Genomic DNA, 72,089 nt, shown 5'->3' with positions numbered 1-72,089 from the left:
AGTCATTAGGTTCTGTTTTTGAGACTTTCATTCTTTTATTGCTTTAAAGTACTTTTCATGTCTTGAATAGCGTTTTCAATGCATTTACAATGTTTGGCATTGTACCAGTTCACATTACATGACTTTGACTTAGATTTCAGCTTAAAACAGGCCACACTGACTCAAATCAACTGTAAATCATGAAATCTATATGACTGACAAGATTTAGCCATTAGATTCCGAGTTTTGAGACTTTCAATCTTTTATTGCTTTAAAGTGCTTTTCAGCTCCTGAATAGCGTTTGCAATGCATTTACAATGTTTGGCATTGTACCAGTTCACATTACATGACTTTGACTTAGATTTCTGCCTTTAAACAGGCCACACTGACTCAAATCAACTGTAAATCATCTAATCCATACGACTGACAAGATTTAGCCATTAGATTCCGAGTTTTGAAGCTTTCATTCTTTTATTGCTTTAAAGTGCTTTTCAGCTCCTGAATAGCGTTTCCAATGCATTTACAATGTTTGGCATTGTACCAGTTCACATTATAGACTTTGACTTAGATTTCAGCCTAAAACAGGCCACACTAACTCAAATCAACTGTAAATCATCTAATCCATACGACTGACAAGATTTAGCCATTAGATTCCGAGTTTTGAAGCTTTCATTCTTTTATTGCTTTAAAGTGCTTTTCAGCTCCTGAATAGCGTTTCCAATGCATTTACAATGTTTGGCATCGTACTAGTTCACATTACATGACTTTGACTTAGATTTCAGCTTAAAACAGGCCACGCTGACTCAAATCAACTGTAAATCATGAAATCTATATGACTGACAAGATTTAGCCATTAGGTTCCGAGTTTTGAGACTTTCATTCTTTTATTGCTTTAAAGTGCTTTTCAGCTCCTGAATAGCGTTTGCAATGCATTTACAATGTTTGGCATTGTACTAGTTCACATTATATGACTTTGACTTAGATTTCATTCTAAAACAGGTCACACTGACTCAAATCAACTGTAAATCATCGAGTCCATACGACTGACAAGATTTAGCCATTAGGTTCCGAGTTTTGAGACTTTCATTCTTTTATTGCTTTAAAGTGCTTTTCAGCTCCTGAATAGCGTTTGCAATGCATTTACAATGTTTGGCATTGTACTCGTTCACATTACATGACCTTGACTTAAATTTCAGCCTAAAACAGGCCACGCTGACTCAAAACAACTGTAAATCATCTACCTCATACTACTGACAAGATTTAGTCATTAGGTTCTGTTTTTGAGACTTTCATTCTTTTATTGCTTTAAAGTGCTTTTCAGGTCTTGAATAGCGTTTTCAATGCATTTACAATGTTTGGCATTGTACCAGTTCACATTACATGACTTTGACTTAGATTTCAGCCTAAAACAGGCTACACTGACTCAATGAGCCATTAGATTCCGAGTTTCGAGACTTTCATTCTTTTATTGCTTTAAAATGCTTTTCAGCTCCTGAATAGCGTTTTCAATGCATTTACAATGTTTGGCATTGTACTAGTTCACATTATATGACTTTGACTTAGATTTCATTCTAAAACAGGCCACACTGACTCAATGATCCATTAGATTCCGAGTTTTGAGACTTTCATTCTTTTATTGCTTTAAAGTGCTTTTCAGCTCCTGAATAGCGTTTCCAATGCATTTACAATGTTTGGCATCGTACTAGTTCACATTACATGACTTTGACTTAGATTTCTGCCTAAAACAGGCTACACTGACTCAATGAGCCATTAGATTCCGAGTTTCGAGGCTTTCATTCTTTTATTGCTTTAAAGTGCTTTTCAGGTCTTGAATAGCGTTTTCAATGCATTTACAATGTTTGGCATTGTACCAGTTCACATTACATGACTTTGACTCAGATTTCATCCTAAAACAGGCCACATTGACTCAATGATCCATTAGATTCCGAGTTTTGAGACTTTCATTCTTTTATTGCTTTAAAGTGCTTTTCAGCTCCTGAATAGCGTTTCCAATGCATTTACAATGTTTGGCATCGTACTAGTTCACATTACATGACTTTGACTTAGATTTCTGCCTAAAACAGGCCACGCTGACTCAAGTCAACTGTAAATCATCTACTCCATACTACTGACAAGATTTAGTCATTAGGTTCTGTTTTTGAGACTTTCATTCTTTTATTGCTTTAAAGTACTTTTCATGTCTTGAATAGCGTTTTCAATGCATTTACAATGTTTGGCATTGTACCAGTTCACATTACATGACTTTGACTTAGATTTCAGCTTAAAACAGGCCACACTGACTCAAATCAACTGTAAATCATGAAATCTATATGACTGACAAGATTTAGCCATTAGATTCCGAGTTTTGAGACTTTCAATCTTTTATTGCTTTAAAGTGCTTTTCAGCTCCTGAATAGCGTTTGCAATGCATTTACAATGTTTGGCATTGTACCAGTTCACATTACATGACTTTGACTTAGATTTCTGCCTTTAAACAGGCCACACTGACTCAAATCAACTGTAAATCATCTAATCCATACGACTGACAAGATTTAGCCATTAGATTCCGAGTTTTGAAGCTTTCATTCTTTTATTGCTTTAAAGTGCTTTTCAGCTCCTGAATAGCGTTTCCAATGCATTTACAATGTTTGGCATTGTACCAGTTCACATTATAGACTTTGACTTAGATTTCAGCCTAAAACAGGCCACACTAACTCAAATCAACTGTAAATCATCTAATCCATACGACTGACAAGATTTAGCCATTAGATTCCGAGTTTTGAAGCTTTCATTCTTTTATTGCTTTAAAGTGCTTTTCAGCTCCTGAATAGCGTTTCCAATGCATTTACAATGTTTGGCATCGTACTAGTTCACATTACATGACTTTGACTTAGATTTCAGCTTAAAACAGGCCACGCTGACTCAAATCAACTGTAAATCATGAAATCTATATGACTGACAAGATTTAGCCATTATATTCCGAGTTTTGAGACTTTTAATCTTTTATTGCTTTAAAATGCTTTTCAGCTCCTGAATAGCGTTTTCAATGCATTTACAATGTTTGGCATTGTACTAGTTCACATTATATGACTTTGAATTAGATTTCTGCCTAAAACAGGCCACGCTGACTCAAGTCAACTGTAAATCATCTACTCCATACTACTGACAAGATTTAGTCATTAGGTTCTGTTTTTGAGACTTTCATTCTTTTATTGCTTTAAAGTGCTTTTCAGGTCTTGAATAGTGTTTTCAATGCATTTACAATGTTTGGCATTGTACCAGTTCACATTATAGACTTTGACTTAGATTTCAGCCTAAAACAGGCCACACTGACTCAATGAGCCATTAGATTCCGAGTTTCGAGACTTTCATTCTTTTATTGCTTTAAAATGCTTTTCAGCTCCTGAATAGCGTTTCCAATGCATTTACAATGTTTGGCATTGTACTAGTTCACATTATATGACTTTGACTTAGATTTCATCCTAAAACAGGCCACGCTGACTCAAGTCAACTGTAAATCATCTACTCCATACTACTGACAAGATTTAGTCATTAGGTTCTGTTTTTGAGACTTTCATTCTTTTATTGCTTTAAAGTGCTTTTCAGGTCTTGAATAGCGTTTTCAATGCATTTACAATGTTTGGCATTGTACCAGTTCACATTACATGACTTTGACTTAGATTTCAGCCTAAAACAGGCCACACTGACTCAATGAGTCATTAGATTCCGAGTTTCGAGACTTTCATTCTTTTATTGCTTTAAAATGCTTTTCAGCTCCTGAATAGCGTTTTCAATGCATTTACAATGTTTGGCATTGTACTAGTTCACATTATATGACTTTGACTTAGATTTCTGCCTAAAACAGGCCACGCTGACTCAAGTCAACTGTAAATCATCTACTCCATACTACTGACAAGATTTAGTCATTAGGTTCTGTTTTTGAGACTTTCATTCTTTTATTGCTTTAAAGTGCTTTTCAGGTCTTGAATAGCGTTTTCAATGCATTTACAATGTTTGGCATTGTACCAGTTCACATTACATGACTTTGACTTAGATGTCAGCTTAAAACAGGCCACACTGACTCAAATCAACTGTAAATCATGAAATCTATATGACTGACAAGATTTAGCCATTAGATTCCGAGTTTTGAGACTTTCAATCTTTTATTGCTTTAAAGTGCTTTTCAGCTCATGAATAGCGTTTGCAATGCATTTACAATGTTTGGCATTGTACCAGTTCACATTACATGACTTTGACTTAGATTTCTGCCTTTAAACAGGCCACACTGACTCAAATCAACTGTAAATCATCTAATCCATACGACTGACAAGATTTAGCCATTAGATTCCGAGTTTTGAAGCTTTCATTCTTTTATTGCTTTAAAGTGCTTTTCAGCTCCTGAATAGCGTTTCCAATGCATTTACAATGTTTGGCATTGTACCAGTTCACATTATAGACTTTGACTTAGATTTCAGCCTAAAACAGGCCACACTAACTCAAATCAACTGTAAATCATCTAATCCATACGACTGACAAGATTTAGCCATTAGATTCCGAGTTTTGAAGCTTTCATTCTTTTATTGCTTTAAAGTGCTTTTCAGCTCCTGAATAGCGTTTCCAATGCATTTACAATGTTTGGCATCGTACTAGTTCACATTACATGACTTTGACTTAGATTTCAGCTTAAAACAGGCCACGCTGACTCAAATCAACTGTAAATCATGAAATCTATATGACTGACAAGATTTAGCCATTATATTCCGAGTTTTGAGACTTTCAATCTTTTATTGCTTTAAAATGCTTTTCAGCTCCTGAATAGCGTTTTCAATGCATTTACAATGTTTGGCATTGTACTAGTTCACATTATATGACTTTGACTTAGATTTCTGCCTAAAACAGGCCACGCTGACTCAAGTCAACTGTAAATCATCTACTCCATACTACTGACAAGATTTAGTCATTAGGTTCCGAGTTTTGAGACTTTCATTCTTTTATTGCTTTAAAGTGCTTTTCAGGTCTTGAATAGTGTTTTCAATGCATTTACAATGTTTGGCATTGTACCAGTTCACATTATAGACTTTGACTTAGATTTCAGCCTAAAACAGGCCACACTGACTCAATGAGCCATTAGATTCCGAGTTTCGAGACTTTCATTCTTTTATTGCTTTAAAATGCTTTTCAGCTCCTGAATAGCGTTTCCAATGCATTTACAATGTTTGGCATTGTACTAGTTCACATTATATGACTTTGACTTAGATTTCATCCTAAAACAGGCCACGCTGACTCAAGTCAACTGTAAATCATCTACTCCATACTACTGACAAGATTTAGTCATTAGGTTCTGTTTTTGAGACTTTCATTCTTTTATTGCTTTAAAGTGCTTTTCAGGTCTTGAATAGCGTTTTCAATGCATTTATAATGTTTGGCATTGTACCAGTTCACATTACATGACTTTGACTTAGATTTCAGCCTAAAACAGGCCACACTGACTCAATGAGTCATTAGATTCCGAGTTTCGAGACTTTCATTCTTTTATTGCTTTAAAATGCTTTTCAGCTCCTGAATAGCGTTTTCAATGCATTACAATGTTTGGCATTGTACTAGTTCACATTATATGACTTTGACTTAGATTTCTGCCTAAAACAGGCCACGCTAACTCAAGTCAACTGTAAATCATCTAATCCATACGACTGACAAGATTTAGCCATTAGATTCCGAGTTTTGAAGCTTTCATTCTTTTATTGCTTTAAAGTGCTTTTCAGCTCCTGAATAGCGTTTCCAATGCATTTACAATGTTTGGCATCGTACTAGTTCACATTACATGACTTTGACTTAGATTTCAGCTTAAAACAGGCCACGCTGACTCAAATCAACTGTAAATCATGAAATCTATATGACTGACAAGATTTAGCCATTATATTCCGAGTTTTGAGACTTTCAATCTTTTATTGCTTTAAAATGCTTTTCAGCTCCTGAATAGCGTTTTCAATGCATTTACAATGTTTGGCATTGTACTAGTTCACATTATATGACTTTGACTTAGATTTCTGCCTAAAACAGGCCACGCTGACTCAAGTCAACTGTAAATCATCTACTCCATACTACTGACAAGATTTAGTCATTAGGTTCTGTTTTTGAGACTTTCATTCTTTTATTGCTTTAAAGTGCTTTTCAGGTCTTGAATAGTGTTTTCAATGCATTTACAATGTTTGGCATTGTACCAGTTCACATTATAGACTTTGACTTAGATTTCAGCCTAAAACAGGCCACACTGACTCAATGAGCCATTAGATTCCGAGTTTCGAGACTTTCATTCTTTTATTGCTTTAAAATGCTTTTCAGCTCCTGAATAGCGTTTCCAATGCATTTACAATGTTTGGCATTGTACTAGTTCACATTATATGACTTTGACTTAGATTTCATCCTAAAACAGGCCACGCTGACTCAAGTCAACTGTAAATCATCTACTCCATACTACTGACAAGATTTAGTCATTAGGTTCTGTTTTTGAGACTTTCATTCTTTTATTGCTTTAAAGTGCTTTTCAGGTCTTGAATAGCGTTTTCAATGCATTTACAATGTTTGGCATTGTACCAGTTCACATTACATGACTTTGACTTAGATTTCAGCCTAAAACAGGCCACACTGACTCAATGAGTCATTAGATTCCGAGTTTCGAGACTTTCATTCTTTTATTGCTTTAAAATGCTTTTCAGCTCCTGAATAGCGTTTTCAATGCATTTACAATGTTTGGCATTGTACTAGTTCACATTATATGACTTTGACTTAGATTTCTGCCTAAAACAGGCCACGCTAACTCAAGTCAACTGTAAATCATCTACTCCATACTACTGACAAGATTTAGTCATTAGGTTCTGTTTTTGAGACTTTCATTCTTTTATTGCTTTAAAGTGCTTTTCAGGTCTTGAATAGCGTTTTCAATGCATTTACAATGTTTGGCATTGTACCAGTTCACATTACATGACTTTGACTTAGATGTCAGCTTAAAACAGGCCACACTGACTCAAATCAACTGTAAATCATGAAATCTATATGACTGACAAGATTTAGCCATTAGATTCCGAGTTTTGAGACTTTCAATCTTTTATTGCTTTAAAGTGCTTTTCAGCTCCTGAATAGCGTTTGCAATGCATTTACAATGTTTGGCATTGTACCAGTTCACATTACATGACTTTGACTTAGATTTCTGCCTTTAAACAGGCCACACTGACTCAAATCAACTGTAAATCATCTAATCCATACGACTGACAAGATTTAGCCATTAGATTCCGAGTTTTGAAGCTTTCATTCTTTTATTGCTTTAAAGTGCTTTTCAGCTCCTGAATAGTGTTTGCAATGCATTTACAATGTTTGGCATTGTACCAGTTCACATTACATGACTTTGACTTAGATTTCTGCCTAAAACAGGCCACACTTACTCAAATCAACTGTAAATAATCTAATCCATACGACTGACAAGATTTAGCCATTAGATTCCGAGTTTTGAAGCTTTCATTCTTTTATTGCTTTAAAGTGCTTTTCAGCTCCTGAATAGCGTTTCCAATGCATTTACAATGTTTGGCATCGTACTAGTTCACATTACATGACTTTGACTTAGATTTCAGCTTAAAACAGGCCACGCTGACTCAAATCAACTGTAAATCATCTAATCCATACGACTGACAAGATTTAGCCATTAGATTCCGAGTTTTGAAGCTTTCATTCTTTTATTGCTTTAAAGTGCTTTTCAGCTCCTGAATAGTGTTTGCAATGCATTTACAATGTTTGGCATTGTACCAGTTCACATTACATGACTTTGACTTAGATTTCTGCCTAAAACAGGCCACGCTAACTCAAGTCAACTGTAAATCATCTAATCCATACGACTGACAAGATTTAGCCATTAGATTCCGAGTTTTGAAGCTTTCATTCTTTTATTGCTTTAAAGTGCTTTTCAGCTCCTGAATAGCGTTTCCAATGCATTTACAATGTTTGGCATCGTACTAGTTCACATTACATGACTTTGACTTAGATTTCAGCTTAAAACAGGCCACGCTGACTCAAATCAACTGTAAATCATGAAATCTATATGACTGACAAGATTTAGCCATTATATTCCGAGTTTTGAGACTTTCAATCTTTTATTGCTTTAAAATGCTTTTCAGCTCCTGAATAGCGTTTTCAATGCATTTACAATGTTTGGCATTGTACTAGTTCACATTATATGACTTTGACTTAGATTTCTGCCTAAAACAGGCCACGCTGACTCAAGTCAACTGTAAATCATCTACTCCATACTACTGACAAGATTTAGTCATTAGGTTCTGTTTTTGAGACTTTCATTCTTTTATTGCTTTAAAGTGCTTTTCAGGTCTTGAATAGTGTTTTCAATGCATTTACAATGTTTGGCATTGTACCAGTTCACATTATAGACTTTGACTTAGATTTCAGCCTAAAACAGGCCACACTGACTCAATGAGCCATTAGATTCCGAGTTTCGAGACTTTCATTCTTTTATTGCTTTAAAATGCTTTTCAGCTCCTGAATAGCGTTTCCAATGCATTTACAATGTTTGGCATTGTACTAGTTCACATTATATGACTTTGACTTAGATTTCATCCTAAAACAGGCCACGCTGACTCAAGTCAACTGTAAATCATCTACTCCATACTACTGACAAGATTTAGTCATTAGGTTCTGTTTTTGAGACTTTCATTCTTTTATTGCTTTAAAGTGCTTTTCAGGTCTTGAATAGCGTTTTCAATGCATTTACAATGTTTGGCATTGTACCAGTTCACATTACATGACTTTGACTTAGATTTCAGCCTAAAACAGGCCACACTGACTCAATGAGTCATTAGATTCCGAGTTTCGAGACTTTCATTCTTTTATTGCTTTAAAATGCTTTTCAGCTCCTGAATAGCGTTTTCAATGCATTTACAATGTTTGGCATTGTACTAGTTCACATTATATGACTTTGACTTAGATTTCTGCCTAAAACAGGCCACGCTAACTCAAGTCAACTGTAAATCATCTACTCCATACTACTGACAAGATTTAGTCATTAGGTTCTGTTTTTGAGACTTTCATTCTTTTATTGCTTTAAAGTGCTTTTCAGGTCTTGAATAGCGTTTTCAATGCATTTACAATGTTTGGCATTGTACCAGTTCACATTACATGACTTTGACTTAGATGTCAGCTTAAAACAGGCCACACTGACTCAAATCAACTGTAAATCATGAAATCTATATGACTGACAAGATTTAGCCATTAGATTCCGAGTTTTGAGACTTTCAATCTTTTATTGCTTTAAAGTGCTTTTCAGCTCCTGAATAGCGTTTGCAATGCATTTACAATGTTTGGCATTGTACCAGTTCACATTACATGACTTTGACTTAGATTTCTGCCTTTAAACAGGCCACACTGACTCAAATCAACTGTAAATCATCTAATCCATACGACTGACAAGATTTAGCCATTAGATTCCGAGTTTTGAAGCTTTCATTCTTTTATTGCTTTAAAGTGCTTTTCAGCTCCTGAATAGTGTTTGCAATGCATTTACAATGTTTGGCATTGTACCAGTTCACATTACATGACTTTGACTTAGATTTCTGCCTAAAACAGGCCACACTTACTCAAATCAACTGTAAATAATCTAATCCATACGACTGACAAGATTTAGCCATTAGATTCAGAGTTTTGAGACTTTCATTCTTTTATTGCTTTAAAGTGCTTTTCAGCTCCTGAATAGCGTTTCCAATGCATTTACAATGTTTGGCATCGTACTAGTTCACATTACATGACTTTGACTTAGATTTCAGCTTAAAACAGGCCACGCTGACTCAAATCAACTGTAAATCATGAAATCTATATGACTGACAAGATTTAGCCATTATATTCCGAGTTTTGAGACTTTCAATCTTTTATTGCTTTAAAGTGATTTTCAGCTCCTGAATAGCGTTTGCAATGCATTTACAATGTTTGGCATTGTACTAGTTAACATCACATGACTTTCACTTAGATTTCATTCTAAAACAGGCCATGCTGACTCAAGTCAACTGTAAATCATCTACTCCATACTACTGACAGGATTTAGTCATTAGGTTCTGTTTTTGAGACTTTCATTCTTTTATTGCTTTAAAGTGCTTTTCAGGTCTTGAATAGCGTTTTCAATGCATTTACAATGTTTGGCATTGTACCAGTTCACATTACATGACTTTGACTTAGATTTCAGCCTAAAACAGGCCACACTGACTCAATGAGTCATTAGATTCCGAGTTTCGAGACTTTCATTCTTTTATTGCTTTAAAATGCTTTTCAGCTCCTGAATAGCGTTTTCAATGCATTTACAATGTTTGGCATTGTACTAGTTCACATTATATGACTTTGACTTAGATTTCTGCCTAAAACAGGCCACGCTGACTCAAGTCAACTGTAAATCATCTACTCCATACTACTGACAAGATTTAGTCATTAGGTTTTGTTTTTGAGACTTTCATTCTTTTATTGCTTTAAAGTCTTTTCATGTCTTGAATAGCGTTTTCAATGCATTTACAATGTTTGGCATTGTACCAGTTCACATTACATGACTTTGACTTAGATTTCAGCTTAAAACAGGCCACACTGACTCAAATCAACTGTAAATCATGAAATATATATGACTGACAAGATTTAGCCATTAGATTCCGAGTTTTGAGACTTTCAATCTTTTATTGCTTTAAAGTGCTTTTCAGCTCCTGAATAGCGTTTGCAATGCATTTACAATGTTTGGCATTGTACCAGTTCACATTACATGACTTTGACTTAGATTTCTGCCTTTAAACAGGCCACACTGACTCAAATCAACTGTAAATCATCTAATCCATACGACTGACAAGATTTAGCCATTAGATTCCGAGTTTTGAAGCTTTCATTCTTTTATTGCTTTAAAGTGCTTTTCAGCTCCTGAATAGCGTTTCCAATGCATTTACAATGTTTGGCATTGTACCAGTTCACATTATAGACTTTGACTTAGATTTCAGCCTAAAACAGGCCACACTAACTCAAATCAACTGTAAATCATCTAATCCATACGACTGACAAGATTTAGCCATTAGATTCAGAGTTTTGAGACTTTCATTCTTTTATTGCTTTAAAGTGCTTTTCAGCTCCTGAATAGCGTTTCCAATGCATTTACAATGTTTGGCATCGTACTAGTTCACATTACATGACTTTGACTTAGATTTCAGCTTAAAACAGGCCACGCTGACTCAAATCAACTGTAAATCATGAAATCTATATGACTGACAAGATTTAGCCATTAGATTCCGAGTTTTGAGACTTTCAATCTTTTATTGCTTTAAAGTGCTTTTCAGCTCCTGAATAGCGTTTTCAATGCATTTACAATGTTTGGCATTGTACCAGTTCACATTACATGACTTTGACTCAGATTTCATCCTAAAACAGGCCACATTGACTCAATGATCCATTAGATTCTGAGTTTTGAGACTTTCATTCTTTTATTGCTTTAAAGTGCTTTTCAGCTCCTGAATAGCGTTTTCAATGCATTTACAATGTTTGGCATTGTACCAGTTCACATTACATGACTTTGACTTAGATTTCAGCTTAAAACAGGCCACACTGACTCAAATCAACTGTAAATCATGAAATCTATATGACTGACAAGATTTAGCCATTAGATTCCGAGTTTTGAGACTTTCAATCTTTTATTGCTTTAAAGTGCTTTTCAGCTCCTGAATAGCGTTTGCAATGCATTTACAATGTTTGGCATTGTACCAGTTCACATTACATGACTTTGACTTAGATTTCTGCCTTTAAACAGGCCACACTGACTCAAATCAACTGTAAATCATCTAATCCATACGACTGACAAGATTTAGCCATTAGATTCCGAGTTTTGAAGCTTTCATTCTTTTATTGCTTTAAAGTGCTTTTCAGCTCCTGAATAGCGTTTCCAATGCATTTACAATGTTTGGCATTGTACCAGTTCACATTATAGACTTTGACTTAGATTTCAGCCTAAAACAGGCCACACTAACTCAAATCAACTGTAAATCATCTAATCCATACGACTGACAAGATTTAGCCATTAGATTCAGAGTTTTGAGACTTTCATTCTTTTATTGCTTTAAAGTGCTTTTCAGCTCCTGAATAGCGTTTCCAATGCATTTACAATGTTTGGCATCGTACTAGTTCACATTACATGACTTTGACTTAGATTTCAGCTTAAAACAGGCCACGCTGACTCAAATCAACTGTAAATCATGAAATCTATATGACTGACAAGATTTAGCCATTAGATTCAGAGTTTTGAGACTTTCATTCTTTTATTGCTTTAAAGTGCTTTTCAGCTCCTGAATAGCGTTTTCAATGCATTTCCAATGTTTGGCATTGTACTAGTTCACATTATATGACTTTGACTTAGATTTCTGCCTAAAACAGGCCACGCTGACTCAAGTCAACTGTAAATCATCTACTCCATACTACTGACAAGATTTAGTCATTAGGTTCTGTTTTTGAGACTTTCATTCTTTTATTGCTTTAAAGTGCTTTTCAGGTCTTGAATAGCGTTTTCAATGCATTTACAATGTTTGGCATTGTACCAGTTCACATTATAGACTTTGACTTAGATTTCAGCCTAAAACAGGCCACACTGACTCAATGAATCATTAGATTCCGAGTTTCGAGACTTTCATTCTTTTATTGCTTTAGTGCTTTTCAGCTCCTGGATAGCGTTTTCAATGCATTTATAATGTTTGGCATTGTACTTGTTCACATTACATGACTTTGACTTAAATTTCAGCCTAAAACAGGCCACACTGACTCAAATCAACTGTAAATCATCTAATCCATAGGACTGACAAGATTTAGCCATTAGATTCCGAGTTTTGAGGCTTTCATTCTTTTATTGCTTTAAAGTGCTTTTCAGCTCCTGAATAGCGTTTCCAATGCATTTACAATGTTTGGCATTGTACTTGTTCACGTTACATGACTTTGACTTAAATTTCAGCCTAAAACAGGCCACACTGACTCAATGAATCATTAGATTCCGAGTTTCGAGACTTTCATTCTTTTATTGCTTTAAAGTGCTTTTCAGCTCCTGGATAGCGTTTTCAATGCATTTACAATGTTTGGCATTGTACTTGTTCACATTACATGACTTTGACTTAAATTTCAGCCTAAAACAGGCCCCGCTGACTCAAATCAACTGTAAATCACCTAATCCATACGACTGACAAGATTTAGCCATTAGATTCCGAGTTTTGAGACTTTCATTTCTTTATTGCTTTAAAGCGCTTTTCAGGTCTTGAATAGCGTTTTCAATGCATTTACAATGTTTGGCATTAGACTTGTTCACGTTACATGACTTTGACTTAAATTTCAGCCTAAAACAGGCCACACTGACACAAATCAACTAAATCATCTACTCCATACGACTGACAAGACTTAGTCATTAGATTCCGAGTTTTGAGACTTTCATTGTTTTATTGCTTTAAAGTGCTTTTCAGCTCCTGAATAGCGTTTGCAATGCATTTACAATGTTTGGCATTGTACTAGTTAACATAACATGACTTTGACTTAAATTTCAGCCTAAAACAGGCCACACTGACTCAAATCCACTGTACATCATGTACTTTATATGACTGACAAGATTTAGCCATTAGATTCCGAGTTTTGAGACTTTCATTCTTTTATTGCTTTAAAGTGCTTTTCAGCTCCTGAATAGCGTTTTCAATGCATTTACAATGTTTGGCATTGTACTTGTTCACATTACATGACTTTCACTTAAATTTCAGCCTAAAACAGGTCCCGCTGACTCAAATCAACTGTAAATCACCTAATCCATACGACTGACAAGTTTTAGTCATTAGGTTCTGTTTTTGAGACTTTCAGTTCTTTATTGCTTTAAAGTGCTTTTCAGCTCCTGAATAGCGTTTGCAATGCATTTACAATTTTTGGCATTGTACTCGTTCACATTACATGACTGACTTAAATTTCAGCCTAAAACAGGCCACACTGACTCAAATTAACTGTAAATCATCTAATCCATACGACTGACAAGATTTAGCCATTAGGTTCTGTTTTTGAGACTTTCATTTCTTTATTGCTTTAAAGTGCTTTTCAGCTCCTGTAGCGTTTTCAATTCATTTACAATTTTTGGCATTGTACTCGTTCACATTACATGACTTTGACTTAAATTTCAGCCTAAAACAGGCCACACTGACTCAAATCAACTGTAAATCATGTACTCTATATGACTGACAAGATTCAGCCATTAGATTCCGAGTTTTGAGACTTTTATTCTTTTATTTCTTTAAAGTGCTTAATTTTCAGCTCCTGAATAGCGTTTGCAATGCATTTACAATGTTTGGCATTGTACCAGTTCACATTACATGACTTTGACCTAAATTTCAGCCTAAAACAGGCCACACTGACTCAATGAATCATTAGATTCCGAGTTTCGAGACTTTCATTCTTTTATTGCTTTAGTGCTTTTCAGCTCCTGGATAGCGTTTTCAATGCATTTATAATGTTTGGCATTGTACTTGTTCACATTACATGACTTTGACTTAAATTTCAGCCTAAAACAGGCCACACTGACTCAAATCAACTGTAAATCATCTAATCCATAGGACTGACAAGATTTAGCCATTAGATTCCGAGTTTTGAGGCTTTCATTCTTTTATTGCTTTAAAGTGCTTTTCAGCTCCTGAATAGCGTTTCCAATGCATTTACAATGTTTGGCATTGTACTTGTTCACGTTACATGACTTTGACTTAAATTTCAGCCTAAAACAGGCCACACTGACTCAATGAATCATTAGATTCCGAGTTTCGAGACTTTCATTCTTTTATTGCTTTAAAGTGCTTTTCAGCTCCTGAATAGCGTTTCCAATGCATTTACAATGTTTGGCATTGTACTTGTTCACGTTACATGACTTTGACTTAAATTTCAGCCTAAAACAGGCCACACTGACTCAATGAATCATTAGATTCCGAGTTTCGAGACTTTCATTCTTTTATTGCTTTAAAGTACTTTTCAGCTCCTGGATAGCGTTTTCAATGCATTTACAATGTTTGGCATTGTACTTGTTCACATTACATGACTTTGACTTAAATTTCAGCCTAAAACAGGCCCCGCTGACTCAAATCAACTGTAAATCATCTAATCCATACGACTGACAAGATTTAGCCATTAGGTTCTGTTTTTGAGACTTTCATTTCTTTATTGCTTTAAAGTGCTTTTCAGCTCCTGTAGCGTTTTCAATTCATTTACAATTTTTGGCATTGTACTTGTTCACATTACATGACTTTGACTTAAATTTCAGCCTAAAACAGGCCACACTGACTCAAATCAACTGTAAATCATCTAATCCATAGGACTGACAAGATTTAGCCATTAGATTCCGAGTTTTGAGACTTTCATTCTTTAATTGCTTTATCCCCTTCAGACCTGAATTTTTTCTGCTGGGCAAAAAAAAAAATGTTCCTAGTTGCTTCTTACTCCTTTATAGCATAGAAATAAAGGGGAAAAAAACTCATGTTTTTATTGGTAAATACCAATAAAAACATGAGTTTTTTTTCATGTCCATTACAATGGACGCCAGGACTAAATGAGCTTAAAACACCATGAAAACTTAGTTTTACATAGGCCATGTTTTTAACATAGGAATCATGTAACAGTGGAACCTCCAAACACAATTAAGTTGATTATTATCTTATTATCTTATCTTATTGTTATACTTTTAATATTGTAAGCTAATAACAGATCAATCAACTATTAAACAAATGGAAAATAACAAAAATACATCTCCCAGATTTTCCCATATATTCTCTCATTTGCGATGAGCAGCCTTAAAGCAGTTTCGGTGTGGCACAAAGCAAAGGTGGATGTTGCATTTGTCACAGAATACACGTGTTTTTCCTGTGCAGTATGGCCTCTTGCACCTGGTGGCCTCTGTCTTCTCATCATAATTTGGCATGTGGTCAACCATATCATACTGCACTTCAGGTAGAGGTCTTGCATCTTGAACTCGTGGTCTGTGGGCATGTGGTTGTGGCTCTGGAGACATACTGGGCCTTCCACGTTTTGCTGCCACTGGTTTATGGACACTCACCAGACACCGGGCCACATTCATCTTGAAAAGGAGGAGATCCAGGGTGTCTTTTGTCTGGAGATTGGCCCTCTTGGCATCCAGCCTGTACTCCAGCCAACTGTTGACCACGGCCAGATCAAAAGCGAATTTCTGTGCGGTACAGACTGACAAGTTGATCAAGCAGGTCAACACCTCCCATCGCTTCATTGTACAGCTTGACCACCTCTGGACGGGACACCTTCAAAAATCTTTTCTGCTTTTTATCCCACCACTGCACCTCATCCATCCTGCCAACACCAACAAAGTTGGAGGCCATGACAACTGATCTGCTGTCAAACCATTTGACTAGTGCGACCTTACCATCACGGCTTACAGCTTCATCGCAGCTTCCTCGTGGCATTTTTGTCATCACTTTGTCGGACTGTAGAGGAGGGTTGGCAAAGCGACAGATCCTTGCTGTTCCAGCGGCATGAATTTTCCTCTCAGCCAGCAGTTCCAGAATATTGTATGACGTGAAATAATTGTCAAAATACAATTTGTGGTTGGCCTCTGTGATGCGCTGGCAGAGATGGTACACCACTCCAGCTCCAAGTCCTAGCTGCGTCTTCAACTGCTCTGACACTTCCATTGTAGCCCCTTGATGCAGCAGGAAATCATAGGCCATGCCACTTTTCCCACACAGGAAGTATAATTTCACCCACCAAGGGTGTGGCTTGCATTTAACATACTGCTTGACGGAGAGAGCTCCACGAAATGGCACCATTTGTTCGTCAACACAAAGGTTTTCCTCTAGTGGAAGCTCCAAGCATCTCCTGCGCAGGGCATCATAGAGAGGACGTACCTTATAAAACACGTCATTGTTCTCTGCTGGCCTCTCCAAATTGTTAACCAAATGCAAATGTGACCGAAGCTGGAAGAATCTGTCACGGATCATAGTGTTACGAAAAATACCAATGTCCATCCCGGCTTCCCAGTACATGGAGACTCTTGGCATTTTCATCACGCCCATAGCAAGGTGGAGACCAATGAGGGTTCTGAGTTCTCCTGAACTGGTGGGTTTGAAACCTAGTGTGCCACTTTGCATTGCATAGATGTTGGTGCTGTCAGACATCAGATCGAAGAGTTCATCTGGTACATACGGTTTGAAGTATTCGTATGGGCTCATGGGATGTCGGTCATAAATGAGATGATTCTCAAAGGAAGTATCAATGATTGTGGTGAATGGCTTATGGCGCCACTTTATCTCATCCTTCCTGGTTACTGTAATCTGCTCATGGACATCTTCCTCTCTGTTCACAGTAATCTCTTCCTGATCCTCTCTCACTACACGTTCTTCTATCTCAACCTCAGCTTCCACCTCAAGTTCTTCAAGCATGCATGGAACCTCTTCACTGTCACTTTTCTCTCTGACTCGTCCTATCCAATAACAAAACAATTCGATTTATAACTATTTTTCCATAGTCTCACTCATATTTTATGCAATTTACATATTATATAAGGCATACAACTTTGTACTATACTCTCAACATCTACACTTACCCTCTATCCCATTCCTGCTCTTATCTTCCTCATTTCCTGAATCCAAGCAGTCAAGATCAGATAACTCTCCATTTACAAGGTGATCTAGGAAGTCTTCGACTTTATACTCTAAAAGCACGTGTGATAAAATGGGTTAATATACATATATATACAATATAAATCAATTGTGAAGTCATAGTTTAGCTATGAAATGCTTATAGGTATTTTTTTCTTTGCATAGACACTGACTAAATGTGTGCTGGCTAATATCTCTTGACTCCCGATGTCCATTGGGATGGACATTAAACTTTTAAAAAATCCTGTAACTTAATTAGATGGAATATTGTCAAAATAACTTGAAATATTAAAACTTGAAATGGTTAAAATTATGCTGAGAGAAAATTTATTAGGCTAGCATGAACATTAATTAACATTTTTGATGAAATATAGGCACTTACTCCTCCCTCTCTAGAGCTTCAGAGCCATGCTTGTCTTGTCTGATGTCTGAAGCGCTCTCAGATCAAGTCATTGCACCATTGTGATTGGATAATAAGGAACCAATGAATGATAAGCATCATTCAAATAATGAAATCACAGATTTTCGATTGGTTTAGACCCAGAAATATGCAATGTCCATTCCAATGGATGCCAGGTCTGTTAAGCTGAAATCTAAGTCAAAGTCATGTAATGTGAACTAGTACAATGCCAAACATTGTAAATGCATTGCAAACGCTATTCAGGAGCTGAAAAGCACTTTAAAGCAATAAAAGAATGAATGTCTCAAAACTCGGAATCTAATGGCTAAATCTTGTCAGTCATATAGAGTACATGATTTACAGTTGATTTGGGTCAGCGTGACCTGTTTTAGGCTGAAATCTAAGTCAAAGTCATGTAATGTGAACGAGTACAATGCCAAACATTGTAAATGCATTGAAAACGCTATTCAAGACCTGAAAAGCACTTTGAAGCATTAAAGAATGAAAGTATCAAAATTGGAATCTAGTGGCTCATTGAGTCAATGTGGCCTGTTTTAGGATGAAATCTAAGTCAAAGTCATGTAATGTGAACTGGTACAATGACAAACATTGTAAATGCATTACAAACAATATTCAAGAGCTGAAAAGCACTTTTAAGCAATAAAGAGATGAAAGTCTCAAAAACAGAACTTGACTAAAACTTGTCAGTAGTATGGAGTAGATGATTTACAGTTGACTTGAGTCAGCGTGGCCTGTTTTAGGATGAAATCTAAGTCAAAGTCATATAATGTGAACTAGTACAATGCCAAACATTGTAAATGCATTGTCAGTCGTATGGACTCGATGATTTACAGTTGATTTGAGTCAGTGTGGCCTGTTTTAGAATGAAATCTAAGTTAAAGTCATGTGATGTTAACTAGTACAATGCCAAACATTGTAAATGCATTGGAAACGCTATTCAGGAGCTGAAAAGCACTTTAAAGCAATAAAAGAATGAAAGTCTCAAAACTCGGAACCTACTGGCTAAATCTTGTCAGTCGTATGGACTCGATGATTTACAGTTGATTTGAGTCAGTGTGGCCTGTTTTAGAATGAAATCTAAGTGAAAGTCATGTGATGTTAACTAGTACAATGCCAAACATTGTAAATGCATTGCAAACGCTATTCAGGAGCTGAAAAGCACTTTAAAGCAATAAAAGATTGAAAGTCTCAAAACTCGGAATCTAATGGCTAAATCTTGTCAGTCATATAGATTTCATGATTTACAGTTGATTTGAGTCAGTGTGGCCTGTTTTAAGATGAAATCTAAGTCAAAGTCATGTAATGTGAACTAGTACGATGTCAAACATTGTAAATGCATTGCAAACACTATTCAGGAGCTGAAAAGCACTTTAAAGCAATAAAAGAATGAAAGCCTCAAAACTCGGAATCTAATGGCTAAATCTTGTCAGTCCTATGGATTAGATGATTTACAGTTGATTTGAGTCAGTGTGGCCTGTTTTAGGCTGAAATTTAAGTCAAAGTCATGTAATGTGAACAAGTACAATGCCAAACATTATAAATGCATTGAAAACGCTATCCAGGAGCTGAAAAGCACTAAAGCAATAAAAGAATGAAAGTCTCGAAACTCGGAATCTAATGATTCATTGAGTCAGTGTGGCCTGTTTTAGGCTGAAATTTAGGTCAAAGTCATGTAATGTGAACTGGTACAATGCCAAACATTGTAAATGCATTGCAAACGCTATTCAGGAGCTGAAAATTAAGCACTTTAAAGAAATAAAAGAATAAAAGTCTCAAAACTCGGAATCTAATGGCTGAATCTTGTCAGTCATATAGAGTACATGATTTACAGTTGATTTGAGTCAGTGTGGCCTGTTTTAGGCTGAAATTTAAGTCAAAGTCATGTAATGTGAACGAGTACAATGCCAAAAATTGTAAATGAATTGAAAACGCTACAGGAGCTGAAAAGCACTTTAAAGCAATAAAGAAATGAAAGTCTCAAAAACAGAACCTAATGGCTAAATCTTGTCAGTCGTATGGATTAGATGATTTACAGTTAATTTGAGTCAGTGTGGCCTGTTTTAGGCTGAAATTTAAGTCAGTCATGTAATGTGAACGAGTACAATGCCAAAAATTGTAAATGCATTGCAAACGCTATTCAGGAGCTGAAAAGCACTTTAAAGCAATAAAGAACTGAAAGTCTCAAAAACAGAACCTAATGACTAAAACTTGTCAGTCGTATGGATTAGGTGATTTACAGTTGATTTGAGTCAGCGGGACCTGTTTTAGGCTGAAATTTAAGTGAAAGTCATGTAATGTGAACAAGTACAATGCCAAACATTGTAAATGCATTGAAAACGCTATTCAGGAGCTGAAAAGCACTTTAAAGCAATAAAAGAATGAAAGTCTCAAAACTCGGAATCTAATGGCTAAATCTTGTCAGTCATATAAAGTACATGATGTACAGTGGATTTGAGTCAGTGTGGCCTGTTTTAGGCTGAAATTTAAGTCAAAGTCATGTTATGTTAACTAGTACAATGCCAAACATTGTAAATGCATTGCAAACGCTATTCAGGAGCTGAAAAGCACTTTAAAGCAATAAAACAATGAAAGTCTCAAAACTCGGAATCTAATGACTAAGTCTTGTCAGTCGTATGGAGTAGATGATTTAGTTGATTTGTGTCAGTGTGGCCTGTTTTAGGCTGAAATTTAAGTCAAAGTCATGTAACGTGAACAAGTCTAATGCCAAACATTGTAAATGCATTGAAAACGCTATTCAAGACCTGAAAAGCGCTTTAAAGCAATAAAGAAATGAAAGTCTCAAAACTCGGAATCTAATGGCTAAATCTTGTCAGTCGTATGGATTAGGTGATTTACAGTTGATTTGAGTCAGCGGGGCCTGTTTTAGGCTGAAATTTAAGTCAAAGTCATGTAATGTGAACAAGTACAATGCCAAACATTGTAAATGCATTGAAAACGCTATCCAGGAGCTGAAAAGCACTTTAAAGCAATAAAAGAATGAAAGTCTCGAAACTCGGAATCTAATGATTCATTGAGTCAGTGTGGCCTGTTTTAGGCTGAAATTTAAGTCAAAGTCATGTAACGTGAACAAGTACAATGCCAAACATTGTAAATGCATTGGAAACGCTATTCAGGAGCTGAAAAGCACTTTAAAGCAATAAAAGAATGAAAGCCTCAAAACTCGGAATCTAATGGCTAAATCTTGTCAGTCCTATGGATTAGATGATTTACAGTTGATTTGAGTCAGTGTGGCCTGTTTTAGGCTGAAATTTAAGTCAAAGTCATGTAATGTGAACAAGTACAATGCCAAACATTATAAATGCATTGAAAACGCTATCCAGGAGCTGAAAAGCACTAAAGCAATAAAAGAATGAAAGTCTCGAAACTCGGAATCTAATGATTCATTGAGTCAGTGTGGCCTGTTTTAGGCTGAAATTTAAGTCAAAGTCATGTAATGTGAACTGGTACAATGCCAAACATTGTAAATGCATTGCAAACGCTATTCAGGAGCTGAAAATTAAGCACTTTAAAGCAATAAAAGAATGAAAGTCTCAAAACTCGGAATCTAATGATTCATTGAGTCAGTGTGGCCTGTTTTAGGCTGAAATTTAAGTCAAAGTCATGTAACGTGAACAAGTACAATGCCAAACATTGTAAATGCATTGGAAACGCTATTCAGGAGCTGAAAAGCACTTTAAAGCAATAAAAGAATGAAAGCCTCAAAACTCGGAATCTAATGGCTAAATCTTGTCAGTCCTATGGATTAGATGATTTACAGTTGATTTGAGTCAGTGTGGCCTGTTTTAGGCTGAAATTTAAGTCAAAGTCATGTAATGTGAACAAGTACAATGCCAAACATTATAAATGCATTGAAAACGCTATCCAGGAGCTGAAAAGCACTAAAGCAATAAAAGAATGAAAGTCTCGAAACTCGGAATCTAATGATTCATTGAGTCAGTGTGGCCTGTTTTAGGCTGAAATTTAAGTCAAAGTCATGTAATGTGAACTGGTACAATGCCAAACATTGTAAATGCATTGCAAACGCTATTCAGGAGCTGAAAATTAAGCACTTTAAAGCAATAAAAGAATGAAAGCCTCAAAACTCGGAATCTAATGGCTAAATCTTGTCAGTCCTATGGATTAGATGATTTACAGTTGATTTGAGTCAGTGTGGCCTGTTTTAGGCTGAAATTTAAGTCAAAGTCATGTAATGTGAACAAGTACAATGCCAAACATTATAAATGCATTGAAAACGCTATCCAGGAGCTGAAAAGCACTAAAGCAATAAAAGAATGAAAGTCTCGAAACTCGGAATCTAATGATTCATTGAGTCAGTGTGGCCTGTTTTAGGCTGAAATTTAAGTCAAAGTCATGTAATGTGAACTGGTACAATGCCAAACATTGTAAATGCATTGCAAACGCTATTCAGGAGCTGAAAATTAAGCACTTTAAAGCAATAAAAGAATGAAAGTCTCAAAACTCGGAATCTAATGGCTGAATCTTGTCAGTCATATAGAGTACATGATTTACAGTTGATTTGAGTCAGTGTGGCCTGTTTTAGGCTGAAATTTAAGTCAAAGTCATGTAATGTGAACGAGTACAATGCCAAAAATTGTAAATGAATTGAAAACGCTACAGGAGCTGAAAAGCACTTTAAAGCAATAAAGAAATGAAAGTCTCAAAAACAGAACCTAATGGTTAAATCTTGTCAGTCGTATGGATTAGATGATTTACAGTTGATTTGAGTCAGCGGGGCCTGTTTTAGGCTGAAATTTAAGTCAAAGTCATGTAATGTGAACAAGTACAATGCCAAACATTGTAAATGCATTGAAAACGCTATCCAGGAGCTGAAAAGCACTTTAAAGCAATAAAAGAATGAAAGTCTCGAAACTCGGAATCTAATGATTCATTGAGTCAGTGTGGCCTGTTTTAGGCTGAAATTTAAGTCAAAGTCATGTAACGTGAACAAGTACAATGCCAAACATTGTAAATGCATTGGAAACGCTATTCAGGAGCTGAAAAGCACTTTAAAGCAATAAAAGAATGAAAGTCTCGAAACTCGGAATCTAATGATTCATTGAGTCAGTGTGGCCTGTTTTAGGCTGAAATTTAAGTCAAAGTCATGTAACGTGAACAAGTACAATGCCAAACATTGTAAATGCATTGGAAACGCTATTCAGGAGCTGAAAAGCACTTTAAAGCAATAAAAGAATGAAAGCCTCAAAACTCGGAATCTAATGGCTAAATCTTGTCAGTCCTATGGATTAGATGATTTACAGTTGATTTGAGTCAGTGTGGCCTGTTTTAGGCTGAAATTTAAGTCAAAATCATGTAATGTGAACAAGTACAATGCCAAACATTATAAATGCATTGAAAACGCTATCCAGGAGCTGAAAAGCACTAAAGCAATAAAAGAATGAAAGTCTCGAAACTCGGAATCTAATGATTCATTGAGTCAGTGTGGCCTGTTTTAGGCTGAAATTTAGGTCAAAGTCATGTAATGTGAACTGGTACAATGCCAAACACTGTAAATGCATTGCAAACGCTATTCAGGAGCTGAAAATTAAGCACTTTAAAGCAATAAAAGAATGAAAGTCTCAAAACTCGGAATCTAATGGCTGAATCTTGTCAGTCATATAGAGTACATGATTTACAGTTGATTTGAGTCAGTGTGGCCTGTTTTAGGCTGAAATTTAAGTCAAAGTCATGTAATGTGAACGAGTACAATGCCAAAAATTGTAAATGAATTGAAAACGCTACAGGAGCTGAAAAGCACTTTAAAGCAATAAAGAAATGAAAGTCTCAAAAACAGAACCTAATGGCTAAATCTTGTCAGTCGTATGGATTAGATGATTTACAGTTGATTTGAGTCAGCGGGGCCTGTTTTAGGCTGAAATTTAAGTCAAAGTCATGTCATGTGAACAAGTACAATGCCAAACATTGTAAATGCATTGAAAACGCTATCCAGGAGCTGAAAAGCACTTTAAAGCAATAAAAGAATGAAAGTCTCGAAACTCGGAATCTAATGATTCATTGAGTCAGTGTGGCCTGTTTTAGGCTGAAATTTAAGTCAAAGTCATGTAACGTGAACAAGTACAATGCCAAACATTGTAAATGCATTGGAAACGCTATTCAGGAGCTGAAAAGCACTTTAAAGCAATAAAAGAATGAAAGCCTCAAAACTCGGAATCTAATGGCTAAATCTTGTCAGTCCTATGGATTAGATGATTTACAGTTGATTTGAGTCAGTGTGGCCTGTTTTAGGCTGAAATTTAAGTCAAAGTCATGTAATGTGAACAAGTACAATGCCAAACATTATAAATGCATTGAAAACGCTATCCAGGAGCTGAAAAGCACTAAAGCAATAAAAGAATGAAAGTCTCGAAACTCGGAATCTAATGATTCATTGAGTCAGTGTGGCCTGTTTTAGGCTGAAATTTAAGTCAAAGTCATGTAATGTGAACTGGTACAATGCCAAACATTGTAAATGCATTGCAAACGCTATTCAGGAGCTGAAAATTAAGCACTTTAAAGCAATAAAAGAATGAAAGTCTCAAAACTCGGAATCTAATGGCTGAATCTTGTCAGTTATATAGAGTACATGATTTACAGTTGATTTGAGTCAGTGTGGCCTGTTTTAGGCTGAAATTTAAGTCAAAGTCATGTAATGTGAACGAGTACAATGCCAAAAATTGTAAATGAATTGAAAACGCTACAGGAGCTGAGAAGCACTTTAAAGCAATAAAGAAATGAAAGTCTCAAAAACAGAACCTAATGGCTAAATCTTGTCAGTCGTATGGATTAGATGATTTACAGTTGATTTGAGTCAGCGGGGCCTGTTTTAGGCTGAAATTTAAGTCAAAGTCATGTAACGTGAACAAGTACAATGCCAAACATTGTAAATGCATTGGAAACGCTATTCAGGAGCTGAAAAGCACTTTAAAGCAATAAAAGAATGAAAGCCTCAAAACTCTGAATTTAATGGCTAAATCTTGTCAGTCCTATGGATTAGATGATTTACAGTTGATTTGAGTCAGTGTGGCCTGTTTTAGGCTGAAATTTAAGTCAAAGTCATGTAACGTGAACAAGTACAATGCCAAACATTATAAATGCATTGAAAACGCTATCCAGGAGCTGAAAAGCACTAAAGCAATAAAAGAATGAAAGTCTCGAAACTCGGAATCTAATGATTCATTGAGTCAGTGTGGCCTGTTTTAGGCTGAAATTTAGGTCAAAGTCATGTAATGTGAACTGGTACAATGCCAAACACTGTAAATGCATTGCAAACGCTATTCAGGAGCTGAAAATTAAGCACTTTAAAGCAATAAAAGAATGAAAGTCTCAAAACTCGGAATCTAATGGCTGAATCTTGTCAGTCATATAGAGTACATGATTTACAGTTGATTTGAGTCAGTGTGGCCTGTTTTAGGCTGAAATTTAAGTCAAAGTCATGTAATGTGAACGAGTACAATGCCAAAAATTGTAAATGAATTGAAAACGCTACAGGAGCTGAAAAGCACTTTAAAGCAATAAAGAAATGAAAGTCTCAAAAACAGAACCTAATGGCTAAATCTTGTCAGTCGTATGGATTAGATGATTTACAGTTGATTTGAGTCAGCGGGGCCTGTTTTAGGCTGAAATTTAAGTCAAAGTCATGTCATGTGAACAAGTACAATGCCAAACATTGTAAATGCATTGAAAACGCTATCCAGGAGCTGAAAAGCACTTTAAAGCAATAAAAGAATGAAAGTCTCGAAACTCGGAATCTAATGATTCATTGAGTCAGTGTGGCCTGTTTTAGGCTGAAATTTAAGTCAAAGTCATGTAACGTGAACAAGTACAATGCCAAACATTGTAAATGCATTGGAAACGCTATTCAGGAGCTGAAAAGCACTTTAAAGCAATAAAAGAATGAAAGCCTCAAAACTCGGAATCTAATGGCTAAATCTTGTCAGTCCTATGGATTAGATGATTTACAGTTGATTTGAGTCAGTGTGGCCTGTTTTAGGCTGAAATTTAAGTCAAAGTCATGTAATGTGAACAAGTACAATGCCAAACATTATAAATGCATTGAAAACGCTATCCAGGAGCTGAAAAGCACTAAAGCAATAAAAGAATGAAAGTCTCGAAACTCGGAATCTAATGATTCATTGAGTCAGTGTGGCCTGTTTTAGGCTGAAATTTAGGTCAAAGTCATGTAATGTGAACTGGTACAATGCCAAACACTGTAAATGCATTGCAAACGCTATTCAGGAGCTGAAAATTAAGCACTTTAAAGCAATAAAAGAATGAAAGTCTCAAAACTCGGAATCTAATGGCTGAATCTTGTCAGTCATATAGAGTACATGATTTACAGTTGATTTGAGTCAGTGTGGCCTGTTTTAGGCTGAAATTTAAGTCAAAGTCATGTAATGTGAACGAGTACAATGCCAAAAATTGTAAATGAATTGAAAACGCTACAGGAGCTGAAAAGCACTTTAAAGCAATAAAGAAATGAAAGTCTCAAAAACAGAACCTAATGGCTAAATCTTGTCAGTCGTATGGATTAGATGATTTACAGTTGATTTGAGTCAGCGGGGCCTGTTTTAGGCTGAAATTTAAGTCAAAGTCATGTCATGTGAACAAGTACAATGCCAAACATTGTAAATGCATTGAAAACGCTATCCAGGAGCTGAAAAGCACTTTAAAGCAATAAAAGAATGAAAGTCTCGAAACTCGGAATCTAATGATTCATTGAGTCAGTGTGGCCTGTTTTAGGCTGAAATTTAAGTCAAAGTCATGTAACGTGAACAAGTACAATGCCAAACATTGTAAATGCATTGGAAACGCTATTCAGGAGCTGAAAAGCACTTTAAAGCAATAAAAGAATGAAAGCCTCAAAACTCGGAATCTAATGGCTAAATCTTGTCAGTCCTATGGATTAGATGATTTACAGTTGATTTGAGTCAGTGTGGCCTGTTTTAGGCTGAAATTTAAGTCAAAGTCATGTAATGTGAACAAGTACAATGCCAAACATTATAAATGCATTGAAAACGCTATCCAGGAGCTGAAAAGCACTAAAGCAATAATAGAATGAAAGTCTCGAAACTCGGAATCTAATGATTCATTGAGTCAGTGTGGCCTGTTTTAGGCTGAAATTTAAGTCAAAGTCATGTAATGTGAACTGGTACAATGCCAAACATTGTAAATGCATTGCAAACGCTATTCAGGAGCTGAAAATTAAGCACTTTAAAGCAATAAGAGAATGAAAGTCTCAAAACTCGGAATCTAATGGCTGAATCTTGTCAGTTATATAGAGTACATGATTTACAGTTGATTTGAGTCAGTGTGGCCTGTTTTAGGCTGAAATTTAAGTCAAAGTCATGTAATGTGAACGAGTACAATGCCAAAAATTGTAAATGAATTGAAAACGCTACAGGAGCTGAGAAGCACTTTAAAGCAATAAAGAAATGAAAGTCTCAAAAACAGAACCTAATGGCTAAATCTTGTCAGTCGTATGGATTAGATGATTTACAGTTGATTTGAGTCAGCGGGGCCTGTTTTAGGCTGAAATTTAAGTCAAAGTCATGTAATATGAACAAGTACAATGCCAAACATTGTAAATGCATTGAAAACGCTATCCAGGAGCTGAAAAGCACTTTAAAGCAATAAAAGAATGAAAGTCTCGAAACTCGGAATCTAATGATTCATTGAGTCAGTGTGGCCTGTTTTAGGCTGAAATTTAAGTCAAAGTCATGTAACGTGAACAAGTACAATGCCAAACATTGTAAATGCATTGGAAACGCTATTCAGGAGCTGAAAAGCACTTTAAAGCAATAAAAGAATGAAAGTCTCGAAACTCGGAATCTAATGATTCATTGAGTCAGTGTGGCCTGTTTTAGGCTGAAATTTAAGTCAAAGTCATGTAACGTGAACAAGTACAATGCCAAACATTGTAAATGCATTGGAAACGCTATTCAGGAGCTGAAAAGCACTTTAAAGCAATAAAAGAATGAAAGCCTCAAAACTCGGAATCTAATGGCTAAATCTTGTCAGTCCTATGGATTAGATGATTTACAGTTGATTTGAGTCAGTGTGGCCTGTTTTAGGCTGAAATTTAAGTCAAAGTCATGTAATGTGAACAAGTACAATGCCAAACATTATAAATGCATTGAAAACGCTATCCAGGAGCTGAAAAGCACTAAAGCAATAAAAGAATGAAAGTCTCGAAACTCGGAATCTAATGATTCATTGAGTCAGTGTGGCCTGTTTTAGGCTGAAATTTAAGTCAAAGTCATGTAATGTGAACTGGTACAATGCCAAACATTGTAAATGCATTGCAAACGCTATTCAGGAGCTGAAAATTAAGCACTTTAAAGCAATAAAAGAATGAAAGTCTCAAAACTCGGAATCTAATGGCTGAATCTTGTCAGTCATATAGAGTACATGATTTACAGTTGATTTGAGTCAGTGTGGCCTGTTTTAGGCTGAAATTTAAGTCAAAGTCATGTAATGTGAACGAGTACAATGCCAAAAATTGTAAATGAATTGAAAACGCTACAGGAGCTGAAAAGCACTTTAAAGCAATAAAGAAATGAAAGTCTCAAAAACAGAACCTAATGGCTAAATCTTGTCAGTCGTATGGATTAGATGATTTACAGTTGATTTGAGTCAGCGGGTCCTGTTTTAGGCTGAAATTTAAGTCAAAGTCATGTAATGTGAACAAGTACAATGCCAAACATTGTAAATGCATTGAAAACGCTATTCAGGAGCTGAAAAGCACTTTAAAGCAATAAAAGAATGAAAGCCTCAAAACTCGGAATCTAATGATTCATTGAGTCAGTGTGGCCTGTTTTAGGCTGAAATTTAAGTCAAAGTCATGTAACGTGAACAAGTACAATGCCAAACATTGTAAATGCATTGGAAACGCTATTCAGGAGCTGAAAAGCACTTTAAAGCAATAAAAGAATGAAAGTCTCGAAACTCGGAATCTAATGATTCATTGAGTCAGTGTGGCCTGTTTTAGGCTGAAATTTAAGTCAAAGTCATGTAACGTGAACAAGTACAATGCCAAACATTGTAAATGCATTGGAAAGGCTATTCAGAAGCTGAAAAGCACTTTAAAGCAATAAAAGAATGAAAGCCTCAAAACTCGGAATCTAATGGCTAAATCTTGTCAGTCCTATGGATTAGATGATTTACAGTTGATTTGAGTCAGTGTGGCCTGTTTTAGGCTGAAATTTAAGTCAAAGTCATGTAACGTGAACAAGTCTATATATGCCAAATATTGTAAATGCATTGAAAACCCTATTCAAGACCTGAAAAGCGCTTTAAAGCAATAAAGAAATGAAAGTCTCAAAACTCGGAATCTAATGGCTAAATCTTGTCAGTCGTATGGATTAGGTGATTTACAGTTGATTTGAGTCAGCGGGGCCTGTTTTAGGCTGAAATTTAAGTCAAAGTCATGTAATATGAACAAGTACAATGCCAAACATTGTAAATGCATTGAAAACGCTATCCAGGAGCTGAAAAGCACTTTAAAGCAATAAAAGAATGAAAGTCTCGAAACTCGGAATCTAATGATTCATTGAGTCAGTGTGGCCTGTTTTAGGCTGAAATTTAAGTCAAAGTCATGTACCGTGAACAAGTACAATGCCAAACATTGTAAATGCATTGGAAACGCTATTCAGGAGCTGAAAAGCACTTTAAAGCAATAAAAGAATGAAAGCCTCAAAACTCGGAATCTAATGGCTAAATCTTGTCAGTCGTATGGATTAGATGATTTACATTTGATTTGAGTCAGTGTGGCCTGTTTTAGGCAGAAATCTAAGTCAAAGTCATGTAATGTGAACTGGTACAATGCCAAACATTGTAAATGCATTGAAAACGCTATTCAAGACCTGAAAAGCACTTTAAAGCAATAAAAGAATGAAAGTCTCAAAAACAGAACCTAATGAATAAATCTTGTCAGTCGTATGGATTAGATGATTTACAGTTGATTTGAGTCAGTGTGGCCTGTTTTAGGCAGAAATCTAAGTCAAAGTCATGTAATGTGAACTGGTACAATGCCAAACATTGTAAATGCATTGCAAACGCTATTCAGGAGCTGAAAAGCACTTTATAGCAATAAAAGAATGAAAGTCTCAAAACTCGGAATCTAATGGCTCATTGAGTCAATGTGGCCTGTTTTAGGATGAAATCTGAGTCAAAGTCATGTAATGTGAACTGGTACAATGCCAAACATTGTAAATGCATTGAAAACGCTATTCAAGACCTGAAAAGCACTTTAAAGCAATAAAAGAATGAAAGTCTCAAAAACAGAACCTAATGACTAAATCTTGTCAGTCGTATGGACTCGATGATTTACAGTTGATTTGAGTCAGTGTGGCCTGTTTTAGAATGAAATCTAAGTCAAAGTCATGTAACGTGAACAAGTCTAATGCCAAACATTGTAAATGCATTGAAAACGCTATTCAAGACCTGAAAAGCGCTTTAAAGCAATAAAGAAATGAAAGTCTCAAAACTCGGAATCTAATGGCTAAATCTTGTCAGTCGTATGGATTAGGTGATTTACAGTTGATTTGAGTCAGCGGGGTGTGTTTTAGGCTGAAATTTAAGTCAAAGTCAAGTCAAAGTCATGTAATGTGAACAAGTACAATGCCAAACATTGTAAATGCATTGCAAACGCTATTCAGGAGCTGAAAATCACTTTAAAGCAATAAAAGAATGAAAGTCTCAAAACTCGGAATCTAATGGCTAAATCTTGTCAGTCATATAGAGTACATGATGTACCGTTGATTTGAGTCAGTGTGGCCTGTTTTAGGCTGAAATTTAAGTCAAAGTCATGTAATGTTAACTAGTACAATGCCAAACATTGTAAATGCATTGCAAACGCTATTCAGGAGCTGAAAATTACTTTAAAGCAATAAAAGAATGAAAGTCTCAAAACTCGGAATCTAATGACTAAGTCTTGTCAGTCGTATGGAGTAGATGATTTACAGTTGATTTGTGTCAGTGTGGCCTGTTTTAGGCTGAAATTTAAGTCAAAGTCATGTAACGTGAACAAGTCTATATATGCCAAATATTGTAAATGCATTGAAAACCCTATTCAAGACCTGAAAAGCGCTTTAAAGCAATAAAGAAATGAAAGTCTCAAAACTCGGAATCTAATGGCTAAATCTTGTCAGTCGTATGGATTAGGTGATTTACAGTTGATTTGAGTCAGCGGGGCCTGTTTTAGGCTGAAATTTAAGTCAAAGTCATGTAATGTGAACAAGTACAATGCCAAACATTGTAAATGCATTGAAAACGCTATCCAGGAGCTGAAAAGCACTTTAAAGCAATAAAAGAATGAAAGTCTCGAAACTCGGAATCTAATGATTCATTGAGTCAGTGTGGCCTGTTTTAGGCTGAAATTTAAGTCAAAGTCATGTACCGTGAACAAGTACAATGCCAAACATTGTAAATGCATTGGAAACGCTATTCAGGAGCTGAAAAGCACTTTAAAGCAATAAAAGAATGAAAGCCTCAAAAATCGGAATCTAATGGCTAAATCTTGTCAGTCGTATGGATTAGATGATTTACAGTTGATTTGAGTCAGTGTGGCCTGTTTTAGGCAGAAATCTAAGTCAAAGTCATGTAATGTGAACTGGTACAATGCCAAACATTGTAAATGCATTGAAAACGCTATTCAAGACCTGAAAAGCACTTTAAAGCAATAAAAGAATGAAAGTCTCAAAAACAGAACCTAATGAATAAATCTTGTCAGTCGTATGGATTAGATGATTTACAGTTGATTTGAGTCAGTGTGGCCTGTTTTAGGCAGAAATCTAAGTCAAAGTCATGTAATGTGAACTGGTACAATGCCAAACATTGTAAATGCATTGCAAACGCTATTCAGGAGCTGAAAAGCACTTTATAGCAATAAAAGAATGAAAGTCTCAAAACTCGGAATCTAATGGCTCATTGAGTCAATGTGGCCTGTTTTAGGATGAAATCTGAGTCAGAGTCATGTAATGTGAACTGGTACAATGCCACACATTGTAAATGCATTGAAAACGCTATTCAAGACCTGAAAAGCACTTTAAAGCAATAAAAGAATGAAAGTCTCAAAAACAGAACCTAATGACTAAATCTTGTCAGTCGTATGGACTCGATGATTTACAGTTGATTTGAGTCAGTGTGGCCTGTTTTAGAATGAAATCTAAGTCAAAGTCATGTAACGTGAACAAGTCTAATGCCAAACATTGTAAATGCATTGAAAACGCTATTCAAGACCTGAAAAGCGCTTTAAAGCAATAAAGAAATGAAAGTCTCAAAACTCGGAATCTAATGGCTAAATCTTGTCAGTCGTATGGATTAGGTGATTTACAGTTGATTTGAGTCAGCGGGGTGTGTTTTAGGCTGAAATTTAAGTCAAAGTCAAGTCAAAGTCATGTAATGTGAACAAGTACAATGCCAAACATTGTAAATGCATTGCAAACGCTATTCAGCAGCTGAAAAGCACTTTAAAGCAATAAAAGAAGGAAAGTCTCAAAACTCGGAATCTAATGACTAAGTCTTGTCAGTCGTATGGAGTAGATGATTTACAGTTGATTTGTGTCAGTGTGGCCTGTTTTAGGCTGAAATTTAAGTCAAAGTCATGTAACGTGAACAAGTACAATGCCAAACATTGTAAATGCATTGGAAACGCTATTCAGGAGCTCAAAAGCACTTTAAAGCAATAAAAGAATGAAAGCCTCAAAACTCGGAATCTAATGGCTAAATCTTGTCAGTCGTATGGATTAGATGATTTACAGTTGATTTGAGTCAGTGTGGCCTGTTTTAGGCAGAAATCTAAGTCAAAGTCATGTAATGTGAACTGGTACAATGCCAAACATTGTAAATGCATTGAAAACGCTATTCAAGACCTGAAAAGCGCTTTAAAGCAATAAAGAAATGAAAGTCTCAAAACTCGGAATCTAATGGCTAAATCTTGTCAGTCGTATGGATTAGGTGATTTACAGTTGATTTGAGTCAGCGGGGTGTGTTTTAGGCTGAAATTTAAGTCAAAGTCAAGTCAAAGTCATGTAATGTGAACAAGTACAATGCCAAACATTGTAAATGCATTGCAAACGCTATTCAGCAGCTGAAAAGCACTTTAAAGCAATAAAAGAAGGAAAGTCTCAAAACTCGGAATCTAATGACTAAGTCTTGTCAGTCGTATGGAGTAGATGATTTACAGTTGATTTGTGTCAGTGTGGCCTGTTTTAGGCTGAAATTTAAGTCAAAGTCATGTAACGTGAACAAGTACAATGCCAAACATTGTAAATGCATTGGAAACGCTATTCAGGAGCTCAAAAGCACTTTAAAGCAATAAAAGAATGAAAGCCTCAAAACTCGGAATCTAATGGCTAAATCTTGTCAGTCGTATGGATTAGATGATTTACAGTTGATTTGAGTCAGTGTGGCCTGTTTTAGGCAGAAATCTAAGTCAAAGTCATGTAATGTGAACTGGTACAATGCCAAACATTGTAAATGCATTGAAAACGCTATTCAAGACCTGAAAAGCGCTTTAAAGCAATAAAGAAATGAAAGTCTCAAAACTCGGAATCTAATGGCTAAATCTTGTCAGTCGTATGGATTAGGTGATTTACAGTTGATTTGAGTCAGCGGGGTGTGTTTTAGGCTGAAATTTAAGTCAAAGTCAAGTCAAAGTCATGTAATGTGAACAAGTACAATGCCAAACATTGTAAATGCATTGCAAACGCTATTCAGCAGCTGAAAAGCACTTTAAAGCAATAAAAGAAGGAAAGTCTCAAAACTCGGAATCTAATGACTAAGTCTTGTCAGTCGTATGGAGTAGATGATTTACAGTTGATTTGTGTCAGTGTGGCCTGTTTTAGGCTGAAATTTAAGTCAAAGTCATGTAACGTGAACAAGTACAATGCCAAACATTGTAAATGCATTGGAAACGCTATTCAGGAGCTCAAAAGCACTTTAAAGCAATAAAAGAATGAAAGCCTCAAAACTCGGAATCTAATGGCTAAATCTTGTCAGTCGTATGGATTAGATGATTTACAGTTGATTTGAGTCAGTGTGGCCTGTTTTAGGCAGAAATCTAAGTCAAAGTAATGTAATGTGAACTGGTACAATGCCAAACATTGTAAATGCATTGAAAACGCTATTCAAAACCTGAAAAGCACTTTAAAGCAATAAAAGAATGAAAGTCTCAAAAACAGAACCTAATGAATAAATCTTGTCAGTCGTATGGATTAGATGATTTACAGTTGATTTGAGTCAGTGTGGCCTGTTTTAGGCAGAAATCTAAGTCAAAGTCATGTAATGTGAACTGGTACAATGCCAAATGTACAATGTCTGTGTTGTCATCGTACTGCTACTATGGGTTAACATATGAATGTATTTCAATGCTAGCTTAATACTACTTTGTCTTGCCAATGAAAATACACGATCATGTGTGACGTGATCTGTAGTCGAGGGGAGGAAGGGATGGGGGCTAGCATACTTTGAGAAGAGTTCAACAAAACATCCAGCAGGTGGTGGTATACAGTCAAATTGAGATTTTATCGCATAGTTTGGAGATGTTGAAGCGTGATATCTTATTGTGGGGGACATAACTACGTCCCCAGATATGTTGACAGCATTGATGGTCAGTTTGGTGACCCTGGATCAAGTTAATATCCCCAGAAAAACAGCAGCGGCCAGTGTTTAGAAGTGCGGTCGGGTTTGGACAAGAGTAGCGCACGGCTAATTTACGGGCGCCAGCGTCTTTTGACCGGCTCTAGTAAAGGCTAAGCTAACTCTAAATTTTTAAACAATATTTAGCTCGAAAGGTAAGAAGTTAACGTGAAATCAGCAAATCAGCTGAAAACGTGATACGATTATTTTTATCAATATTTGAAGTGGCATTTTATCAGAATGTTAGCTAAAAACCGGTCGGGATTGGACACAGTGACGCTACGTATTAGCATGCCCCAATCCTATTTCTGAAAATATGTTTATATATTTAAACTATTTCTGTAAAGAAACTCACCTTTGAAGTAGCTAATTTCCAGTTGAAATCCAATGCGTACAAGACGGTGTTGAACCCCTGCAAAATCTCTTCTGAAACCCCAGTTTCAGCGATGCGTTGAAATGGGCATGCGCAAAGTTGTTGCTCAGGGGCAGACTGAGGGGCAGGTTTGCTAAGGAAGAATTGTAATATTCTGTGATGACTTGTCTTTGGAAATGAAACTCTTAAGAGTCGCTTACCTTTTGGTCACATTTAACAATTTTGTATCACAAAAATTATTGGAGCACAAATTTGTATTGTGTGTCATACAGCTTTGGTGTGCTATACAAATAATGTTTGCTTAATCATGTTACACATCACACATTGATTGCTTTTGTACATGTTTATAGTAAAGAATGAAAGACTAAATTATATTCCAAATTCAGTATTTTATTTATTAAAGCTATGTTTCTGCATATGAGAAAATTGATGACCAATGACATGCTGGGGCTGAGCTGCACATGAATTACATGCATTGTCTACATTTATACGTGCTGGGTGCAACATTTAATATTATGTGTGATTGAAATGTATGTAGACTATACATTGCAAAGGTGTCAGAACTGAGAGCAGTCCAGTGTGATCTCTCCATCTCTGGATAAACCACTATATTGCACTCGAGATCCGTTGTCCTGCGACCAAAGAGCGACTTAACCGCAACTTAACCCATGGTACCAAAATTAATGTATCCAGCCGACTAAGGTACAATGTCGCGGCAACGTTGTCCACGGGTCTAAAAATAAGGTAACCAGCCGACCAAGGTACGACGTTGCGGCAACGTTGTCCATGGGACCAAAAAATAACGTAACCAGCCGACCAAGGTACAACGTCGCGGCAACGTTGCCCACGGGTCTAAAAATAACGTAACCAGCCGACCAAGGTACAACGTTGCGGCAACGTTGTCCAGGGGACCAAAAAATAACGTAACCAGCCGACCAAGGTACGACGTCGTGGCAGCGTTGTCCATGGGACCAACTGGCAACATTCCCTTTATAACGTTGCTACGACGTTGCCACAACGTTGCCAGAAGGTAACGTCGCGGGTTACCAACTGAGCACTTACTGGCAACGTTGCTGCAACGTCATGTGTTAGCTGGGAAGCACTTTAAAGCAATAAAAGAATGAAAGCCTCAAAACTCGGAATCTAATGGCTAAATCTTGTCAGTCGTATGGATTAGATGATTTACAGTTGATTTGAGTCAGTGTGGCCTGTTTTAGGCAGAAATCTAAGTCAAAGTCATGTAATGTGAACTGGTACAATGCCAAACATTGTAAATGCATTGCAAACGCTATTCAGGAGCTGAAAAGCACTTTAAAGCAATAAAAGAATGAAAGTCTCGAAACTCGGAATCTGATGACTCATTGAGTCAGTGTGGCCTGTTTTAGGCTGAAATTTAAGTCAAAGTCATGTAATGTGAACTAGTACAATGCCAAACATTGTAAATGCATTGCAAACGCTATTCAGGAGCTGAAAAGCACTTTAAAGCAATAAAAGAATGAATGTCTCAAAACTCGGAATCTAATGGCTAAATCTTGTCAGTCATATAGAGTACATGATTTACAATTGATTTGGGTCAGCGTGACCTGTTTTAGGCTGAAATCTAAGTCAAAGTCATGTAATGTGAACAAGTACAATGCCAAACATTGTAAATGCATTGAAAACGCTATTGAAGACCTGAAAAGCACTTTAAAGCAATAAAAGAATGAAAGTCTCAAAACTCGGAATCTAATGGCTAAATCTTGTCAGTCGTATGGATTAGGTGATTTACAGTTGATTTGAGTCAGCGGGGCATACTTTAGGCTGAAATTTAAGTCAAAGTCATGTAACGTGAACAAGTACAATGCCAAACATTGTAAATGCATTGAAAACGCTATTCAGGAGCTGAAAAGCACTTCAAAGCAATAAAAGAATGAAAGTCTTGAAACTCAGAATCTAATGACTCATTGAGTCAGTGTGGCCAGTTTTAGGCTGAAATTTAAGTCAAAGTCATGTAATGTGAACTAGTACAATGCCAAACATTGTAAATGCATTGCAAACGCTATTCAGGAGCTGAAAAGCACTTTAAAGCAATAAAAGAATGAATGTCTCAAAACTCGGAATCTAATGGCTAAATCTTGTCAGACATATAGAGTACATGATTTACAGTTGATTTGAGTCAGTGTGGCCTGTTTTAGGCTGAAATTTAAGTCAAAGTCATGTAATGTGAACGAGTACCATGCCAAAAATTGTAAATGAATTGAAAACGCTATTCAGGAGCTGAAAAGCACTTTAAAGCAATAAAGAAATGAAAGTCTCAAAAACAGAACCTAATGACTAAATCTTGTCAGTCGTATGGAGTAGATGATTTACAATTGATTTAAGTCAGCGTGGCCTGTTTTAGGCTGAAATTTAAGTCAAAGTCATGTAACGTGAACAAGTACAATGCCAAACATTGTAAATGCATTGCAAACGCTATTCAGGAGCTGAAAAGCACTTAAAGCAATAAAAGAATGAAAGTCTCAAAACTCGGAATCTAATGGCTCATTGAGTCAGTGTGGCCTGTTTTAGGCTGAAATCTAAGTCAAAGTCATGTAATGTGAACTAGTACAATGCCAAACATTGTAAATGCATTGAAAACACTATTCAGGAGCGAAAAAACACTTTAAAGCAATACAAGAATGAAAGTCTCAAAATTCGGAATCTAATGGCTCATTGAGTCAATGTGGCCTGTTTTAGGCTGAAATCTGAGTCAATGTCTTGTAATGTGAACTAGTACAATGCCAAACATTGTAAATGCATTGAAAACGCTGTTCAGGAGCTGAAAAGCACTTTAAAGCAATAAAGAGATGAAAGTTTCAAAACAGAACCTAATGACTAAATCTTGTCAGTAGTATGGAGTAGATGATTTACAGTTGATTTGAGTCAGCGTGGCCTGTTTTAGGATGAAATCTAAGTCAAAGTCATGTAATGTGAACTGGTACAATGCCAAACATTGTAAATGCATTGCAAACGCTATTCAGGAGCTGAAAAGCACTTTAAAGCAATAAAAGAATGAAAGTCTCGAAACTCGGAATCTAATGACTCATTGAGTCAGTGTGGCCTGTTTTAGGCTGAAATTTAAGTCAAAGTCATGTAATGTGAACTAGTACAATGCCAAACATTGTAAATGCATTGCAAACGCTATTCAGGAGCTAAAAAGCACTTTAAAGCAATAAAAGAATGAATGTCTCAAAACTCGGAATCTAATGGCTAAATCTTGTCAGTCGTATGGATTAGGTGATTTACAGTTGATTTGAGTCAGCGGGGCCTACTTTAGGCTGAAATTTAAGTCAAAGTCATGTAACGTGAACAAGTACAATGCCAAACATTGTAAATGCATTGAAAACGCTATTCAGGAGCTGAAAAGCACTTCAAAGCAATAAAAGAATGAAAGTCTTGAAACTCAGAATCTAATGACTCATTGAGTCAGTGTGGCCAGTTTTAGGCTGAAATTTAAGTCAAAGTCATGTAATGTGAACTAGTACAATGCCAAACATTGTAAATGCATTGCAAACGCTATTCAGGAGCTGAAAAGCACTTTAAAGCAATAAAAGAATGAATTTCTCAAAACTCGGAATCTAATGGCTAAATCTTGTCAGACATATAGAGTACATGATTTACAGTTGATTTGAGTCAGTGTGGCCTGTTTTAGGCTGAAATTTAAGTCAAAGTCATGTAATGTGAACGAGTACAATGCCAAAAATTGTAAATTAATTGAAAACGCTATTCAGGAGCTGAAAAGCACTTTAAAGCAATAAAGAAATGAAAGTCTCAAAAACAGAACCTAATGACTAAATCTTGTCAGTCGTATGGAGTAGATGATTTACAGTTGATTTGAGTCAGTGTGGCCTGTTTTAGGCTGAAATTTAAGTCAAAGTCATGTAACGTGAACAAGTACAATGCCAAACATTGTAAATGCATTGCAAACGCTATTCAGGAGCTGAAAAGCACTTAAAGCAATAAAAGAATGAAAGTCTCAAAACTCGGAATCTAATGGCTCATTGAGTCAGTGTGGCCTGTTTTAGGCTGAAATCTAAGTCAAAGTCATGTAATGTGAACTAGTACAATGCCAAACATTGTAAATGCATTGAAAACGCTATTCAGGAGCGAAAAAACACTTTAAAGCAATAAAAGAATGAAAGTCTTGAAACTCAGAATCTAATGACTCATTGAGTCAGTGTGGCCAGTTTTAGGCTGAAATTTAAGTCAAAGTCATGTAATGTGAACTAGTACAATGCCAAACATTGTAAATGCATTGCAAACGCTATTCAGGAGCTGAAAAGCACTTTAAAGCAATAAAAGAATGAATGTCTCAAAACTCGGAATCTAATGGCTAAATCTTGTCAGACATATAGAGTACATGATTTACAGTTGATTTGAGTCAGTGTGGCCTGTTTTAGGCTGAAATTTAAGTCAAAGTCATGTAATGTGAACGAGTACAATGCCAAAAATTGTAAATTAATTGAAAACGCTATTCAGGAGCTGAAAAGCACTTTAAAGCAATAAAGAAATGAAAGTCTCAAAAACAGAACCTAATGACTAAATCTTGTCAGTCGTATGGAGTAGATGATTTACAGTTGATTTAAGTCAGCGTGGCCTGTTTTAGGCTGAAATTTAAGTCAAAGTCATGTAACGTGAACAAGTACAATGCCAAACATTGTAAATGCATTGCAAACGCTATTCAGGAGCTGAAAAGCACTTAAAGCAATAAAAGAATGAAAGTCTCAAAACTCGGAATCTAATGGCTCATTGAGTCAGTGTGGCCTGTTTTAGGCTGAAATCTAAGTCAAAGTCATGTAATGTGAACTAGTACAATGCCAAACATTGTAAATGCATTGAAAACGCTATTCAGGAGCGAAAAAACACTTTAAAGCAATAAAAGAATGAAAGTCTTGAAACTCAGAATCTAATGACTCATTGAGTCAGTGTGGCCAGTTTTAGGCTGAAATTTAAGTCAAAGTCATGTAATGTGAACTAGTACAATGCCAAACATTGTAAATGCATTGCAAACGCTATTCAGGAGCTGAAAAGCACTTTAAAGCAATAAAAGAATGAATGTCTCAAAACTCGGAATCTAATGGCTAAATCTTGTCAGTCGTATGGATTAGGTGATTTACAGTTGATTTGAGTCAGCGGGGCCTACTTTAGGCTGAAATTTAAGTCAAAGTCATGTAACGTGAACAAGTACAATGCCAAACATTGTAAATGCATTGAAAACGCTATTCAGGAGCTGAAAAGCACTTCAAAGCAATAAAAGAATGAAAGTCTTGAAACTCAGAATCTAATGACTCATTGAGTCAGTGTGGCCAGTTTTAGGCTGAAATTTAAGTCAAAGTCATGTAATGTGAACTAGTACAATGCCAAACATTGTAAATGCATTGCAAACGCTATTCAGGAGCTGAAAAGCACTTTAAAGCAATAAAAGAATGAATGTCTCAAAACTCGGAATCTAATGGCTAAATCTTGTCAGACATATAGAGTACATGATTTACAGTTGATTTGAGTCAGTGTGGCCTGTTTTAGGCTGAAATTTAAGTCAAAGTCATGTAATGTGAACGAGTACAATGCCAAAAATTGTAAATTAATTGAAAACGCTATTCAGGAGCTGAAAAGCACTTTAAAGCAATAAAGAAATGAAAGTCTCAAAAACAGAACCTAATGACTAAATCTTGTCAGTCGTATGGAGTAGATGATTTACAGTTGATTTAAGTCAGCGTGGCCTGTTTTAGGCTGAAATTTAAGTCAAAGTCATGTAACGTGAACAAGTACAATGCCAAACATTGTAAATGCATTGCAAACGCTATTCAGGAGCTGAAAAGCACTTAAAGCAATAAAAGAATGAAAGTCTCAAAACTCGGAATCTAATGGCTAAATCTTGTCAGTCATATAGAGTACATGATGTACCGTTGATTTGAGTCAGTGTGGCCTGTTTTAGGCTGAAATTTAAGTCAAAGTCATGTAATGTGAACAAGTACAATGCCAAACATTGGAAATGCATTGCAAACGCTATTCAGGAGCTGAAAATTACTTTAAAGCAATAAAAGAATGAAAGTCTCAAAACTCGGAATCTAATGACTAAGTCTTGTCAGTCGTATGGAGTAGATGATTTACAGTTGATTTGTGTCAGTGTGGCCTGTTTTAGGCTGAAATTTAAGTCAAAGTCATGTAACGTGAACAAGTCTATATATGCCAAATATTGTAAATGCATTGAAAACCCTATTCAAGACCTGAAAAGCGCTTTAAAGCAATACAGAAATGAAAGTCTCAAAACTCGGAATCTAATGGCTAAATCTTGTCAGTCGTATGGATTAGGTGATTTACAGTTGATTTGAGTCAGCGGGGCCTGTTTTAGGCTGAAATTTAAGTCAAAGTCATGTAATGTGAACAAGTACAATGCCAAACATTGTAAATGCATTGAAAACGCTATCCAGGAGCTGAAAAGCACTTTAAAGCAATAAAAGAATGAAAGTCTCGAAACTCGGAATCTAATGATTCATTGAGTCAGTGTGGCCTGTTTTAGGCTGAAATTTAAGTCAAAGTCATGTACCGTGAACAAGTACAATGCCAAACATTGTAAATGCATTGGAAACGCTATTCAGGAGCTGAAAAGCACTTTAAAGCAATAAAAGAATGAAAGCCTCAAAACTCGGAATCTAATGGCTAAATCTTGTCAGTCGTATGGATTAGATGATTTACAGTTGATTTGAGTCAGTGTGGCCTGTTTTAGGCAGAAATCTAAGTCAAAGTCATGTAATGTGAACTGGTACAATGCCAAACATTGTAAATGCATTGAAAACGCTATTCAAGACCTGAAAAGCACTTTAAAGCAATAAAAGAATGAAAGTCTCAAAAACAGAACCTAATGAATAAATCTTGTCAGTCGTATGGATTAGATGATTTACAGTTGATTTGAGTCAGTGTGGCCTGTTTTAGGCAGAAATCTAAGTCAAAGTCATGTAATGTGAACTGGTACAATGCCAAACATTGTAAATGCATTGCAAACGCTATTCAGGAGCTGAAAAGCACTTTATAGCAATAAAAGAATGAAAGTCTCAAAACTCGGAATCTAATGGCTCATTGAGTCAATGTGGCCTGTTTTAGGATGAAATCTGAGTCAAAGTCATGTAATGTGAACTGGTACAATGCCAAACATTGTAAATGCATTGAAAACGCTATTCAAGACCTGAAAAGCACTTTAAAGCAATAAAAGAATGAAAGTCTCAAAAACAGAACCTAATGACTAAATCTTGTCAGTCGTATGGACTCGATGATTTACAGTTGATTTGAGTCGGTGTGGCCTGTTTTAGAATGAAATCTAAGTCAAAGTCATGTAACGTGAACAAGTCTAATGCCAAACATTGTAAATGCATTGAAAACGCTATTCAAGACCTGAAAAGCGCTTTAAAGCAATAAAGAAATGAAAGTCTCAAAACTCGGAATCTAATGGCTAAATCTTGTCAGTCGTATGGATTAGGTGATTTACAGTTGATTTGAGTCAGCGGGGTGTGTTTTAGGCTGAAATTTAAGTCAAAGTCAAGTCAAAGTCATGTAATGTGAACAAGTACAATGCCAAACATTGTAAATGCATTGCAAACGCTATTCAGCAGCTGAAAAGCACTTTAAAGCAATAAAAGAAGGAAAGTCTCAAAACTCGGAATCTAATGACTAAGTCTTGTCAGTCGTATGGAGTAGATGATTTACAGTTGATTTGTGTCAGTGTGGCCTGTTTTAGGCTGAAATTTAAGTCAAAGTCATGTAACGTGAACAAGTACAATGCCAAACATTGTAAATGCATTGGAAACGCTATTCAGGAGCTCAAAAGCACTTTAAAGCAATAAAAGAATGAAAGCCTCAAAACTCGGAATCTAATGGCTAAATCTTGTCAGTCGTATGGATTAGATGATTTACAGTTGATTTGAGTCAGTGTGGCCTGTTTTAGGCAGAAATCTAAGTCAAAGTCATGTAATGTGAACTGGTACAATGCCAAACATTGTAAATGCATTGAAAACGCTATTCAAGACCTGAAAAGCGCTTTAAAGCAATAAAGAAATGAAAGTCTCAAAACTCGGAATCTAATGGCTAAATCTTGTCAGTCGTATGGATTAGGTGATTTACAGTTGATTTGAGTCAGCGGGGTGTGTTTTAGGCTGAAATTTAAGTCAAAGTCAAGTCAAAGTCATGTAATGTGAACAAGTACAATGCCAAACATTGTAAATGCATTGCAAACGCTATTCAGCAGCTGAAAAGCACTTTAAAGCAATAAAAGAAGGAAAGTCTCAAAACTCGGAATCTAATGACTAAGTCTTGTCAGTCGTATGGAGTAGATGATTTACAGTTGATTTGTGTCAGTGTGGCCTGTTTTAGGCTGAAATTTAAGTCAAAGTCATGTAACGTGAACAAGTACAATGCCAAACATTGTAAATGCATTGGAAACGCTATTCAGGAGCTCAAAAGCACTTTAAAGCAATAAAAGAATGAAAGCCTCAAAACTCGGAATCTAATGGCTAAATCTTGTCAGTCGTATGGATTAGATGATTTACAGTTGATTTGAGTCAGTGTGGCCTGTTTTAGGCAGAAATCTAAGTCAAAGTAATGTAATGTGAACTGGTACAATGCCAAACATTGTAAATGCATTGAAAACGCTATTCAAAACCTGAAAAGCACTTTAAAGCAATAAAAGAATGAAAGTCTCAAAAACAGAACCTAATGAATAAATCTTGTCAGTCGTATGGATTAGATGATTTACAGTTGATTTGAGTCAGTGTGGCCTGTTTTAGGCAGAAATCTAAGTCAAAGTCATGTAATGTGAACTGGTACAATGCCAAATGTACAATGTCTGTGTTGTCATCGTACTGCTACTATGGGTTAACATATGAATGTATTTCAATGCTAGCTTAATACTACTTTGTCTTGCCAATGAAAATACACGATCATGTGTGACGTGATCTGTAGTCGAGGGGAGGAAGGGATGGGGGCTAGCATACTTTGAGAAGAGTTCAACAAAACATCCAGCAGGTGGTGGTATACAGTCAAATTGAGATTTTATCGCATAGTTTGGAGATGTTGAAGCGTGATATCTTATTGTGGGGGACATAACTACGTCCCCAGATATGTTGACAGCATTGATGGTCAGTTTGGTGACCCTGGATCAAGTTAATATCCCCAGAAAAACAGCAGCGGCCAGTGTTTAGAAGTGCGGTCGGGTTTGGACAAGAGTAGCGCACGGCTAATTTACGGGCGCCAGCGTCTTTTGACCGGCTCTAGTAAAGGCTAAGCTAACTCTAAATTTTTAAACAATATTTAGCTCGAAAGGTAAGAAGTTAACGTGAAATCAGCAAATCAGCTGAAAACGTGATACGATTATTTTTATCAATATTTGAAGTGGCATTTTATCAGAATGTTAGCTAAAAACCGGTCGGGATTGGACACAGTGACGCTACGTATTAGCATGCCCCAATCCTATTTCTGAAAATATGTTTATATATTTAAACTATTTCTGTAAAGAAACTCACCTTTGAAGTAGCTAATTTCCAGTTGAAATCCAATGCGTACAAGACGGTGTTGAACCCCTGCAAAATCTCTTCTGAAACCCCAGTTTCAGCGATGCGTTGAAATGGGCATGCGCAAAGTTGTTGCTCAGGGGCAGACTGAGGGGCAGGTTTGCTAAGGAAGAATTGTAATATTCTGTGATGACTTGTCTTTGGAAATGAAACTCTTAAGAGTCGCTTACCTTTTGGTCACATTTAACAATTTTGTATCACAAAAATTATTGGAGCACAAATTTGTATTGTGTGTCATACAGCTTTGGTGTGCTATACAAATAATGTTTGCTTAATCATGTTACACATCACACATTGATTGCTTTTGTACATGTTTATAGTAAAGAATGAAAGACTAAATTATATTCCAAATTCAGTATTTTATTTATTAAAGCTATGTTTCTGCATATGAGAAAATTGATGACCAATGACATGCTGGGGCTGAGCTGCACATGAATTACATGCATTGTCTACATTTATACGTGCTGGGTGCAACATTTAATATTATGTGTGAATGAAATGTATGTAGACTATACATTGCAAAGGTGTCAGAACTGAGAGCAGTCCAGTGTGATCTCTCCATCTCTGGATAAACCACTATATTGCACTCGAGATCCGTTGTCCTGCGACCAAAGAGCGACTTAACCGCAACTTAACCCATGGTACCAAAATTAATGTATCCAGCCGACTAAGGTACAATGTCGCGGCAACGTTGTCCACGGGTCTAAAAATAAGGTAACCAGCCGACCAAGGTACGACGTTGCGGCAACGTTGTCCATGGGACCAAAAAATAACGTAACCAGCCGACCAAGGTACAACGTCGCGGCAACGTTGCCCACGGGTCTAAAAATAACGTAACCAGCCGACCAAGGTACAACGTTGCGGCAACGTTGTCCAGGGGACCAAAAAATAACGTAACCAGCCGACCAGGGTACGACGTCGTGGCAGCGTTGTCCATGGGACCAACTGGCAACATTCCCTTTATAACGTTGCTACGACGTTGCCACAACGTTGCCAGAAGGTAACGTCGCGGGTTACCAACTGAGCACTTACTGGCAACGTTGCTGCAACGTCATGTGTTAGCTGGGAAGCACTTTAAAGCAATAAAAGAATGAAAGCCTCAAAACTCGGAATCTAATGGCTAAATCTTGTCAGTCGTATGGATTAGATGATTTACAGTTGATTTGAGTCAGTGTGGCCTGTTTTAGGCAGAAATCTAAGTCAAAGTCATGTAATGTGAACTGGTACAATGCCAAACATTGTAAATGCATTGCAAACGCTATTCAGGAGCTGAAAAGCACTTTAAAGCAATAAAAGAATGAAAGTCTCGAAACTCGGAATCTGATGACTCATTGAGTCAGTGTGGCCTGTTTTAGGCTGAAATTTAAGTCAAAGTCATGTAATGTGAACTAGTACAATGCCAAACATTGTAAATGCATTGCAAACGCTATTCAGGAGCTGAAAAGCACTTTAAAGCAATAAAAGAATGAATGTCTCAAAACTCGGATTCTAATGGCTAAATCTTGTCAGTCATATAGAGTACATGATTTACAATTGATTTGGGTCAGCGTGACCTGTTTTAGGCTGAAATCTAAGTCAAAGTCATGTAATGTGAACAAGTACAATGCCAAACATTGTAAATGCATTGAAAACGCTATTGAAGACCTGAAAAGCACTTTAAAGCAATAAAAGAATGAAAGTCTCAAAACTCGGAATCTAATGGCTAAATCTTGTCAGTCGTATGGATTAGGTGATTTACAGTTGATTTGAGTCAGCGGGGCCTACTTTAGGCTGAAATTTAAGTCAAAGTCATGTAACGTGAACAAGTACAATGCCAAACATTGTAAATGCATTGAAAACGCTATTCAGGAGCTGAAAAGCACTTCAAAGCAATAAAAGAATGAAAGTCTTGAAACTCAGAATCTAATGACTCATTGAGTCAGTGTGGCCAGTTTTAGGCTGAAATTTAAGTTTAAGTCATGTAATGTGAACTAGTACAATGCCAAACATTGTAAATGCATTGCAAACGCTATTCAGGAGCTGAAAAGCACTTTAAAGCAATAAAAGAATGAATGTCTCAAAACTCGGAATCTAATGGCTAAATCTTGTCAGACATATAGAGTACATGATTTACAGTTGATTTGAGTCAGTGTGGCCTGTTTTAGGCTGAAATTTAAGTCAAAGTCATGTAATGTGAACGAGTACACTGCCAAAAATTGTAAATGAATTGAAAACGCTATTCAGGAGCTGAAAAGCACTTTAAAGCAATAAAGAAATGAAAGTCTCAAAAACAGAACCTAATGACTAAATCTTGTCAGTCGTATGGAGTAGATGATTTACAATTGATTTAAGTCAGCGTGGCCTGTTTTAGGCTGAAATTTAAGTCAAAGTCATGTAACGTGAACAAGTACAATGCCAAACATTGTAAATGCATTGCAAACGCTATTCAGGAGCTGAAAAGCACTTAAAGCAATAAAAGAATGAAAGTCTCAAAACTCGGAATCTAATGGCTCATTGAGTCAGTGTGGCCTGTTTTAGGCTGAAATCTAAGTCAAAGTCATGTAATGTGAACTAGTACAATGCCAAACATTGTAAATGCATTGAAAACACTATTCAGGAGCGAAAAAACACTTTAAAGCAATACAAGAATGAAAGTCTCAAAATTCGGAATCTAATGGCTCATTGAGTCAATGTGGCCTGTTTTAGGCTGAAATCTGAGTCAATGTCTTGTAATGTGAACTAGTACAATGCCAAACATTGTAAATGCATTGAAAACGCTGTTCAGGAGCTGAAAAGCACTTTAAAGCAATAAAGAGATGAAAGTTTCAAAACAGAACCTAATGACTAAATCTTGTCAGTAGTATGGAGTAGATGATTTACAGTTGATTTGAGTCAGCGTGGCCTGTTTTAGGATGAAATCTAAGTCAAAGTCATGTAATGTGAACTGGTACAATGCCAAACATTGTAAATGCATTGCAAACGCTATTCAGGAGCTGAAAAGCACTTTAAAGCAATAAAAGAATGAAAGTCTCGAAACTCGGAATCTAATGACTCATTGAGTCAGTGTGGCCTGTTTTAGGCTGAAATTTAAGTCAAAGTCATGTAATGTGAACTAGTACAATGCCAAACATTGTAAATGCATTGCAAACGCTATTCAGGAGCTGAAAAGCACTTTAAAGCAATAAAAGAATGAATGTCTCAAAACTCGGAATCTAATGGCTAAATCTTGTCAGTCGTATGGATTAGGTGATTTACAGTTGATTTGAGTCAGCGGGGCCTACTTTAGGCTGAAATTTAAGTCAAAGTCATGTAACGTGAACAAGTACAATGCCAAACATTGTAAATGCATTGAAAACGCTATTCAGGAGCTGAAAAGCACTTCAAAGCAATAAAAGAATGAAAGTCTTGAAACTCAGAATCTAATGACTCATTGAGTCAGTGTGGCCAGTTTTAGGCTGAAATTTAAGTCAAAGTCATGTAATGTGAACTAGTACAATGCCAAACATTGTAAATGCATTGCAAACGCTATTCAGGAGCTGAAAAGCACTTTAAAGCAATAAAAGAATGAATGTCTCAAAACTCGGAATCTAATGGCTAAATCTTGTCAGACATATAGAGTACATGATTTACAGTTGATTTGAGTCAGTGTGGCCTGTTTTAGGCTGAAATTTAAGTCAAAGTCATGTAATGTGAACGAGTACAATGCCAAAAATTGTAAATGAATTGAAAACGCTATTCAGGAGCTGAAAAGCACTTTAAAGCAATAAAGAAATGAAAGTCTCAAAAACAGAACCTAATGACTAAATCTTGTCAGTCGTATGGAGTAGATGATTTACAGTTGATTTAAGTCAGCGTGGCCTGTTTTAGGCTGAAATTTAAGTCAAAGTCATGTAACGTGAACAAGTACAATGCCAAACATTGTAAATGCATTGCAAACGCTATTCAGGAGCTGAAAAGCACTTAAAGCAATAAAAGAATGAAAGTCTCAAAACTCTGAATCTAATGGCTCATTGAATCAGTGTGGCCTGTTTTAGGCTGAAATCTAAGTCAAAGTCATGTAATGTGAACTAGTACAATGCCAAACATTGTAAATGCATTGAAAACACTATTCAGGAGCGAAAAAAACACTTTAAAGCAATACAAGAATGAAAGTCTCAAAATTCGGAATCTAATGGCTCATTGAGTCAATGTGGCCTGTTTTAGGCTGAAATCTGAGTCAATGTCTTGTAATGTGAACTAGTACAATGCCAAACATTGTAAATGCATTGAAAACGCTGTTCAGGAGCTGAAAAGCACTTTAAAGCAATAAAGAGATGAAAGTTTCAAAACAGAACCTAATGACAAAATCTTGTCAGTAGTATGGAGTAGATGATTTACAGTTGATTTGAGTCAGCGTGACCTGTTTTAGGATGAAATCTAAGTCAAAGTCATGTAATGTGAACTGGTACAATGCCAAACATTGTAAATGCATTGCAAACGCTATTCAGGAGCTGAAAAGCACTTTAAAGCAATAAAAGAATGAAAGTCTCGAAACTCGGAATCTAATGACTCATTGAGTCAGTGTGGCCTGTTTTAGGCTGAAATTTAAGTCAAAGTCATGTAATGTGAACTAGTACAATGCCAAACATTGTAAATGCATTGCAAACGCTATTCAGGAGCTGAAAAGCACTTTAAAGCAATAAAAGAATGAATGTCTCAAAACTCGGAATCTAATGGCTAAATCTTGTCAGTCGTATGGATTAGGTGATTTACAGTTGATTTGAGTCAGCGGGGCCTACTTTAGGCTGAAATTTAAGTCAAAGTCATGTAACGTGAACAAGTACAATGCCAAACATTGTAAATGCATTGCAAACGCTATTCAGGAGCTGAAAAGCACTTAAAGCAATAAAAGAATGAAAGTCTCAAAACTCGGAATCTAATGGCTCATTGAGTCAGTGTGGCCTGTTTTAGGCTGAAATCTAAGTCAAAGTCATGTAATGTGAACTAGTACAATGCCAAACATTGTAAATGCATTGAAAACGCTATTCAGGAGCGAAAAAACACTTTAAAGCAATAAAAGAATGAAAGTCTTGAAACTCAGAATCTAATGACTCATTGAGTCAGTGTGGCCAGTTTTAGGCTGAAATTTAAGTCAAAGTCATGTAATGTGAACTAGTACAATGCCAAACATTGTAAATGCATTGCAAACGCTATTCAGGAGCTGAAAAGCACTTTAAAGCAATAAAAGAATGAATTTCTCAAAACTCGGAATCTAATGGCTAAATCTTGTCAGACATATAGAGTACATGATTTACAGTTGATTTGAGTCAGTGTGGCCTGTTTTAGGCTGAAATTTAAGTCAAAGTCATGTAATGTGAACGAGTACAATGCCAAAAATTGTAAATGAATTGAAAACGCTATTCAGGAGCTGAAAAGCACTTTAAAGCAATAAAGAAATGAAAGTCTCAAAAACAGAACCTAATGACTAAATCTTGTCAGTCGTATGGAGTAGATGATTTACAATTGATTTAAGTCAGCGTGGCCTGTTTTAGGCTGAAATTTAAGTCAAAGTCATGTAACGTGAACAAGTACAATGCCAAACATTGTAAATGCATTGCAAACGCTATTCAGGAGCTGAAAAGCACTTAAAGCAATAAAAGAATGAAAGTCTCAAAACTCGGAATCTAATGGCTCATTGAGTCAGTGTGGCCTGTTTTAGGCTGAAATCTAAGTCAAAGTCATGTAATGTGAACTAGTACAATGCCAAACATTGTAAATGCATTGAAAACACTATTCAGGAGCGAAAAAAACACTTTAAAGCAATACAAGAATGAAAGTCTCAAAATTCGGAATCTAATGGCTCATTGAGTCAATGTGGCCTGTTTTAGGCTGAAATCTGAGTCAATGTCTTGTAATGTGAACTAGTACAATGCCAAACATTGTAAATGCATTGAAAACGCTGTTCAGGAGCTGAAAAGCACTTTAAAGCAATAAAGAGATGAAAGTTTCAAAACAGAACCTAATGACTAAATCTTGTCAGTAGTATGGAGTAGATGATTTACAGTTGATTTGAGTCAGCGTGGCCTGTTTTAGGATGAAATCTAAGTCAAAGTCATGTAATGTGAACTGGTACAATGCCAAACATTGTAAATGCATTGCAAACGCTATTCAGGAGCTGAAAAGCACTTTAAAGCAATAAAAGAATGAAAGTCTCGAAACTCGGAATCTAATGACTCATTGAGTCAGTGTGGCCTGTTTTAGGCTGAAATTTAAGTCAAAGTCATGTAATGTGAACTAGTACAATGCCAAACATTGTAAATGCATTGCAAACGCTATTCAGGAGCTGAAAAGCACTTTAAAGCAATAAAAGAATGAATGTCTCAAAACTCGGAATCTAATGGCTAAATCTTGTCAGTCGTATGGATTAGGTGATTTACAGTTGATTTGAGTCAGCGGGGCCTACTTTAGGCTGAAATTTAAGTCAAAGTCATGTAACGTGAACAAGTACAATGCCAAACATTGTAAATGCATTGAAAACGCTATTCAGGAGCTGAAAAGCACTTCAAAGCAATAAAAGAATGAAAGTCTTGAAACTCAGAATCTAATGACTCATTGAGTCAGTGTGGCCAGTTTTAGGCTGAAATTTAAGTCAAAGTCATGTAATGTGAACTAGTACAATGCCAAACATTGTAAATGCATTGCAAACGCTATTCAGGAGCTGAAAAGCACTTTAAAGCAATAAAAGAATGAATGTCTCAAAACTCGGAATCTAATGGCTAAATCTTGTCAGACATATAGAGTACATGATTTACAGTTTATTTGAGTCAGTGTGGCCTGTTTTAGGCTGAAATTTAAGTCAAAGTCATGTAATGTGAACGAGTACAATGCCAAAAATTGTAAATTAATTGAAAACGCTATTCAGGAGCTGAAAAGCACTTTAAAGCAATAAAGAAATGAAAGTCTCAAAAACAGAACCTAATGACTAAATCTTGTCAGTCGTATGGAGTAGATGATTTACAGTTGATTTGAGTCAGTGTGGCCTGTTTTAGGCTGAAATTTAAGTCAAAGTCATGTAACGTGAACAAGTACAATGCCAAACATTGTAAATGCATTGCAAACGCTATTCAGGAGCTGAAAAGCACTTAAAGCAATAAAAGAATGAAAGTCTCAAAACTCGGAATCTAATGGCTCATTGAGTCAGTGTGGCCTGTTTTAGGCTGAAATCTAAGTCAAAGTCATGTAATGTGAACTAGTACAATGCCAAACATTGTAAATGCATTGAAAACGCTATTCAGGAGCGAAAAAACACTTTAAAGCAATAAAAGAATGAAAGTCTTGAAACTCAGAATCTAATGACTCATTGAGTCAGTGTGGCCAGTTTTAGGCTGAAATTTAAGTCAAAGTCATGTAATGTGAACTAGTACAATGCCAAACATTGTAAATGCATTGCAAACGCTATTCAGGAGCTGAAAAGCACTTTAAAGCAATAAAAGAATGAATGTCTCAAAACTCGGAATCTAATGGCTAAATCTTGTCAGACATATAGAGTACATGATTTACAGTTGATTTGAGTCAGTGTGGCCTGTTTTAGGCTGAAATTTAAGTCAAAGTCATGTAATGTGAACGAGTACAATGCCAAAAATTGTAAATGAATTGAAAACGCTATTCAGGAGCTGAAAAGCACTTTAAAGCAATAAAGAAATGAAAGTCTCAAAAACAGAACCTAATGACTAAATCTTGTCAGTCGTATGGAGTAGATGATTTACAATTGATTTAAGTCAGCGTGGCCTGTTTTAGGCTGAAATTTAAGTCAAAGTCATGTAACGTGAACAAGTACAATGCCAAACATTGTAAATGCATTGCAAACGCTATTCAGGAGCTGAAAAGCACTTAAAGCAATAAAAGAATGAAAGTCTCAAAACTCGGAATCTAATGGCTCATTGAGTCAGTGTGGCCTGTTTTAGGCTGAAATCTAAGTCAAAGTCATGTAATGTGAACTAGTACAATGCCAAACATTGTAAATGCATTGCAAACGCTATTCAGGAGCTGAAAAGCACTTTAAAGCAATAAAAGAATGAATGTCTCAAAACTCGGAATCTAATGGCTAAATCTTGTCAGTCGTATGGATTAGGTGATTTACAGTTGATTTGAGTCAGCGGGGCCTACTTTAGGCTGAAATTTAAGTCAAAGTCATGTAACGTGAACAAGTACAATGCCAAACATTGTAAATGCATTGCAAACGCTATTCAGGAGCTGAAAAGCACTTAAAGCAATAAAAGAATGAAAGTCTCAAAACTCGGAATCTAATGGCTCATTGAGTCAGTGTGGCCTGTTTTAGGCTGAAATCTAAGTCAAAGTCATGTAATGTGAACTAGTACAATGCCAAACATTGTAAATGCATTGAAAACGCTATTCAGGAGCGAAAAAACACTTTAAAGCAATAAAAGAATGAGTCTTGAAACTCAGAATCTAATGACTCATTGAGTCAGTGTGGCCTGTTTTAGGCTGAAATTTAAGTCAAAGTCATGTAATGTGAACGAGTACAATGCCAAAAATTGTAAATGAATTGAAAACGCTATTCAGGAGCTGAAAAGCACTTTAAAGCAATAAAGAAATGAAAGTCTCAAAAACAGAACCTAATGACTAAATCTTGTCAGTCGTATGGAGTAGATGATTTACAATTGATTTAAGTCAGCGTGGCCTGTTTTAGGCTGAAATTTAAGTCAAAGTCATGTAACGTGAACAAGTACAATGCCAAACATTGTAAATGCATTGCAAACGCTATTCAGGAGCTGAAAAGCACTTAAAGCAATAAAAGAATGAAAGTCCCAAAACTCGGAATCTAATGGCTCATTGAGTCAGTGTGGCCTGTTTTAGGCTGAAATCTAAGTCAAAGTCATGTAATGTGAACTAGTACAATGCCAAACATTGTAAATGCATTGAAAACACTATTCAGGAGCGAAAAAAACACTTTAAAGCAATACAAGAATGAAAGTCTCAAAATTCGGAATCTAATGGCTCATTGAGTCAATGTGGCCTGTTTTAGGCTGAAATCTGAGTCAATGTCTTGTAATGTGAACTAGTACAATGCCAAACATTGTAAATGCATTGAAAACGCTGTTCAGGAGCTGAAAAGCACTTTAAAGCAATAAAGAGATGAAAGTTTCAAAACAGAACCTAATGACTAAATCTTGTCAGTAGTATGGAGTAGATGATTTACAGTTGATTTGAGTCAGCGTGGCCTGTTTTAGGATGAAATCTAAGTCAAAGTCATGTAATGTGAACTGGTACAATGCCAAACATTGTAAATGCATTGCAAACGCTATTCAGGAGCTGAAAAGCACTTTAAAGCAATAAAAGAATGAAAGTCTCGAAACTCGGAATCTAATGACTCATTGAGTCAGTGTGGCCTGTTTTAGGCTGAAATTTAAGTCAAAGTCATGTAATGTGAACTAGTACAATGCCAAACATTGTAAATGCATTGCAAACGCTATTCAGGAGCTGAAAAGCACTTTAAAGCAATAAAAGAATGAATGTCTCAAAACTCGGAATCTAATGGCTAAATCTTGTCAGTCGTATGGATTAGGTGATTTACAGTTGATTTGAGTCAGCGGGGCCTACTTTAGGCTGAAATTTAAGTCAAAGTCATGTAACGTGAACAAGTACAATGCCAAACATTGTAAATGCATTGAAAACGCTATTCAGGAGCTGAAAAGCACTTCAAAGCAATAAAAGAATGAAAGTCTTGAAACTCAGAATCTAATGACTCATTGAGTCAGTGTGGCCAGTTTTAGGCTGAAATTTAAGTCAAAGTCATGTAATGTGAACTAGTACAATGCCAAACATTGTAAATGCATTGCAAACGCTATTCAGGAGCTGAAAAGCACTTTAAAGCAATACAAGAATGAATGTCTCAAAACTCGGAATCTAATGGCTAAATCTTGTCAGACATATAGAGTACATGATTTACAGTTTATTTGAGTCAGTGTGGCCTGTTTTAGGCTGAAATTTAAGTCAAAGTCATGTAATGTGAACGAGTACAATGCCAAAAATTGTAAATTAATTGAAAACGCTATTCAGGAGCTGAAAAGCACTTTAAAGCAATAAAGAAATGAAAGTCTCAAAAACAGAACCTAATGACTAAATCTTGTCAGTCGTATGGAGTAGATGATTTACAGTTGATTTGAGTCAGTGTGGCCTGTTTTAGGCTGAAATTTAAGTCAAAGTCATGTAACGTGAACAAGTACAATGCCAAACATTGTAAATGCATTGCAAACGCTATTCAGGAGCTGAAAAGCACTTAAAGCAATAAAAGAATGAAAGTCTCAAAACTCGGAATCTAATGGCTCATTGAGTCAGTGTGGCCTGTTTTAGGCTGAAATCTAAGTCAAAGTCATGTAATGTGAACTAGTACAATGCCAAACATTGTAAATGCATTGAAAACGCTATTCAGGAGCGAAAAAACACTTTAAAGCAATAAAAGAATGAAAGTCTTGAAACTCAGAATCTAATGACTCATTGAGTCAGTGTGGCCAGTTTTAGGCTGAAATTTAAGTCAAAGTCATGTAATGTGAACTAGTACAATGCCAAACATTGTAAATGCATTGCAAACGCTATTCAGGAGCTGAAAAGCACTTTAAAGCAATAAAAGAATGAATGTCTCAAAACTCGGAATCTAATGGCTAAATCTTGTCAGACATATAGAGTACATGATTTACAGTTGATTTGAGTCAGTGTGGCCTGTTTTAGGCTGAAATTTAAGTCAAAGTCATGTAATGTGAACGAGTACAATGCCAAAAATTGTAAATGAATTGAAAACGCTATTCAGGAGCTGAAAAGCACTTTAAAGCAATAAAGAAATGAAAGTCTCAAAAACAGAACCTAATGACTAAATCTTGTCAGTCGTATGGAGTAGATGATTTACAATTGATTTAAGTCAGCGTGGCCTGTTTTAGGCTGAAATTTAAGTCAAAGTCATGTAACGTGAACAAGTACAATGCCAAACATTGTAAATGCATTGCAAACGCTATTCAGGAGCTGAAAAGCACTTAAAGCAATAAAAGAATGAAAGTCTCAAAACTCGGAATCTAATGGCTCATTGAGTCAGTGTGGCCTGTTTTAGGCTGAAATCTAAGTCAAAGTCATGTAATGTGAATTAGTACAATGCCAAACATTGTAAATGCATTGAAAACACTATTCAGGAGCGAAAAAAACACTTTAAAGCAATACAAGAATGAAAGTCTCAAAATTCTGAATCTAATGGCTCATTGAGTCAATGTGGCCTGTTTTAGGCTGAAATCTGAGTCAATGTCTTGTAATGTGAACTAGTACAATGCCAAACATTGTAAATGCATTGAAAACGCTGTTCAGGAGCTGAAAAGCACTTTAAAGCAATAAAGAGATGAAAGTTTCAAAACAGAACCTAATGACTAAATCTTGTCAGTAGTATGGAGTAGATGATTTACAGTTGATTTGAGTCAGCGTGGCCTGTTTTAGGATGAAATCTAAGTCAAAGTCATGTAATGTGAACTAGTACAATGCCAAACATTGTAAATGCATTGAAAACGGTATTCAAGAGCTGAAAAGCACTTTTAAGCAATAAAGAGATGAAAGTCTCAAAAACAGAACTTGACTAAAACTTGTCAGTAGTATGGACTCGATGATTTACAGTTGATTTGAGTCAGCGTGGCCTGTTTTAGGATGAAATCTAAGTCAAAGTCATGTAACGTGAACTAGTACAATGCCAAACATTGTAAATGCATTGAAAACGGTATTCAAGACCTGAAAAGCACTTTAAAGCAATAAAAGAATGAAAGTCTCAAAACTCGGAATCTAATGGCTAAATCTTGTCAGTCGTATGGATTAGGTGATTTACAGTTGATTTGAGTCAGCGGGGCCTGTTTTAGGCTGAAATTTAAGTCAAAGTCAAGTCAAAGTCATGTAATGTGAACAAGTACAATGCCAAACATTGTAAATGCATTGAAAACGCTATTCAGGAGCTGAAAAGCACTTTAAAGCAATAAAAGAATGAAAGTCTCAAAACTCGGAACCTAATGGCTAAATCTTGTCAGTCGTATGGACTCGATGATTTACAGTTGATTTGAGTCAGTGTGGCCTGTTTTAGAATGAAATCTAAGTCAAAGTCATGTGATGTGAACTAGTACAATGCCAAACATTGTAAATGCATTGAAAACGCTATTCAGGAGCGAAAAAACACTTTAAAGCAATACAAGAATGAAAGTCTCAAAATTCGGAATCTAATGGCTCATTGAGTCAATGTGGCCTGTTTTAGGCTGAAATCTGAGTCAATGTCTTGTAATGTGAACTAGTACAATGCCAAACATTGTAAATGCATTGAAAACGCTGTTCAGGAGCTGAAAAGCACTTTAAAGCAATAAAGAGATGAAAGTTTCAAAACAGAACCTAATGACTAAATCTTGTCAGTAGTATGGAGTAGATGATTTACAGTTGATTTGAGTCAGCGTGGCCTGTTTTAGGATGAAATCTAAGTCAAAGTCATGTAATGTGAACTAGTACAATGCCAAACATTGTAAATGCATTGAAAACGGTATTCAAGAGCTGAAAAGCACTTTTAAGCAATAAAGAGATGAAAGTCTCAAAAACAGAACTTGACTAAAACTTGTCAGTAGTATGGACTCGATGATTTACAGTTGATTTGAGCCAGTGTGGCCTGTTTTAGGCTGAAATCTAAGTCAAAGTCATGTAATGTTAACATGTACAATGCCAAACATTGTAAATGCATTGAAAATGCTATTCAAGACCTGAAAAGCACTTTAAAGCAATAAAAGAATGAAAGTCTCAAAACTCGGAATCTAATGGCTAAATCTTGTCAGTCGTATGGATTAGGTGATTTACAGTTGATTTGAGTCAGCGGGGCCTGTTTTAGGCTGAAATTTAAGTCAAAGTCAAGTCAAAGTCATGTAATGTGAACAAGTACAATGCCAAACATTGTAAATGCATTGAAAACGCTATTCAGGAGCTGAAAAGCACTTTAAAGCAATAAAAGAATGAAAGTCTCAAAACTCGGAACCTAATGGCTAAATCTTGTCAGTCGTATGGACTCGATGATTTACAGTTGATTTGAGTCAGTGTGGCCTGTTTTAGAATGAAATCTAAGTCAAAGTCATGTGATGTGAACTAGTACAATGCCAAACATTGTAAATGCATTGAAAACGCTATTCAGGAGCGAAAAAACACTTTAAAGCAATACAAGAATGAAAGTCTCAAAATTCGGAATCTAATGGCTCATTGAGTCAATGTGGCCTGTTTTAGGCTGAAATCTGAGTCAATGTCTTGTAATGTGAACTAGTACAATGCCAAACATTGTAAATGCATTGAAAACGCTGTTCAGGAGCTGAAAAGCACTTTAAAGCAATAAAGAGATGAAAGTTTCAAAACAGAACCTAATGACTAAATCTTGTCAGTAGTATGGAGTAGATGATTTACAGTTGATTTGAGTCAGCGTGGCCTGTTTTAGGATGAAATCTAAGTCAAAGTCATGTAATGTGAACTAGTACAATGCCAAACATTGTAAATGCATTGAAAACGGTATTCAAGAGCTGAAAAGCACTTTTAAGCAATAAAGAGATGAAAGTCTCAAAAACAGAACTTGACTAAAACTTGTCAGTAGTATGGACTCGATGATTTACAGTTGATTTGAGCCAGTGTGGCCTGTTTTAGGCTGAAATCTAAGTCAAAGTCATGTAATGTTAACATGTACAATGCCAAACATTGTAAATGCATTGAAAATGCTATTCAAGACCTGAAAAGCACTTTAAAGCAATAAAAGAATGAAAGTCTCAAAACTCGGAATCTAATGGCTAAATCTTGTCAGTCGTATGGATTAGGTGATTTACAGTTGATTTGAGTCAGCGGGGCCTGTTTTAGGCTGAAATTTAAGTCAAAGTCAAGTCAAAGTCATGTAATGTGAACAAGTACAATGCCAAACATTGTAAATGCATTGAAAACGCTATTCAGGAGCTGAAAAGCACTTTAAAGCAATAAAAGAATGAAAGTCTTGAAACTCAGAATCTAATGACTCATTGAGTCAGTGTGGCCAGTTTTAGGCTGAAATTTAAGTCAAAGTCATGTAATGTGAACTAGTACAATGCCAAACATTGTAAATGCATTGCAAACGCTATTCAGGAGCTGAAAAGCACTTTAAAGCAATAAAAGAATGAATGTCTCAAAACTCGGAATCTAATGGCTAAATCTTGTCAGTCGTATGGATTAGGTGATTTACAGTTGATTTGAGTCAGCGGGGCCTACTTTAGGCTGAAATTTAAGTCAAAGTCATGTAACGTGAACAAGTACAATGCCAAACATTGTAAATGCATTGAAAACGCTATTCAGGAGCTGAAAAGCACTTCAAAGCAATAAAAGAATGAAAGTCTTGAAACTCAGAATCTAATGACTCATTGAGTCAGTGTGGCCAGTTTTAGGCTGAAATTTAAGTCAAAGTCATGTAATGTGAACTAGTACAATGCCAAACATTGTAAATGCATTGCAAACGCTATTCAGGAGCTGAAAAGCACTTTAAAGCAATAAAAGAATGAATGTCTCAAAACTCGGAATCTAATGGCTAAATCTTGTCAGACATATAGAGTACATGATTTACAGTTGATTTGAGTCAGTGTGGCCTGTTTTAGGCTGAAATTTAAGTCAAAGTCATGTAATGTGAACGAGTACAATGCCAAAAATTGTAAATGAATTGAAAACGCTATTCAGGAGCTGAAAAGCACTTTAAAGCAATAAAGAAATGAAAGTCTCAAAAACAGAACCTAATGACTAAATCTTGTCAGTCGTATGGAGTAGATGATTTACAGTTGATTTAAGTCAGCGTGGCCTGTTTTAGGCTGAAATTTAAGTCAAAGTCATGTAACGTGAACAAGTACAATGCCAAACATTGTAAATGCATTGCAAACGCTATTCAGGAGCTGAAAAGCACTTAAAGCAATAAAAGAATGAAAGTCTCAAAACTCTGAATCTAATGGCTCATTGAGTCAGTGTGGCCTGTTTTAGGCTGAAATCTAAGTCAAAGTCATGTAATGTGAACTAGTACAATGCCAAACATTGTAAATGCATTGAAAACACTATTCAGGAGCGAAAAAAACACTTTAAAGCAATACAAGAATGAAAGTCTCAAAATTCGGAATCTAATGGCTCATTGAGTCAATGTGGCCTGTTTTAGGCTGAAATCTGAGTCAATGTCTTGTAATGTGAACTAGTACAATGCCAAACATTGTAAATGCATTGAAAACGCTGTTCAGGAGCTGAAAAGCACTTTAAAGCAATAAAGAGATGAAAGTTTCAAAACAGAACCTAATGACAAAATCTTGTCAGTAGTATGGAGTAGATGATTTACAGTTGATTTGAGTCAGCGTGGCCTGTTTTAGGATGAAATCTAAGTCAAAGTCATGTAATGTGAACTGGTACAATGCCAAACATTGTAAATGCATTGCAAACGCTATTCAGGAGCTGAAAAGCACTTTAAAGCAATAAAAGAATGAAAGTCTCGAAACTCGGAATCTAATGACTCATTGAGTCAGTGTGGCCTGTTTTAGGCTGAAATTTAAGTCAAAGTCATGTAATGTGAACTAGTACAATGCCAAACATTGTAAATGCATTGCAAACGCTATTCAGGAGCTGAAAAGCACTTTAAAGCAATAAAAGAATGAATGTCTCAAAACTCGGAATCTAATGGCTAAATCTTGTCAGTCGTATGGATTAGGTGATTTACAGTTGATTTGAGTCAGCGGGGCCTACTTTAGGCTGAAATTTAAGTCAAAGTCATGTAACGTGAACAAGTACAATGCCAAACATTGTAAATGCATTGCAAACGCTATTCAGGAGCTGAAAAGCACTTAAAGCAATAAAAGAATGAAAGTCTCAAAACTCGGAATCTAATGGCTCATTGAGTCAGTGTGGCCTGTTTTAGGCTGAAATCTAAGTCAAAGTCATGTAATGTGAACTAGTACAATGCCAAACATTGTAAATGCATTGAAAACGCTATTCAGGAGCGAAAAAACACTTTAAAGCAATAAAAGAATGAAAGTCTTGAAACTCAGAATCTAATGACTCATTGAGTCAGTGTGGCCAGTTTTAGGCTGAAATTTAAGTCAAAGTCATGTAATGTGAACTAGTACAATGCCAAACATTGTAAATGCATTGCAAACGCTATTCAGGAGCTGAAAAGCACTTTAAAGCAATAAAAGAATGAATTTCTCAAAACTCGGAATCTAATGGCTAAATCTTGTCAGACATATAGAGTACATGATTTACAGTTGATTTGAGTCAGTGTGGCCTGTTTTAGGCTGAAATTTAAGTCAAAGTCATGTAATGTGAACGAGTACAATGCCAAAAATTGTAAATGAATTGAAAACGCTATTCAGGAGCTGAAAAGCACTTTAAAGCAATAAAGAAATGAAAGTCTCAAAAACAGAACCTAATGACTAAATCTTGTCAGTCGTATGGAGTAGATGATTTACAATTGATTTAAGTCAGCGTGGCCTGTTTTAGGCTGAAATTTAAGTCAAAGTCATGTAACGTGAACAAGTACAATGCCAAACATTGTAAATGCATTGCAAACGCTATTCAGGAGCTGAAAAGCACTTAAAGCAATAAAAGAATGAAAGTCTCAAAACTCGGAATCTAATGGCTCATTGAGTCAGTGTGGCCTGTTTTAGGCTGAAATCTAAGTCAAAGTCATGTAATGTGAACTAGTACAATGCCAAACATTGTAAATGCATTGAAAACACTATTCAGGAGCGAAAAAAAACACTTTAAAGCAATACAAGAATGAAAGTCTCAAAATTCGGAATCTAATGGCTCATTGAGTCAATGTGGCCTGTTTTAGGCTGAAATCTGAGTCAATGTCTTGTAATGTGAACTAGTACAATGCCAAACATTGTAAATGCATTGAAAACGCTGTTCAGGAGCTGAAAAGCACTTTAAAGCAATAAAGAGATGAAAGTTTCAAAACAGAACCTAATGACTAAATCTTGTCAGTAGTATGGAGTAGATGATTTACAGTTGATTTGAGTCAGCGTGGCCTGTTTTAGGATGAAATCTAAGTCAAAGTCATGTAATGTGAACTGGTACAATGCCAAACATTGTAAATGCATTGCAAACGCTATTCAGGAGCTGAAAAGCACTTTAAAGCAATAAAAGAATGAAAGTCTCGAAACTCGGAATCTAATGACTCATTGAGTCAGTGTGGCCTGTTTTAGGCTGAAATTTAAGTCAAAGTCATGTAATGTGAACTAGTACAATGCCAAACATTGTAAATGCATTGCAAACGCTATTCAGGAGCTGAAAAGCACTTTAAAGCAATAAAAGAATGAATGTCTCAAAACTCGGAATCTAATGGCTAAATCTTGTCAGTCGTATGGATTAGGTGATTTACAGTTGATTTGAGTCAGCGGGGCCTACTTTAGGCTGAAATTTAAGTCAAAGTCATGTAACGTGAACAAGTACAATGCCAAACATTGTAAATGCATTGAAAACGCTATTCAGGAGCTGAAAAGCACTTCAAAGCAATAAAAGAATGAAAGTCTTGAAACTCAGAATCTAATGACTCATTGAGTCAGTGTGGCCAGTTTTAGGCTGAAATTTAAGTCAAAGTCATGTAATGTGAACTAGTACAATGCCAAACATTGTAAATGCATTGCAAACGCTATTCAGGAGCTGAAAAGCACTTTAAAGCAATAAAAGAATGAATGTCTCAAAACTCGGAATCTAATGGCTAAATCTTGTCAGACATATAGAGTACATGATTTACAGTTTATTTGAGTCAGTGTGGCCTGTTTTAGGCTGAAATTTAAGTCAAAGTCATGTAATGTGAACGAGTACAATGCCAAAAATTGTAAATTAATTGAAAACGCTATTCAGGAGCTGAAAAGCACTTTAAAGCAATAAAGAAATGAAAGTCTCAAAAACAGAACCTAATGACTAAATCTTGTCAGTCGTATGGAGTAGATGATTTACAGTTGATTTGAGTCAGTGTGGCCTGTTTTAGGCTGAAATTTAAGTCAAAGTCATGTAACGTGAACAAGTACAATGCCAAACATTGTAAATGCATTGCAAACGCTATTCAGGAGCTGAAAAGCACTTAAAGCAATAAAAGAATGAAAGTCTCAAAACTCGGAATCTAATGGCTCATTGAGTCAGTGTGGCCTGTTTTAGGCTGAAATCTAAGTCAAAGTCATGTAATGTGAACTAGTACAATGCCAAACATTGTAAATGCATTGAAAACGCTATTCAGGAGCGAAAAAACACTTTAAAGCAATAAAAGAATGAAAGTCTTGAAACTCAGAATCTAATGACTCATTGAGTCAGTGTGGCCAGTTTTAGGCTGAAATTTAAGTCAAAGTCATGTAATGTGAACTAGTACAATGCCAAACATTGTAAATGCATTGCAAACGCTATTCAGGAGCTGAAAAGCACTTTAAAGCAATAAAAGAATGAATGTCTCAAAACTCGGAATCTAATGGCTAAATCTTGTCAGACATATAGAGTACATGATTTACAGTTGATTTGAGTCAGTGTGGCCTGTTTTAGGCTGAAATTTAAGTCAAAGTCATGTAATGTGAACGAGTACAATGCCAAAAATTGTAAATGAATTGAAAACGCTATTCAGGAGCTGAAAAGCACTTTAAAGCAATAAAGAAATGAAAGTCTCAAAAACAGAACCTAATGACTAAATCTTGTCAGTCGTATGGAGTAGATGATTTACAATTGATTTAAGTCAGCGTGGCCTGTTTTAGGCTGAAATTTAAGTCAAAGTCATGTAACGTGAACAAGTACAATGCCAAACATTGTAAATGCATTGCAAACGCTATTCAGGAGCTGAAAAGCACTTAAAGCAATAAAAGAATGAAAGTCTCAAAACTCGGAATCTAATGGCTCATTGAGTCAGTGTGGCCTGTTTTAGGCTGAAATCTAAGTCAAAGTCATGTAATGTGAACTAGTACAATGCCAAACATTGTAAATGCATTGCAAACGCTATTCAGGAGCTGAAAAGCACTTTAAAGCAATAAAAGAATGAATGTCTCAAAACTCGGAATCTAATGGCTAAATCTTGTCAGTCGTATGGATTAGGTGATTTACAGTTGATTTGAGTCAGCGGGGCCTACTTTAGGCTGAAATTTAAGTCAAAGTCATGTAACGTGAACAAGTACAATGCCAAACATTGTAAATGCATTGCAAACGCTATTCAGGAGCTGAAAAGCACTTAAAGCAATAAAAGAATGAAAGTCTCAAAACTCGGAATCTAATGGCTCATTGAGTCAGTGTGGCCTGTTTTAGGCTGAAATCTAAGTCAAAGTCATGTAATGTGAACTAGTACAATGCCAAACATTGTAAATGCATTGAAAACGCTATTCAGGAGCGAAAAAACACTTTAAAGCAATAAAAGAATGAAAGTCTTGAAACTCAGAATCTAATGACTCATTGAGTCAGTGTGGCCAGTTTTAGGCTGAAATTTAAGTCAAAGTCATGTAATGTGAACTAGTACAATGCCAAACATTGTAAATGCATTGCAAACGCTATTCAGGAGCTGAAAAGCACTTTAAAGCAATAAAAGAATGAATTTCTCAAAACTCGGAATCTAATGGCTAAATCTTGTCAGACATATAGAGTACATGATTTACAGTTGATTTGAGTCAGTGTGGCCTGTTTTAGGCTGAAATTTAAGTCAAAGTCATGTAATGTGAACGAGTACAATGCCAAAAATTGTAAATGAATTGAAAACGCTATTCAGGAGCTGAAAAGCACTTTAAAGCAATAAAGAAATGAAAGTCTCAAAAACAGAACCTAATGACTAAATCTTGTCAATCGTATGGAGTAGATGATTTACAATTGATTTAAGTCAGCGTGGCCTGTTTTAGGCTGAAATTTAAGTCAAAGTCATGTAACGTGAACAAGTACAATGCCAAACATTGTAAATGCATTGCAAACGCTATTCAGGAGCTGAAAAGCACTTAAAGCAATAAAAGAATGAAAGTCTCAAAACTCGGAATCTAATGGCTCATTGAGTCAGTGTGGCCTGTTTTAGGCTGAAATCTAAGTCAAAGTCATGTAATGTGAACTAGTACAATGCCAAACATTGTAAATGCATTGAAAACACTATTCAGGAGCGAAAAAAACACTTTAAAGCAATACAAGAATGAAAGTCTCAAAATTCGGAATCTAATGGCTCATTGAGTCAATGTGGCCTGTTTTAGGCTGAAATCTGAGTCAATGTCTTGTAATGTGAACTAGTACAATGCCAAACATTGTAAATGCATTGAAAACGCTGTTCAGGAGCTGAAAAGCACTTTAAAGCAATAAAGAGATGAAAGTTTCAAAACAGAACCTAATGACTAAATCTTGTCAGTAGTATGGAGTAGATGATTTACAGTTGATTTGAGTCAGCGTGGCCTGTTTTAGGATGAAATCTAAGTCAAAGTCATGTAATGTGAACTGGTACAATGCCAAACATTGTAAATGCATTGCAAACGCTATTCAGGAGCTGAAAAGCACTTTAAAGCAATAAAAGAATGAAAGTCTCGAAACTCGGAATCTAATGACTCATTGAGTCAGTGTGGCCTGTTTTAGGCTGAAATTTAAGTCAAAGTCATGTAATGTGAACTAGTACAATGCCAAACATTGTAAATGCATTGCAAACGCTATTCAGGAGCTGAAAAGCACTTTAAAGCAATAAAAGAATGAATGTCTCAAAACTCGGAATCTAATGGCTAAATCTTGTCAGTCGTATGGATTAGGTGATTTACAGTTGATTTGAGTCAGCGGGGCCTACTTTAGGCTGAAATTTAAGTCAAAGTCATGTAACGTGAACAAGTACAATGCCAAACATTGTAAATGCATTGAAAACGCTATTCAGGAGCTGAAAAGCACTTCAAAGCAATAAAAGAATGAAAGTCTTGAAACTCAGAATCTAATGACTCATTGAGTCAGTGTGGCCAGTTTTAGGCTGAAATTTAAGTCAAAGTCATGTAATGTGAACTAGTACAATGCCAAACATTGTAAATGCATTGCAAACGCTATTCAGGAGCTGAAAAGCACTTTAAAGCAATAAAAGAATGAATGTCTCAAAACTCGGAATCTAATGGCTAAATCTTGTCAGACATATAGAGTACATGATTTACAGTTTATTTGAGTCAGTGTGGCCTGTTTTAGGCTGAAATTTAAGTCAAAGTCATGTAATGTGAACGAGTACAATGCCAAAAATTGTAAATTAATTGAAAACGCTATTCAGGAGCTGAAAAGCACTTTAAAGCAATAAAGAAATGAAAGTCTCAAAAACAGAACCTAATGACTAAATCTTGTCAGTCGTATGGAGTAGATGATTTACAGTTGATTTGAGTCAGTGTGGCCTGTTTTAGGCTGAAATTTAAGTCAAAGTCATGTAACGTGAACAAGTACAATGCCAAACATTGTAAATGCATTGCAAACGCTATTCAGGAGCTGAAAAGCACTTAAAGCAATAAAAGAATGAAAGTCTCAAAACTCGGAATCTAATGGCTCATTGAGTCAGTGTGGCCTGTTTTAGGCTGAAATCTAAGTCAAAGTCATGTAATGTGAACTAGTACAATGCCAAACATTGTAAATGCATTGAAAACGCTATTCAGGAGCGAAAAAACACTTTAAAGCAATAAAAGAATGAAAGTCTTGAAACTCAGAATCTAATGACTCATTGAGTCAGTGTGGCCAGTTTTAGGCTGAAATTTAAGTCAAAGTCATGTAATGTGAACTAGTACAATGCCAAACATTGTAAATGCATTGCAAACGCTATTCAGGAGCTGAAAAGCACTTTAAAGCAATAAAAGAATGAATGTCTCAAAACTCGGAATCTAATGGCTAAATCTTGTCAGACATATAGAGTACATGATTTACAGTTGATTTGAGTCAGTGTGGCCTGTTTTAGGCTGAAATTTAAGTCAAAGTCATGTAATGTGAACGAGTACAATGCCAAAAATTGTAAATGAATTGAAAACGCTATTCAGGAGCTGAAAAGCACTTTAAAGCAATAAAGAAATGAAAGTCTCAAAAACAGAACCTAATGACTAAATCTTGTCAGTCGTATGGAGTAGATGATTTACAATTGATTTAAGTCAGCGTGGCCTGTTTTAGGCTGAAATTTAAGTCAAAGTCATGTAACGTGAACAAGTACAATGCCAAACATTGTAAATGCATTGCAAACGCTATTCAGGAGCTGAAAAGCACTTAAAGCAATAAAAGAATGAAAGTCTCAAAACTCGGAATCTAATGGCTCATTGAGTCAGTGTGGCCTGTTTTAGGCTGAAATCTAAGTCAAAGTCATGTAATGTGAATTAGTACAATGCCAAACATTGTAAATGCATTGAAAACACTATTCAGGAGCGAAAAAAACACTTTAAAGCAATACAAGAATGAAAGTCTCAAAATTCTGAATCTAATGGCTCATTGAGTCAATGTGGCCTGTTTTAGGCTGAAATCTGAGTCAATGTCTTGTAATGTGAACTAGTACAATGCCAAACATTGTAAATGCATTGAAAACGCTGTTCAGGAGCTGAAAAGCACTTTAAAGCAATAAAGAGATGAAAGTTTCAAAACAGAACCTAATGACTAAATCTTGTCAGTAGTATGGAGTAGATGATTTACAGTTGATTTGAGTCAGCGTGGCCTGTTTTAGGATGAAATCTAAGTCAAAGTCATGTAATGTGAACTAGTACAATGCCAAACATTGTAAATGCATTGAAAACGGTATTCAAGAGCTGAAAAGCACTTTTAAGCAATAAAGAGATGAAAGTCTCAAAAACAGAACTTGACTAAAACTTGTCAGTAGTATGGACTCGATGATTTACAGTTGATTTGAGTCAGCGTGGCCTGTTTTAGGATGAAATCTAAGTCAAAGTCATGTAATGTGAACTAGTACAATGCCAAACATTGTAAATGCATTGAAAACGGTATTCAAGACCTGAAAAGCACTTTAAAGCAATAAAAGAATGAAAGTCTCAAAACTCGGAATCTAATGGCTAAATCTTGTCAGTCGTATGGATTAGGTGATTTACAGTTGATTTGAGTCAGCGGGGCCTGTTTTAGGCTGAAATTTAAGTCAAAGTCAAGTCAAAGTCATGTAATGTGAACAAGTACAATGCCAAACATTGTAAATGCATTGAAAACGCTATTCAGGAGCTGAAAAGCACTTTAAAGCAATAAAAGAATGAAAGTCTCAAAACTCGGAACCTAATGGCTAAATCTTGTCAGTCGTATGGACTCGATGATTTACAGTTGATTTGAGTCAGTGTGGCCTGTTTTAGAATGAAATCTAAGTCAAAGTCATGTGATGTGAACTAGTACAATGCCAAACATTGTAAATGCATTGAAAACGCTATTCAGGAGCGAAAAAACACTTTAAAGCAATACAAGAATGAAAGTCTCAAAATTCGGAATCTAATGGCTCATTGAGTCAATGTGGCCTGTTTTAGGCTGAAATCTGAGTCAATGTCTTGTAATGTGAACTAGTACAATGCCAAACATTGTAAATGCATTGAAAACGCTGTTCAGGAGCTGAAAAGCACTTTAAAGCAATAAAGAGATGAAAGTTTCAAAACAGAACCTAATGACTAAATCTTGTCAGTAGTATGGAGTAGATGATTTACAGTTGATTTGAGTCAGCGTGGCCTGTTTTAGGATGAAATCTAAGTCAAAGTCATGTAATGTGAACTAGTACAATGCCAAACATTGTAAATGCATTGAAAACGGTATTCAAGAGCTGAAAAGCACTTTTAAGCAATAAAGAGATGAAAGTCTCAAAAACAGAACTTGACTAAAACTTGTCAGTAGTATGGACTCGATGATTTACAGTTGATTTGAGCCAGTGTGGCCTGTTTTAGGCTGAAATCTAAGTCAAAGTCATGTAATGTTAACATGTACAATGCCAAACATTGTAAATGCATTGAAAATGCTATTCAAGACCTGAAAAGCACTTTAAAGCAATAAAAGAATGAAAGTCTCAAAACTCGGAATCTAATGGCTAAATCTTGTCAGTCGTATGGATTAGGTGATTTACAGTTGATTTGAGTCAGCGGGGCCTGTTTTAGGCTGAAATTTAAGTCAAAGTCAAGTCAAAGTCATGTAATGTGAACAAGTACAATGCCAAACATTGTAAATGCATTGAAAACGCTATTCAGGAGCTGAAAAGCACTTTAAAGCAATAAAAGAATGAAAGTCTCAAAACTCGGAACCTAATGGCTAAATCTTGTCAGTCGTATGGACTCGATGATTTACAGTTGATTTGAGTCAGTGTGGCCTGTTTTAGAATGAAATCTAAGTCAAAGTCATGTGATGTGAACTAGTACAATGCCAAACATTGTAAATGCATTGAAAACGCTATTCAGGAGCGAAAAAACACTTTAAAGCAATACAAGAATGAAAGTCTCAAAATTCGGAATCTAATGGCTCATTGAGTCAATGTGGCCTGTTTTAGGCTGAAATCTGAGTCAATGTCTTGTAATGTGAACTAGTACAATGCCAAACATTGTAAATGCATTGAAAACGCTGTTCAGGAGCTGAAAAGCACTTTAAAGCAATAAAGAGATGAAAGTTTCAAAACAGAACCTAATGACTAAATCTTGTCAGTAGTATGGAGTAGATGATTTACAGTTGATTTGAGTCAGCGTGGCCTGTTTTAGGATGAAATCTAAGTCAAAGTCATGTAATGTGAACTAGTACAATGCCAAACATTGTAAATGCATTGAAAACGGTATTCAAGAGCTGAAAAGCACTTTTAAGCAATAAAGAGATGAAAGTCTCAAAAACAGAACTTGACTAAAACTTGTCAGTAGTATGGACTCGATGATTTACAGTTGATTTGAGCCAGTGTGGCCTGTTTTAGGCTGAAATCTAAGTCAAAGTCATGTAATGTTAACATGTACAATGCCAAACATTGTAAATGCATTGAAAATGCTATTCAAGACCTGAAAAGCACTTTAAAGCAATAAAAGAATGAAAGTCTCAAAACTCGGAATCTAATGGCTAAATCTTGTCAGTCGTATGGATTAGGTGATTTACAGTTGATTTGAGTCAGCGGGGCCTGTTTTAGGCTGAAATTTAAGTCAAAGTCAAGTCAAAGTCATGTAATGTGAACAAGTACAATGCCAAACATTGTAAATGCATTGAAAACGCTATTCAGGAGCTGAAAAGCACTTTAAAGCAATAAAAGAATGAAAGTCTTGAAACTCAGAATCTAATGACTCATTGAGTCAGTGTGGCCAGTTTTAGGCTGAAATTTAAGTCAAAGTCATGTAATGTGAACTAGTACAATGCCAAACATTGTAAATGCATTGCAAACGCTATTCAGGAGCTGAAAAGCACTTTAAAGCAATAAAAGAATGAATGTCTCAAAACTCGGAATCTAATGGCTAAATCTTGTCAGACATATAGAGTACATGATTTACAGTTGATTTGAGTCAGTGTGGCCTGTTTTAGGCTGAAATTTAAGTCAAAGTCATGTAATGTGAACGAGTACAATGCCAAAAATTGTAAATTAATTGAAAACGCTATTCAGGAGCTGAAAAGCACTTTAAAGCAATAAAGAAATGAAAGTCTCAAAAACAGAACCTAATGACTAAATCTTGTCAGTCGTATGGAGTAGATGATTTACAGTTGATTTGAGTCAGTGTGGCCTGTTTTAGGCTGAAATTTAAGTCAAAGTCATGTAACGTGAACAAGTACAATGCCAAACATTGTAAATGCATTGCAAACGCTATTCAGGAGCTGAAAAGCACTTAAAGCAATAAAAGAATGAAAGTCTCAAAACTCGGAATCTAATGGCTCATTGAGTCAGTGTGGCCTGTTTTAGGCTGAAATCTAAGTCAAAGTCATGTAATGTGAACTAGTACAATGCCAAACATTGTAAATGCATTGAAAACGCTATTCAGGAGCGAAAAAACACTTTAAAGCAATAAAAGAATGAAAGTCTTGAAACTCAGAATCTAATGACTCATTGAGTCAGTGTGGCCAGTTTTAGGCTGAAATTTAAGTCAAAGTCATGTAATGTGAACTAGTACAATGCCAAACATTGTAAATGCATTGCAAACGCTATTCAGGAGCTGAAAAGCACTTTAAAGCAATAAAAGAATGAATGTCTCAAAACTCGGAATCTAATGGCTAAATCTTGTCAGACATATAGAGTACATGATTTACAGTTGATTTGAGTCAGTGTGGCCTGTTTTAGGCTGAAATTTAAGTCAAAGTCATGTAATGTGAACGAGTACAATGCCAAAAATTGTAAATGAATTGAAAACGCTATTCAGGAGCTGAAAAGCACTTTAAAGCAATAAAGAAATGAAAGTCTCAAAAACAGAACCTAATGACTAAATCTTGTCAGTCGTATGGAGTAGATGATTTACAATTGATTTAAGTCAGCGTGGCATGTTTTAGGCTGAAATTTAAGTCAAAGTCATGTAACGTGAACAAGTACAATGCCAAACATTGTAAATGCATTGCAAACGCTATTCAGGAGCTGAAAAGCACTTAAAGCAATAAAAGAATGAAAGTCTCAAAACTCGGAATCTAATGGCTCATTGAGTCAGTGTGGCCTGTTTTAGGCTGAAATCTAAGTCAAAGTCATGTAATGTGAACTAGTACAATGCCAAACATTGTAAATGCATTGAAAACACTATTCAGGAGCGAAAAAAACACTTTAAAGCAATACAAGAATGAAAGTCTCAAAATTCTGAATCTAATGGCTCATTGAGTCAATGTGGCCTGTTTTAGGCTGAAATCTGAGTCAATGTCTTGTAATGTGAACTAGTACAATGCCAAACATTGTAAATGCATTGAAAACGCTGTTCAGGAGCTGAAAAGCACTTTAAAGCAATAAAGAGATGAAAGTTTCAAAACAGAACCTAATGACTAAATCTTGTCAGTAGTATGGAGTAGATGATTTACAGTTGATTTGAGTCAGCGTGGCCTGTTTTAGGATGAAATCTAAGTCAAAGTCATGTAATGTGAACTGGTACAATGCCAAACATTGTAAATGCATTGCAAACGCTATTCAGGAGCTGAAAAGCACTTTAAAGCAATAAAAGAATGAAAGTCTCGAAACTCGGAATCTAATGACTCATTGAGTCAGTGTGGCCTGTTTTAGGCTGAAATTTAAGTCAAAGTCATGTAATGTGAACTAGTACAATGCCAAACATTGTAAATGCATTGCAAACGCTATTCAGGAGCTGAAAAGCACTTTAAAGCAATAAAAGAATGAATGTCTCAAAACTCGGAATCTAATGGCTAAATCTTGTCAGTCGTATGGATTAGGTGATTTACAGTTGATTTGAGTCAGCGGGGCCTACTTTAGGCTGAAATTTAAGTCAAAGTCATGTAACGTGAACAAGTACAATGCCAAACATTGTAAATGCATTGAAAACGCT

This window comes from Osmerus eperlanus, chromosome 22 (assembly GCF_963692335.1).
Source record: "Osmerus eperlanus chromosome 22, fOsmEpe2.1, whole genome shotgun sequence".
In the NCBI taxonomy this organism is placed as follows: domain Eukaryota; kingdom Metazoa; phylum Chordata; class Actinopteri; order Osmeriformes; family Osmeridae; genus Osmerus; species Osmerus eperlanus.
Note: the sequence above shows the minus strand (reverse complement) of the source record.